The 69,484-nt window shown below is 54.8% G+C and overlaps 2 protein-coding genes across 2 annotated transcripts; one reads left to right on the top strand and one right to left on the bottom strand.

The window, feature by feature from the left end:
• Positions 1–4,843: 4,843 nt before the first annotated feature.
• On the bottom strand, positions 4,844–11,118 carry LOC138378990 (solute carrier family 41 member 3-like). The gene is made up of 5 exons (XM_069464274.1): positions 10,330–11,118; positions 9,107–9,251; positions 8,041–8,120; positions 5,425–5,559; positions 4,844–4,848 (listed from the first exon to the last, which is right to left on the bottom strand). The coding sequence occupies exons 2-5, from the start codon at positions 9,235–9,237 to the stop codon at positions 4,844–4,846; spliced, it is 351 nt and encodes a 116-aa protein (XP_069320375.1). The 5' UTR covers positions 9,238–9,251; positions 10,330–11,118.
• A 9,003-nt stretch (positions 11,119–20,121) lies between these two features.
• LOC138378991 (solute carrier family 41 member 3-like) lies at positions 20,122–43,465 on the top strand. Its single transcript, XM_069464275.1, has 7 exons — positions 20,122–20,214; positions 20,496–20,643; positions 21,728–21,863; positions 22,850–22,929; positions 39,602–39,736; positions 41,488–41,636; positions 42,741–43,465. The coding sequence occupies exons 1-7, from the start codon at positions 20,122–20,124 to the stop codon at positions 42,948–42,950; spliced, it is 951 nt and encodes a 316-aa protein (XP_069320376.1). The 3' UTR covers positions 42,951–43,465.
• Positions 43,466–69,484: the final 26,019 nt, after the last annotated feature.

The raw sequence follows: 69,484 nt of genomic DNA on the forward strand, positions 1-69,484 counted from the left end.
CGAGGAAGGTGTGGGCGAGGGCGCGGACAGGAGCCGGGCGGACAGGAGCCGGGCGGCCAGGACAAGGGCGCAGATGGGCGCTGGCGAGGGTGAGGGTGGTGACGCCCATCATGGCGGGGGGCAGACCGGGCGTGGAGGAGTCCTACACCTACAGCTCCGGCCCCTGGTAGGAGCCTTCGTAGAAGCAAACATGGCATCCCCGACCACCCCCCACCCTTTTACCTGTCGTCTCAAATAGTAGGCAGGGACGGGGTGGGGGGCAGGGAAATTTAGTGTTAGGATTAACGGTTTGAGTTTAGGGGTTAGAGATAAAGATCAGGGTTGCGGATTAGGAGTTAGTGACAGGGATTCTGGTTGGGGATTAGGGGTTAGGTTTAAAGTAGGCTTAGGGTAGGGCTTCAGGGTTCAGGCCAGAGCATTGGAATTCAGGCTTTGGGGTTCAGGGTTGGGGTTAAGGTAAGCATTTGAATTAGGGTAAAGTGTAGGCATAGGGGTAAGGGTAGGGGTCATTGTTGGGGTTGGGGGTGAGGGTAAGGGATTTAGGGTTAGGGTTAGAGTTGGTTTTGGTGGTTGGCAAGGTTAGCATTGGGGTTACAGTTTAGGGATTATATATGGAAATAAAATAGGAATTACAAATAAAAAATACATTAATACTGATTTTTACATGATATAGTTACTTTTATTGGTGTTGGTTATTTCTTTCTATGGAACAAAATGACTATCTGGTAGTAATTTCTATTACTTTCAAGTGTCCTCATTTCTCCCTGAAAGACTCCCTTTTAGTATGTCTTGTAGGGCAAGTACACTAGCTATAAATTCTCTCAGGTCTTGTTTATCCGGGAATGTCTTGATGATTCTTTCATTTTTAGAGCTTTGCCAGATAATGACTTCTATTCCACGGGCAGGGACTGAGAATGAGCGTTTTCTCAGCTGCTGTATCCATCCTGATTGTGCTTAGGGGAACTGAGGAAATGACTAACAGGTAGACTGGTGGATCATTTGGCTCTAGTACTCATCAGAACTGGGTCAGAACTCCATTTGTGGCCGTGTGCGGTGGCTCACGCCTGTCATCCCAGCACTCTGGGAGGCTGAGGCGGGAGGATCGCTCGAGGTCAGGAGTTGGAGACCAGCCTGAGCAAGAGCGAGACCCGGTCTCTCCTAAAAATAGAAAGAAAATTATATGGACAGCTAAAAATATATAGAGAAAAAATTAGCCAGGCATAGTGGCGCATGCCTGTAGTCCCAGCTACTTGGGAGGCTGAGGCAGGAGGATCTCTTGAGCCCAGGAGTCTGAGGTTGCTGTGAGCGAGGCTGACGCCACGGCACTCTAGCCTGGGTGACAGAGCGAGACTCTGTCTTAAAAAAAAAAAAAAAAGAGTTTTCGTTACTTACAGACCCCAGGCCTCGCGGCTGCACGAAATTTCTTTAAAGACACGGAAGTCCGAGTAGAGTACGATCAATGTTTTATTTTATGCTTCTCTGATCCATGAAGTCCAAACAAAGGTTTTTGCTGACAGGGAAAGCAGAAACTAAAAACAAAGCGGTGACAAGATTAAGTGCTGGGAGCAGAGGAAGGGGTGCTCGAGGAGGCCCCGTCCTGGGGGGGGCGCTGCCCGTTCTCAGGGTGCAACCGCAGAGGGACCCCAGACCCTGGCCCTGCTGAAGACGGCAGTTGAGCCACAGCTCGCGAGTCCTGAGGCTCGAGGACAAAAAAGAGCTCCTTCCTGCTCCACCCCGACGTGGGCCGCGTGGCACGGACAGGAGCGAACACCTTGCCGGACACAGGGACACACGTCCTCCTTGGCGTCTCGGGCTGGACCCCCCACTCCACACTCGCCCACGCCAAGCACACAAACACACAGTCACACCGACACTCACACGACACGCTACCAATCTCAGGGCTCCATCACGGGCCGGGTACCCACTGCAGCATCGAGGTGCGCGTGTCTCCCCGGCAGGATGACAATGACAAAAGGCCACTGCAGAAGCGAGGCCGGGACCATGCGGCGAGGACCCGGCGAGGGCGAAGCTGCACTCCGTGTCCCGCTGTCGTGAGGGCAGGTTCTGTGGAGCCACTGGGGCCATCGGAGCCCAGTCAGGGAGGTCCGGGTGGCAGTTCGCAGACCCCGTCCAGCCTGAGCGCGCTCCTCAGCAGCCAGTCGACGAGGAAGCATAGTGCCAGGAGGCCGGTCCCCAGCAGGTCCCCGAGCCCCGTGAGGTAGGGGATGCAGTGGCTGTCGGGGTCCAGTGAATGGTGCCACGTCAGCCGGAGCAGCACTTCCGCCAGGCACAGAAGGATTGTCACCTGGTGCAAAAGCCAATGGACACAAAAGATGACCAGGACAGAAAATCAAACACAGCCGAGGCACACTTGCTGAGTTTCAAGGGTGGACGCCAGAGTGGACGTGTCGACCTTGGCCAGGCCCCTTCCTCCGGCTTCTCTTGGGGTCTAAAGCGCGGCCCTGAGCAGCGGCTGGAGACGGTGGTCCCCACCCATGCTCTCCAGCCGCCCCCCAGACAGGTGGACCTGCTGCCACCCCCCAGCTGTGACTGTCTCTGCCCTATGAGCCTCCCTCGCGACACCTCACTGGGACTTCCACCTGGTTCGCTTGAACCCCGTCCCTTGGCGCTCGAGATGATTCGCCTTCTAGAAGGTGCCCTGGGCGGGTCCACACGGCCCTGGCCAGGTCTCCAGGCTCCTCGGTCCCTCATCCAGGCTGACCCCAGCCGCCTCCGCCTCCTCCTCCCTTACGGGAGCCCCGAGCTGCCGCTGGGACTCGGGGGAGCTCCTCGGACTCCCTGAGTCCCACCCTGTGGCGTCAGGGAACACACTGAAGGTGCCAGTGGCATCGGCTCGGGGACACTGGAAAATGTCAGCGTCGGCACTACGCTCCCAGAACTGCTCACTGGTGCCCGGTCTCTACTAAAAATAGAAAGAAATTACCTGGATAACTAAAAATATATATAGAAAAATTAGCCGGGCATGGTGGTGCATGCCTGTAGTCCCAGCTACTCGGGAGGCTGAGGCAGGAGGATCGCTTGAGCCCAGGAGTCTGAGGTTGCTGTGAGCGAGGGTGACGCCATGGCACTCTAGCCCGGGCGAGAGAGCTAGACTCTGTCTCAAAAAAAAAAAAAAAAAAAACAGAAAAGGAGAAGAAAAAATCGTATGTATCTTAGAAGCTAAAACATACCATAAAAGACCAGAGAGAGAGAGGGTAAGAATGCAGAACAGCACCAATATCTATTCATGATAAAAAAAAAAATTAGATGAGGAACAAAAAGATTCTTTTAAAAAAAGCCTAAAAAGGAAGAAGCAAAACTATCAGAAGCAGCTACTACTGGCAGCTGGCAGGAAAACTCTAGAAAATCTACAGGAAAACTATGTAAACAATGAGAATTCGATAAAATGCTTTGGTGCATAAATCACACAGAACATCTGGGAGGCGGAGGCGTGTGGATCGCTCGAGGTCAGGAGTTCTAGACCAGCCTGAGCAAGAGCGAGACCCCATCTCTACTAAAAATAGAAAGAAATTATATGGACAGCTAAAAATATATATAGAAAAATTAGCCGGGCATGGTGGTGCATGCCTGTAGTCCCAGCTACTCGGGAGGCTGAGACAGGAGGATCCCTTGAGCCCAGGAGTCTGAGGTTGCTGTGAGAGAGGCTGACGCCACAGCACTCTAGCCCGGGGGACAGAGCGAGACTCTGTCTCAAAAAAGAAAAAAAAAATCACACAGAACAACAAACAGCTTTTCCATATACAAATGGCAAGTGAGAAAATGTAACGGGGACTTTCATTTCTGGACAAGATGGGGTAGACACGCCTCTTCCTAGTCCTCCCACTCAGTACAACTAGAATCCACGGACGTTATACACAAAACAAATGTAAGACGACTCCGAAAGGTAGAGACATAAGGCAGGCTGGCCAGGAGCCTTAGGACGCCATGACCAACATGGTGCTGAGTTCCCTGAAATGTTTGTTTGTTTCCAGACCGGGCCCTGGAGAAGTCATCAACCCAGAAAGGCCCACAGGAGTGGACAGAAGACTCCACAGAAGTCTGCTCTTTTTAGCCAAAGGTTCAGGAAAGTGGCAGATGTGGCCCGGGACCTCCGTGGCGGAGGTGGTGGCAGAGAAGGCTAAGTTGAGAGTCAGGACTTTCATCCCTACCCGATGGTCCTGAGGCCCCTGCTACGTCAATGAAACCATGTGGGCGCAGAAACAAGGCATCGCTCCCCCTTCCAGCCCAGGTGACGTCAGAGACCTAGTGAGGATCCCGGACGGCCCCCCGCCCAGCAGTAACAAGGTGCTCCTCTTCCCCTGGGCATCAGGGAGGCTGGGTGGGGACCTGGACGCCCACCACACCTGGGAGCAAGGCAGTAAGTAAGCAGTGCATTCCCTTTTCCCCAGTGCTGCGGTCAGAGCAGGCCAGCCACATCACATTCAAATAAGATCCAAAGGCTTAGAATGTAATACCCAAAATGTCCAGAGTTAATCTAAAATCATTCTTCCTACAAGAAGCCAGAAAAATCTTAGCTTGGATGAGAAAAAATAACCAACAGACACCACCAAACTGAGATGACACAGGTGTCAGAATTTCCTAAAAACAATGTTCATGAAGACATTATCAACATGCTTCAACAAGCAGTGCTCTTGAAAACAATGCAAAAAATTGAAAGTCTCAGAAGACAGAAGACACAAAGCAGAACCAAATGGGCATTTTAAAGCTAAACAAATACAATAACAACAAAAACAAAACCCAAACAACTCAACAGGCTCAAGGGCAGAATGGAGAGGGAAGAGGAAAAAATCAGTCAACTGGAAGAAAATATGACAGAAATGAGTCAATCTGAAAAAGGAGAATAAAAGACTGAAAAAAAAAAGTAAACAGCACCTCAGGGACTTGTGTGACTGCAACAAAAGATCTAACATTCATCTCATTAGAATATCAAAAAGAAAGGAGAAAGAGAGCTGAGAAAAAATTCAAACAACAAATAATGGCTTAAAATCTCCCGCATCTGGCGAAAGATATAAATCTATGTATTCAGGGAGCTTAGCAAACCCCAAATAGGATAAACTCTAAGAAATCCACACCCACACATATCATAATCCAACTTCTATTAATAAAAACTAAAGAAGAAGGTTTGCAACGTGAGGGAGAGATATGACACCACACATACACAGCAAAAACCATTTAAATGACGGCAAATTTCTCATCAGAAATCATGGATGAGGCCCGGCACGGTGGCTCACGCCTGTCATCCCAGCACTCTGGGAGGCCGAGGCGGGAGATCACTCGAGGTCATGAGTTCGAGACCAGCCTGAGCAAAAGCGAGACCCCCCCCCCCCCCCCCGTCTCTACTAAAAATAGAAAAAAATTATCTGGACAGCTAAAACTATATATAGAAATAAACAGCAGACTCACCTGACGTACAGAAAGTGGAGCAAGGGTTCGGCCAGAATTTTTGCGTCCAGGACGGCAGGACCCCAGGCTTGCTCCAAATGTGCAGGTAGGTGGAGATGCGGCTGGTCTGAATGGCCACCAGATTACCACCGACACCTGAGGGGAAAAAATCCGGTTTCTCCTCCTCTACGACAGTCTCTGAGTTACATCCCTTATTTTAAGTTGTCTTCCTCCAGGAAGCCTTTGTGGGTTGATCCAGCACCTGGTATCTTTTCTTTCCCTCCCACTGACCACAGATCTTGCCTGGCACCAAGTCAGGGTGGCCCCGGCCTCCTGAGTGTGGGATCAAAGTAGCAACCGTGTCACCTTGACAGCTTGTATCTCTTAAAGTCAGGGAAGCGTGCCTGGCGGAGCAGGTTCTCAGGAACTAACTGCTGGCTTGAGGAAGGGGGCAAGGGAGGGAAATCGGGAAGGAAGTTGGGATAAGGGAAGAGAGGGAGCAGGTGGACGGGTCCACCAAGAGTGTTTGTCAGCCCCTGTGGTGAGAGCTGACCTCGGGTCACAGGGATGGACAGGAACTAGGCTTCAGACTGGCCCATCTGACAAAATGAAAGGGATTTTTTTTCACCTCAAGGTGGGAAAGAGAGGAAAGAAAACAGAGGATAAGAGTGGGGAGGAGCGGGGAGGAGAGACGATCACATGGTGACAAAGCAGGTGTGTCCCAGCAGAAGTGCCCCAGAGAAAAGACGTTTTCTAGCCGGGCGCAGTGGCTAATGCCTGTCATCCTAGCACTCTGAGAGGCCGAGGCGGGGGGATCGCTTGAGGTCAGGAGTTCGAGACCAGCCTGAGCAAGAGCCAGACCCCGTCCCTACTAAAAAACAGAAAGAAATGATTTGGACAGCTAAACTATATTTATAGAAAAAATTAGCCAGGCGTGGTGGCGCATACCTGTAGTCCCAGCTACTCGGGAGGCTGAGGCAGGAGGATCGCTTGAGCCCAGGAGTCTGAGGTTGCTGTGAGCGAGGCTGACGCCATGGCACTCTAGCCCGGGCAACAGAGTGAGACTCTGTCTCAAAAAAAAAAAAAAAAGAAAGAAAGAAAGAAAAAGAGGGAAAAGCCCTTAATTAATTGGTACCATTTTCAAGCTAGGCCCTGGATCCAGATTCCAGGCTTCTCTGAACAAGTCGGTCCTGGCAGCTCTGGGTCTACAGTCGTGCCAGGCGACACCGGGCTGGAGCCGGGCAGGCACCAACCACGCCCTTCAGACCAGCAATGTGCCTCACTCCCCACCGTTCCTTACTGTCTAGCCGCTGCCCTGCCTGCTCAACCCATTCAAACTCAAACTGTCTGCTTGGCTGCTGAAGGCACCGGAGTCGGTCATTCACCCAAGGAGATGCTTCCGAGCTCACGACCCATCTGCCGCCACCCTTGCTCACATGGGGAGGCCCCGTGGGACCCGGTCAGGGTGCAGACGTGCTGGGTGGCCCCCAACATGCAAGAAGCACAGGTACGGTCCCCTACGGGGGAAGGAGGGGCCACTGTGGACATGCAGGGGCTGCCTAAGGGCATCTGGCTGAAGCCCGTTTCTGCAGGGCCAGAAGGTGGGGTTCCGGGGACCAAGCTAACTGGGCAAGAGCTTACGTTTGGTTCCTCTCCTAATTGGCCAGTGCCATTTACAGAGCCTTATCAGACACCGGACACCAAGCCAACCCTGGGTTAAAGAGAAGTAAGTGGTCAACACAAACACCCACAGGGGCTAAGTCTAGGAGGTTAAGTGAAGGGGGTCAGGGGTAAGACAATAAGGCATGGTGGGGATTGTGGCAAAATGGAACGCACAGGCCCTGACTCGACTTCTGCCCAGTACTGTGACAGTCTTCATTTTTAAGCAGCAGACAGACCTCCAGATTTTTATGTGTGAACGTATGAGTTTTTATGTCACCACGGAGTGTAAAGAAAAGAAAAGAATAAAACCGCAAGAGCCCAACACTCCAGCTCTGAAGGCCACATGCAGTCAGCAGGTGCCAACAAAGCCTGGGTTCAACGCTGGGCCTTCGAGACGTGGGATTTGGTTCTGTCAAGAGAGCTCTTGTCTTGGCCAGGCGAGGTGGCTCACGCCTGTCATCCCAGCACTCTGGGAGGCTGAGGCGGGAGGATCGCTCGAGGTCAGGAGTTCGAGAGCAGCCTGAGCAAGAGCGAGACCCCATCTCCACTAAAAATGGAAAGAAATGATCTGGACAGCTAAAAATATATAGAGAAAAAATGAGCCGGGCATGGTGGCGCATGCCTGTTGTCCCAGCTACTCGGGAGGCTGAGGCAGGAGGATCGCTTGAGCCCAGGAGGTTGAGGTTGCTGTGAGCGAGGCTGATGCCACGGCACTCTAGCCTGGGCCACAGAGCGAGACTCTGTCTCAAAAAAACAAAAACAAAAAAAAAGAGAGCTCTCGTCTTGGTGATGCCATGAGGGACCAGGTTTGAGCTGCCGAGAGCAGCGTGCGACACTTCCTCCCCCAGGTCTCCTTCCAGCTGAGCAAAGCCAGCCCCACGGTCCCTGCGGGTCACAGCTGCCCAGCTTCCTCTGAAGCTGCCGTCCGGGTCCAACCCAGCCCAGGGGACCCCACGGTCCTCGTCACGTACTCACCGCATATGATGGGAGTGAATATGGCCATGCCTCTGTACTGCTGCTTAGAGATGGTTTTGCTCAGGATCAAGCCTCCAAAACTGGGGAGAAAGCAGACGCGGTCGGGTGACCAGGGGCGCGCGCTCACAGGGGCCCTCGTGAGCCAGGACTCCCGGTCTCAGCGGACACGCGGTATCTGCCACCACCAGCCGGGTGCCCCCCCGCCCCCGCCGTGTCCTCTGCACCCTGCTCAAGCCTCCCTATGCCACCTCTGATCTGCGTCTCGGCGGCTCCAGAAGCCATCAGAGAATGCCAGGCCACCATGAAACACACGAATGCCACCTTTCTGAGGCCGTGCGGCCGGCTGGGCCCTACCACGCACGGGACACCCCCTGCCCTGCACCGACATGCTCTTCGGTGCCAACAGAGCCTGCACAAGGGTCGCCTCGTGCCCGCCCTCTGCTCTTGGAAAATGCCACCCCTGCGACTTCTCAGAGCCCTGGAGGAGCGGGGTCCATGTGGACAAGGAGCCAGGCGGCTTCCGGAGCCAAAGGCGGCTTCGCCAGCTCTTCTCCCTGAGAGTCGCAGCTGGGAGGACACACGGGAATGGAGTGGGGACGCCCCGGCATGCTGTGCCAACAGGAGAGGGGCCCCGAGGACAGGGCCGCAGGGGGGAGGGACAAACCCCACAGCGGCTGGGCCGTGGAGGGTGGCCTGGCACACTGATGGACCCACGGCGACACTGCCACAGCCCAAACGAGGTCGGGCCAGCAGGGCTCTGGCAGCTGCGGACTGAGAGCCGGGTCCCAGGGCACCACCATAAAGGGGACGACCGTGACCTTCACCTGACCTTCCCTCCTGTCCCCCTGCTGCTCTGCCAACTGTGAACAGGTGTGAACGTGGCCCGGGGTTTGTGGTCAAGGAAAGAGAAAGTGAAAAGGTCAGACCCGACCAGTGCTGGGTTCCTCAGGGGCCCACGGCTACGTCCCACTCTGTCCCAGACCCCCGGGGCACCCAGTGTCACCCACGCTCAGGGCCTCATGGCTCTCAGGGAGGACGCAGAGGCGGTGGCCGCGGCCCGGCGCACCTGCTGATGACCATCGCGAGGACGATGGGGACCCAGCCGCACTTCAGGACCTTCACGACAGGCGGGCTCTGCTTGGCGACCAGGAGCCACAGCGGGGTCGGGGCCATGAGGCCGAGGCAGACCAGGGGCATCAGAAACCGCCTGTCTGGAAAGAGACAGGGGACGCCCCCGCCGCTCGTGGGACAAGCCCGGAGAGCACAGGGCAAGGCCTGGCCAGGGGACAGGGGAGGGCGGGCTGGGAATGCATGGAAGGCACTAGAAGTCTGAGGGAAGTCCTGCCCCACCTCCCCTTCCAAAGAACCTTTACCGCCCCACTAAGCAGCTGGGAGAGCTGCTCTCTGTCCTCCGGTCCTGCCATACTCCACCTCCACTTCTCTGACGCCCTTGCTATGTCCCCATGCCTGTTTAGCACCCTGCTCCGTCTCCTCCCGCCCCAGCGTGACACTTCTGCGACGTGCCCCGTGCTAGCACCGCGCTCAGCACCCACACGCACAGCCTCGGTGCACGTTGTCAACACCCCTGCTCGGACAGGAGACAGGGGGAAGCGAGCACAGAGTGCTGGGCACGCGAGACCTGTGGCCAGCAAGCAGCCTGGGAGGTGCCACTGGGAACGTCCCCTAAAGCCCTCTTTCCTTCTCTGCACTAACACGTCACGTCTGTCCCTCTGCCCCAGGTTGGCTACAGACAAAGTACTTCCTGGTAGGAGTGGACAGGAGGGGAACAAAGGCAGGGGGACCTCGGAGGGGAACACAGGCAGGGGGACCTTGGAGGAGAACAAAGGGTGCAGCCTCCATGCATGGGATTCGTGCCACTCAAGGGGCCCCAGACAGCTCCCTCACCCCTTCCACCACGTGAGGACACAGCGAGAAGGTGCCACCTGCCACGGGGAGGACCGTCACCAGCGCCCGGCCATGCCGCCACCCTGATCTCACACTTCCAGCCTCCAGCACCGTGAGAAGTCACTGTGTCGTTCACAAGCGTCCCCGTCCATGGCGTCTTGCTACGACAGCCCGGATGGACGGAGGGAGACAGGTCGGGAAGTGTCAGGCCGGCTGTGTGCACAACCGGTGTCGCACGCTGGCCGGGGGAGAGTGACCGCCCGCCGAGGGCATCTGCAGAGCCACGGCCAGGCCCCCACCCGGGAGAGGGCACCCCCCGCCCCAGTTAGAGCCCGGCAGGGTCCCCAGAGTCCCCGGGGACGGGTGTGTGGCGCGGCAGCTCACCCAGGGCGAAGGCCGCGAGGAAGGCGGTCACCACGCTGCTAGCGCACAGCAGCTCCACCTGGGCCAAGTCCAGCTCCTCCCGGGACGCGGCCCCCAGCAGCAGCGCGGCCACCGCAGCCAGGAGCCCCAGGATGGTGGCCGGCACCTGTCAGGGCAGAAATCAGACATGTGAGCGAGGGAGGGTCCCCGGGGCCGCCGTCCCCCTCCCTGCCCTGCCACGTGCCCCCTGCTCTCTCGCCTCTGCCTCCTCTCTCTCGCCCGCCAACCCCAGGAAGAACAACCACCAGCACCTCCCTTCAACCCAGTTCCCTGGAAAACAAATGCCTTCCACCTCCGCTCCCTCGCTGGGGGCACCTTCCACCGCAGAATGTTCTAGAGTTCTAGTCTCTGTCTCAGGCCTTGCTCAGGCCCATGCAGGCTCTTGCCTGCAACTCCACACGCTGGTCTGGGTGAAAGTGCTCAGTGACCTCCAGCAGCACAGACAGCTGACCTCGCTCCCCACGGGGACGCCCCACCATCTGTAGCAACCACCCCGGAGGCCTCTGCACACCGCTGGTCTGTTCCCTGTCCTTCCCTGCTCTCACCCTCCCCTGGCCCAGGCTGCCTACCGGTCTCCGTCCTGCCAAGCGTGGCCCGTCCAGAGCCCGTGCCGGGAGGTGCCCCACCCTGGACATGGATAGTGGCAACTCTAATGCCAATGCCAGCCCGGAAACGAGTCACGTCAGGTCATGAAGAAGGCTGCAGAAACAAAGAGCTCAGCCACCCACAGCGAAGAGAAGAGCGACTCTTTTAAAGATGGAAAAATATATATAATTTTAGGCGTAACAAAAATAAAAATAAAGAAAAAATGGTTCCCAAGTTAACCTATGTAATTTTAGTCAAAGTACCAACAAGAGTTTTCATGCCACTACATAAATTTTAAGTTGTACAAAGATAAGTAAACATGTGAAAATAACCCAAGGCAATTTTGAGAAAGGTCAAAGAGAGAGTTCTGAGATAATTATTATCAGTGTGTGTGGGTTTTTTTTTAGAGATGGGGTCTTGCTATGTCGCCCAGTCTGAACTTTTTTTTTTTGAGACAGAGTCTCACTCTGTTGCCCGGGCTAGAGTGCCGGGGCGTCAGCCTTGCTCACAGCAACCTCAGAGTCCTGGGCTCAAGCGATCCTCCTGCCTCAGCCTCCCGAGTAGCTGGGACTGTAGGCATGCACCACCATGCCCGGCTAATTTTTTCCATATATACTTTAGGCTGTACGTATAATTTCTTTTCTTTTTTTTTTTTTTTTTAGTAGAGACGGGGTCTGGCTCTTGCTCAGGCTGGTCTCGAACACCTGACCTCAAGTGATCCTCCCACCTCAGCCTCCCAGAGTGCTGGGATGACAGGCGTGAGCCACCGCGCCCAGCCATGATGTGCATTTTAAAGCTATAGGAATGAAAGCAGCGTGTGACTGGCGGAAGGAGACAACTAGATCAGGACAGAGTCCAAGAACAGAATCACGAATATAGGGAAATACATGAAAATTAAACGTGAATATAGGAGAATTTCCTATGATAAAGGTGGCATCACAAATCAGGATGGAACGGGTGAACACTGAACGAACAGGGTAAAGAAATGCGTATATGTAGGTGCAGGGAAAACACACATATCTTAAGCATAAAAACCCAAAGTGGGAAATAAAAGAAAATATAATTGAATACAATAATACTTTTAAGAATTCTGACTCGGCCAGCCTGAGCAAAAGCGAGACCCCGTCTCTACTAAAAATAGAAAGAAATTACCTACACAACTAAAAAAAAATATATATATATATATATATACACATAGATATATAGAAAAAAAGAATTCTGACTCAGGAAGGCCTTTTTCTAAAGGTACACCAAGTAAAATCCGTAAAAAAAAAAAAAAAAAAGAAACACAGGATTCGTGTCCAGAATAATAAAATTTGTAAATCACTAATAATAATGAAACCTAATAGAAAAATGCACATGGGACCCAGACAGGGAATTCACAGAAAAGGAACCACGAGGCCGGGTGCGGGGTCACGCCTGTAAGCCCAGCACTCCAGGAGGTCGAGATGGGAGGATCGCTCGAGGTCAGGAGTTCGAGACCAGCCTGAGCAAGAGCGAGACCCTGTCTCTACTAAAAATAGAAAGAAATTAGCTGGCCAACTAAAAATATATATAGAAAAAACTAGATGGGCATGGTGGTGCATGCCTGTAGTCCCAGCTACTCGGGAGGCTGAGGAAGGAGGATCGCTTCAGCCCAGGAGTTTGAGGTTGCTGTGAGCGAGGCTGACGCCACAGCACTCACTCTAGCCCAGGCAACAGAGGCAGACTCTGTCTCAAAAAACAAACAAGCAAACAAACAAACAACAAAAAAAAAAAACCAAGTGTGCACTTTTATAGAATCCTTCAGAAAAGTCACCCCGCAACAAAAACAACAACAAAATGCTGGGGAGACGGAAGAATCTTATTCCCACAGTTGCCAGGTTATATTATCTAAATGTCCAGTTTTCAACAGCAACAACAACAACAAAGAGACAGATGCAAAGAGAGAAGAACGTACGGCCCCTACACAAGAAAAAGGCAATTTAACAGAAATTTTCCCGAAGAAAGTCGAGATATTGGACTAACCAGACAACACGCTGAATTGGCTATTTTAAACATGTTCAAAGAACTTAAGGAACCATGCCTAAAGAATGAAAAGCAAACATGAGAATGGTGTGTAATTAAACACATAACATCAACACAGATGAAAATTATTCTTAAAAATAACCAAATGGAAATTCTGGAATGTAAAGTACAACTAGAATGTAAAATTCCCTAGATGAGCTAATAGCTGATCTGAGCCAGGAGAATAAAAAGAATCATTGAACTAAAAGAAATCAAAAGAGACTACTCAGTTTGAAGAAAAGAAATGAGAAAGAGGCCGGGCACGGTGGCTCACACCTGTCATCCTAGCCACTCTGGGAGGCCGAGGTGGGAGGCTCGCTCGAGGTCAGGAGTTTGAGACCAGCCTGAGCAACCATCTCTACTAAAAATAGAAAGAAATTAGCTAGACAACTAAAAATATATAGAAAAAATGAGCTGGGCATGGTGGCGCATGCCTGTAGTCCCAGCTACTCGGGAGGCTGAGGCAGGAGGATCGCTTGAGCCCAGGAGTTGGAGGTTGCTGTGAGGGAGGCTGACGCCATGGCACTCTGGCCCCCCGGGCGACAGAGCCAGACTCTGTCTCGAAAAGAAAAAAAAAAAAAAAGCAAGTGACGGATATCCCACTTACTCTGATTTAATCTTTATGAATTATATGAATATATTAAATTATAACATGTACCCTGAGAATATACACATGTATCAATAAAAAAGTAAACTAAAACTGGCTGAGATGCCTCATGTCACCACCAGATGGCGCCATGACAGAGGGGGAGGGAAGGGCCCAGAACACCACCCATAGGGGGTTCGCCTCAGCCAAAGGCGACCTGGCAGTGACCATTCAGGACCCTAAGTCCTCGCCCCACGAGGCGGCGGCGGTCCTGGGGAATCACACACAGGTGTGCCCCAGGAGGAACACACACGGCCACCGTGCTCGGACAGTGACAGCAACACCACGGCCCCTGCTCAAGGCTGCCCTAATCCCAGATCCCTGCTGGGGAAGCACTGGGAGAAACCAGACAGAGCTATGGTTACGACACGGAGGCAGTGCCAGGATGGGGGACAGCGAGGTCAACCAGCAGGGACCTCACGTTCCCAGGGACGGTGGTCAGAGAACCTCAGCGTCATCGGGAACGCTGGGGCGTTTTGCAAGGACAGTGTGCTCCAATGTCTCTTGTCTCATTAGAAACCAGTTCAGATGAACCAACAGGTCCTCAAGCACAGGCTGAAGGAGGCTCCCAAGGGACAGTGGGTAGAGGACGCCAGACAGCTCTCGTCCCTCTGCCCGAGGCGGGACGGGGCTGGGGGTGGGGGAGGCATGGACTGGAGGGTAGGGGATCCCATGGGGGGGGGACCGCGGGAAGGGGGCTCCCCCCAGGGGACATCGGGCAATGTCTGCAGGCACTTTGGGTTGTCACAACAGGGAGGGGGTGCTACAGGACAGCCCCCCACAACAAAGAACTACCCAGCCCAAAACGTCAGCAGCGTGGAGGCCGATAAACCCGGCTGTGGCCGCAGAAGCCAGAGACCCCCCTTCCCCCTCATGAGAGCAGGCTCTGAGAGGGACCGGGGAAGGCAGGCAGTGGGCCACCGGGGCCACCACTGAGAGCCACACTTGATCTGCTAGGCAACTCGCCCTCCCAGCTGCCCCACCCACGAGGGATCGGTCCCCATCACACGGAGGAGGAAACTGACACTCTGTCACCCACAAGCATCCGGTCACCCTGAGAGGCTGGCCTTGAACCCAGGCCTGTGGGCACCGGTTCCAGCACCCCCGTGCCTGGTCCCAGCACCTCACACAGACTGGGGAGGGAGGGGACCGGGAGGAGGGTCATTCTCGACCACGTGTCAGAATCTCAGCCCACCAGTGGTCTCTGCCTGGTAGCGCGGCCATAGGGTCTCTGGGGGTCACCTCCCCAATGTCACAGGTGACCCCGATTCAACGGGAATGTTCTGGAGCCTGACCTCAGGGTTGGAATCCAAGCACTTCCCCTTTCTAGAATGACCTCGGAAAAGTCCAACTTCCTGCACCTCCAGGGCCTCATCTGTCAAATGGGCATGTCACCGACCGCACAGGGCTGTGCAGATTAAATAGAGTCATGCATGTCTTCGCAGGGTGCCCGGGCCCGTCTGTGTCCCCAGTTCAGAATCCCCCAAGCTCTAATGTTTTAGATCAGTGGCTCTAAAAGGACGGTCCTGAGTGTGGTTGGTCCTGGGACTGCAGTGTGATGACCCCTGGCTTGGAAGGCGTATAAAAACGGGGGGCTCTTACAGAGACCCCACAGGCTGCTCTACACGTGGGCCAGGCCCCCCCCCCAACAGACCAGAGGAGGGGCCAGGCTGGCCAAGTCCGGACACCTGGGTGGCGGGAGCTTGCCTTGGAGCCACGGAAGGAGCAGGACCCGCCCGCTCCCAGGAGTGTCGTCTCTCCCTGTCCCCACCTGCCCCCGGTCTCCCCCAGGCGCCCCCCCCCCCGGGTCACCTCATCTTCCGCGCCCTTGTCGCCTCGGTCCCCAATACGCCTCCCCGGGTCCCCGCCCGGGTTGCTCACCTTCCGCGGGCTCCCGCCCTGCGCCCTCCCCGGCCTGTCCCCTCTGGCTTCCCCTCCGGCCACCCCCCCTTCCGCCCGGGCCCGCAGGCGACGGCGGTGCTTCCTGGGTCTCCTCCCGGGCAGCGGCCGGAGCGCAGCGGGCCTCGGGGGCGCCGGGCGCCGGGGGACGGGCCCGCGGCTCTGGGAGGAAGCGGCCACGGCCGGCCGCCCCCGCCGCCCCCGGCGCCGCCCCGCGGCCTGTGGGGGAGGAGGGGACCGGGCGGCGGGAGGGGGTGGGGGTCCCGGGCGGCCTGTCGGGGAGGGGGGACCGGGTGGCGGGAGGGGGTGGGGGTCCCGGGCGGCCTCTGGGGGTGGGGGCCCCGGCGCGGGCTGGGGCTGCCGAGTTCCGGGGCTCCCCTTCCCGCTGGAGAAACGCCGGGGACGCAGGGTCCTGCAGCCCCCGAGGCCAGGCGCCCCCCCCATGAGTGCCTCTGGGGTGGGGTGGGGGTGCCCTGGTGTTGCTATGGAAACGGTCGGGGCACAAAAGTAGAGAGAACAGGCGATGGCCCCCCATGCCCCCTGGGCTCGCTTCCCTTGGGGCGGCATTTTACCTGTGGGGTTTTTTTTTTGTTTTTTTTTTTTTTTTAATGTATGCACTTTACCCTACCCGCGCATTTTTTTTTCTTTTTCTTTTTCTTTTTTCTGGAGTAATTTTAAAGCATCCCAGCAGACATACTTCACTGGACGGTATGCTTCATCAATAACGTCTATTTGCTAAACGTTACCATGGCGTTAGTATCAACACCCAACAAAGTTGACAATTCTCAGGCCTCTGCAGTCTTCCCTGGTTGACTGAAAAATGTCTTTTGACAGTTGTCGTGTTCCAAATAGGATCCTGAGAACTAAAATAAAATCTTGAGGCTCACTCCCCACCGGTTGACCAAAGGGACCCCCCTGGTGGCCAAAGGAATATCCTAAAACTAAAATGCCAGCCAGGAGGAGGGAGGTCAGACATGCCCCCTCCTTTCTTGGGGACATCCTTTGTGACCCATTGACAGGCCTAAGGGTATGCAAGACACAGCTGCAGGTCCTCAACTTGCAAATCTATGTCCAGTGGCTTGTCTCTGATAAACAGCTTCTTACCTTAAAACAGTCCTTTAGACAAAGCTTCATGTCTTTAACAATTACAAGTCAAAGAATCTTCAAACCCACCTATAACCTGTAAGCCCCCCCCCTTGGAGATGGCCCACCTGTTCCGGCCAAACCAATGTGTCCCTCCCATGTATTGATTTATGACTTTACCTTTAACCCCTGTCTCCCTGAAATGTATAAAACCAAACTGTGACGCAGCCACCAAGACTCCACTTGATCAAGGCCTCTTGGGCATGGCTCGGGGTCACGGTCCTCAAATTTGGCTCAGGGCAAATCTCTTTAAAATTACCCCATGATATGCTGAAATAAAAAAGAAAAAAAATTATTTTAGACTTTGGTTTTGGTTTTTCCTGTTAACAAGATGCTGGTCCCTCTGCCCTCCCCCTCCCGGCCCCGCCATCTTTCCCAAAGCACAGGGTAAAGTTCTCTGAAGTTCCTTATCTGGTAAGTGCAGACCTACCAAAGAAGAAAACAATCACCTCCAGTCTCTCCCCTGAACGCATATTGCAGGAAAGAAGACTAAAGCGTGTCAACGAGCCTGGACAGACTTTTGTCACCAACCACTGTCCACTCTGTAGGCCCAACACACTTGGCCCAAGACCACTGCATGTTCTTCAAGACCACTGAATTGTCCCTAGTGATCATTTATTGCCCTCAAGAGAATCCCCTTCCCCTCCTACCCCATAACTTGTTTGGCAGGACCCAAGCCCCTACTCTTTCTGGAACCTCAAGTTTCTGCACCCCGTTGCGGGCTTGGGTTTCCATTCTGAAGGCTTCCTTGTATACAAGTTAAATAAATTTCTATGTCTTCTCCGATGAATCTGCCTTCTGCCATTTGCAAAACCGTGAGCAAAAGCAAAACTTGGAAATAGCACCTGTCCTCACATAAACACCATGACAGGCTTGGCCAGCAGGTGGAGCACGAATTGCCATTCCTGTTTTTAGATGGGGAAACTGAGGCTTGCCTGCTACTAGTGAGTGGCTGGCAGTGAGGGACTTAGAAGCCTGGGGATGTCACTGCCTCAGTTAGAAGTCCTCCTGCAACAGGAGTTGGAAGCCTTCTCCAGCTCCAGATTGCTTAAAGGACAACGACAGACAGACCTTGTTCCGTTTGTAAAGGTTCCTGCGGGAGGATTATAACAGCGCCTCTCTCGGGGCCACACGCCACCGGTGTGTGTCCCCGCTGCTGCTGCCACAGTGGGCCTGGCTTCCTGCAGCCCTCAGCAACAGCACCCCCAGGCTCCTGGCAGTGACCCTCAGGGCCCTGCCCCTGACACTAAGAATAGCCTTGGCTGACAGTCACCTGGAGGAGGGGCTGGAAAAGGGGAAGAGGTTTGGAGTCAGCCGCTGCGCGCACGCTCAGTGTGTACACGTGTGTGCCTCCCCTTGACCCGTGGGCACGAGAGCCTGGGTGCAGCCTGTCTCCCCCTGGGAAGAGTCACCTCCTTCTATGAGTACCTGGGTTGCAAAGACCGGGGCCATGTCCGTGTCTGGAGGCCAGCAGTATATAAAGAAGTGGTGTATTTTAAATGTTTACACTTTGTAAATGTTTGCATGGAACATGCCAATGCTTAGAATAAACATGCGTCCACGGAAAAGAAGACAAACTCTGTCAAATAATTTAGGGAGGTTGATTCTGACCCAGAGCCACACCCAAGAAGCCTTGAGCAAGGGGACTCGCTGTGGCTGGGTGACAGTGTGGTTTTTATACATTTTCAGGGAGACAGGAATTGCAGGTCGAATAATAAATCAATACGTGGAGGGCATACATTCATTGGTTTGGCCCCAAAAGGTCAGGACATCTCGAACAAGTCCTGGTGGCGTACAAGTCACAGGTGGGTTTAGGGACTCTAGTTGACAACTGGCTGAAACAGTTAGGTTTTGTCCAAAAGACCAGGAATCAGCTGAGTGCTGGGCTTACAGGCGTGAGCCCCCGCACCCGGTCTCGTGGTTCCTTTTCTGTGAATTCCCTGTCTGGGTCCCATGTGCATTTTTCTATTAGGTTTCATTATTATTATTAGTGATTTACAAATTTTATTGTTCTGGACACGAATCCTGTGTTTCTCTTTTTTTTTTTTTTTTACGGATTTTACTTGGTGTACCTTTAGAAAAAGGCCTTCCTGAGTCAGAATTCTTTTTTTCTATATATCTATGTATATATTTACATATATATATTTTTTTTTTTAGTTGTGCAGGTAATTTCTTTCTATTTTTAGTAGAGATGGCGTCTTGGTCTTGCTCAGGCTGGCTGAGTCAGAATTCTTAAAAGTATTATTGTATTCAATTATATTTTCTTTTATTTCTCACTTTGAGTTTTTATGCTTAAGATATGTGTGTTTTCCCTGCACCTACACATACACATTTCTTTACCCTGTTCGTTCAGTGTTCACCCGTTCCATTCTGATTTGTGATGCCACCTTTATCATAGGAAATTCTCCTATATTCAGATTTAATTTTCATTTATTTCCCTATATTTGTGATTCTGTTCTTGGACTCTGTCCTGATCTAGTTGTCTCCTTCCGCCAGTCACACGCTGCTTTCATTCCTATAGCTTTAAAATGCACATCGTGGCCGGGCACCGTGGCTCATGCCTGTCATCCCAGCACTCTGGGAGGCCGAGGCGGGAAGATCACTTGAGCTCAGGGGTTCGAGACCAGCCTGAGCAAGAGCCAGACCCCGTCTCTACTAAAAAAAAAAAAAATAAGAAAGAAATTATACGTTCAGCTAAAAATATATATAGGAAAAATTAGCCGGGCACGGTGGTGCATGCCTACAGTCCCAGCTACTCGGGAGGCTGAGGCAGGAGGATCGCTTGAGCCCAGGAATCTGAGGTTGCTGTGAGCAAGGCTGACGCCACAGCACTCTAGCCCGGGCAACAGAGTGAGACTCTGTCTCAAAAAAAAAAAAAAAGAAAGAAAAAGATCAGATTGGGCAACATAGCAAGACCCCATATCAAAAAAAAAACACACACATTGATAATAAATATCTCAGAACTCTCTCTTTGACCTTTCTCAAAATTGCCTTGGGTAATTCTCACATGTTTACTTTTCTTTGTACAACTTAAAATTTGTGCAGTGGCATGAAAACTCTTGTTGGTACTTTCACTACAATTACATAGGTTAACTTGGGAACCATTTTTTCTTTATTTTTATTTTTGTTATGCCTAAAATTATATATATTTTTCCATCTTTAAAAGAGTCGCTCTTCTCTTCGCTGTGGGTGGCTGAGCTCTTTGTTTCTGCAGCCTTCTTCATGACCTGACGTGACTCGTTTCCGGGCTGGCATTGGCATTAGAGTTGCCACTATCCATGTCCAGGATGGGGCACCTCCCGGCACGGGCTCTGGACGGGCCACGCTTGGCAGGACGGAGACCGGCAGGCAGCCTGGGCCAGGGGAGGGTGAGAGCAGGGAAGGACAGGGAACAGACCAGTGGTGTGCAGAGGCCTCCGGGGTGGTTGCTGCGGATGGTGGGGCGTCCCCGTGGGGAGCGAGGTCAGCTGTCTGTGCTGCTGGAGGTGACTGAGCACTTTGGCCCAGACCAGCGTGTGGAGTTGCAGGCAAGAGCCTGCGTGGGCCTGAGCAAGGCCTGAGACAGAGACTACAACTCTAGAACATTCTGCGGTGGAAGGTGCCCCCAGCGAGGGAGCGGAGGTGGAAGGCATTTGTTTTCGAGGGAACTGGGTTGAAGGGAGGTGCTGGTGGTGGTTCTTCCTGGGGTTGGCGGGCGAGAGAGAGGAGGCAGAGGCGAGAGAGCAGGGGGCACGTGGCAGGGCAGGGAGGGGGGACGGTGGCCCCGGGGACCTTCCCTCGCTCACGTGTCTGATTTCTGCCCTGACAGGTGCCGGCCACCATCCTGGGGCTCCTGGCTGCGGTGGCCGCGCTGCTGCTGGGGGCCGCGTCCCGGGAGGAGCTGGACTTGGCCCAGGTGGAGCTGCTGTGCGCTAGCAGCGTGGTGACCGCCTTCCTCATGGCCTTCGCCCTGGGTGAGCTGCCGCGCCACACACCCGTCCCCGGGGACTCTGGGGACCCTGCCGGGCTCTAACTGGGGCGGGGGGTGCCCTCTCCCGGGTGGGGGCCTGGCCGTGGCTCTGCAGATGCCCTCGGCGGGCGGTCACTCTCCCCCGGCCAGCGTGCGACACCGGTTGTGCACACAGCCGGCCTGACACTTCCCGACCTGTCTCCCTCCGTCCATCCGGGCTGTCGTAGCAAGACGCCATGGACGGGGACGCTTGTGAACGACACAGTGACTTCTCACGGTGCTGGAGACTGGAAGTGTGAGATCAGGGTGGCGGCATGGCCGGGCGCTGGTGACGGTCCTCCCCGTGGCAGGTGGCACCTTCTCGCTGTGTCCTCACGTGGTGGAAGGGGCGAGGGAGCTGTCTGGGGCCCCTTGAGTGGCGCGAATCCCATGCATGGAGGCTGCACCCTTTGTTCTCCTCCAAGGTCCCCCTGCCTGTGTTCCCCTCCGAGGTCCCCCTGCCTTTGTTCCCCTCCTGTCCACTCCTACCAGGAAGTACTTTGTCTGTAGCCAACCTGGGGCAGAGGGACAGACGTGACGTGTTAGTGCAGAGAAGGAAAGAGGGCTTTAGGGGACGTTCCCAGTGGCACCTCCCAGGCTGCTTGCTGGCCACAGGTCTCGCGTGCCCAGCACTCTGTGCTCGCTTCCCCCTGTCTCCTGTCCGAGCAGGGGTGTTGACAACGTGCACCGAGGCTGTGCGTGTGGGTGCTGAGCGCGGTGCTAGCACGGGGCACGTCGCAGAAGTGTCACGCTGGGGCGGGAGGAGATGGAGCAGGGTGCTAAACAGGCATGGGGACATAGCAAGGGCGTCAGAGAAGTGGAGGTGGAGTATGGCAGGACCGGAGGACAGAGAGCAGCTCTCCCAGCTGCTTAGTGGGGCGGTAAAGGTTCTTTGGAAGGGGAGGTGGGGCAGGACTTCCCTCAGACTTCTAGTGCCTTCCATGCATTCCCAGCCCGCCCTCCCCTGTCCCCTGGCCAGGCCTTGCCCTGTGCTCTCCGGGCTTGTCCCACGAGCGGCGGGGGCGTCCCCTGTCTCTTTCCAGACAGGCGGTTTCTGATGCCCCTGGTCTGCCTCGGCCTCATGGCCCCGACCCCGCTGTGGCTCCTGGTCGCCAAGCAGAGCCTACCTGTCGTGAAGGTCCTGAAGTGCAGCTGGGTCCCCATCGTCCTCGCAATGGTCATCAGCAGGTGCGCCGGGCCGCGGCCACCGCCTCTGCGTCCTCCCTGAGAGCCATGAGGCCCTGAGCGTGGGTGACACTGGGTGCCCCGGGGGTCTGGGACAGAGTGGGACGTAGCCGTGGGCCCCTGAGGAACCCAGCACTGGTCGGGTCTGACCTTTTCACTTTCTCTTTCCTTGACCACAAACCCCGGGCCATGTTCACACCTGTTCACAGTTGGCAGAGCAGCAGGGGGACAGGAGGGAAGGTCAGGTGAAGGTCACGGTCGTCCCCTTTATGGTGGTGCCCTGGGACCCGGCTCTCAGTCCGCAGCTGCCAGAGCCCTGCTGGCCCGACCTCGTTTGGGCTGTGGCAGTGTCGCCGTGGGTCCATCAGTGTGCCAGGCCACCCTCCACGGCCCAGCCGCTGTGGGGTTTGTCCCTCCCCCCTGCGGCCCTGTCCTCGGGGCCCCTCTCCTGTTGGCACAGCGTGCCGGGGCGTCCCCACTCCATTCCCGTGTGTCCTCCCAGCTGCGACTCTCAGGGAGAAGAGCTGGCGAAGCCGCCTTTGGCTCCGGAAGCCGCCTGGCTCCTTGTCCACATGGACCCCGCTCCTCCAGGGCTCTGAGAAGTCGCAGGGGTGGCATTTTCCAAGAGCAGAGGGCGGGCACGAGGCGACCCTTGTGCAGGCTCTGTTGGCACCGAAGAGCATGTCGGTGCAGGGCAGGGGGTGTCCCGTGCGTGGTAGGGCCCAGCCGGCCGCACGGCCTCAGAAAGGTGGCATTCGTGTGTTTCATGGTGGCCTGGCATTCTCTGATGGCTTCTGGAGCCGCCGAGACGCAGATCAGAGGTGGCATAGGGAGGCTTGAGCAGGGTGCAGAGGACACGGCGGGGGCGGGGGGGCACCCGGCTGGTGGTGGCAGATACCGCGTGTCCGCTGAGACCGGGAGTCCTGGCTCACGAGGGCCCCTGTGAGCGCGCGCCCCTGGTCACCCGACCGCGTCTGCTTTCTCCCCAGTTTTGGAGGCTTGATCCTGAGCAAAACCATCTCTAAGCAGCAGTACAGAGGCATGGCCATATTCACTCCCATCATATGCGGTGAGTACGTGACGAGGACCGTGGGGTCCCCTGGGCTGGGTTGGACCCGGACGGCAGCTTCAGAGGAAGCTGGGCAGCTGTGACCCGCAGGGACCGTGGGGCTGGCTTTGCTCAGCTGGAAGGAGACCTGGGGGAGGAAGTGTCGCACGCTGCTCTCGGCAGCTCAAACCTGGTCCCTCATGGCATCACCAAGACGAGAGCTCTCTTTTTTTTTGTTTTTGTTTTTTTGAGACAGAGTCTCGCTCTGTGGCCCAGGCTAGAGTGCCGTGGCATCAGCCTCGCTCACAGCAACCTCAACCTCCTGGGCTCAAGCGATCCTCCTGCCTCAGCCTCCCGAGTAGCTGGGACAACAGGCATGCGCCACCATGCCCGGCTCATTTTTTCTCTATATATTTTTAGCTGTCCAGATCATTTCTTTCCATTTTTAGTGGAGATGGGGTCTCGCTCTTGCTCAGGCTGCTCTCGAACTCCTGACCTCGAGCGATCCTCCCGCCTCAGCCTCCCAGAGTGCTGGGATGACAGGCGTGAGCCACCTCGCCTGGCCAAGACAAGAGCTCTCTTGACAGAACCAAATCCCACGTCTCGAAGGCCCAGCGTTGAACCCAGGCTTTGTTGGCACCTGCTGACTGCATGTGGCCTTCAGAGCTGGAGTGTTGGGCTCTTGCGGTTTTATTCTTTTCTTTTCTTTACACTCCGTGGTGACATAAAAACTCATACGTTCACACATAAAAATCTGGAGGTCTGTCTGCTGCTTAAAAATGAAGACTGTCACAGTACTGGGCAGAAGTCGAGTCAGGGCCTGTGCGTTCCATTTTGCCACAATCCCCACCATGCCTTATTGTCTTACCCCTGACCCCCTTCACTTAACCTCCTAGACTTAGCCCCTGTGGGTGTTTGTGTTGACCACTTACTTCTCTTTAACCCAGGGTTGGCTTGGTGTCCGGTGTCTGATAAGGCTCTGTAAATGGCACTGGCCAATTAGGAGAGGAACCAAACGTAAGCTCTTGCCCAGTTAGCTTGGTCCCCGGAACCCCACCTTCTGGCCCTGCAGAAACGGGCTTCAGCCAGATGCCCTTAGGCAGCCCCTGCATGTCCACAGTGGCCCCTCCTTCCCCCGTAGGGGACCGTACCTGTGCTTCTTGCATGTTGGGGGCCACCCAGCACGTCTGCACCCTGACCGGGTCCCACGGGGCCTCCCCATGTGAGCAAGGGTGGCGGCAGATGGGTCGTGAGCTCGGAAGCATCTCCTTGGGTGAATGACCGACTCCGGTGCCTTCAGCAGCCAAGCAGACAGTTTGAGTTTGAATGGGTTGAGCAGGCAGGGCAGCGGCTAGACAGTAAGGAACGGTGGGGAGTGAGGCACATTGCTGGTCTGAAGGGCGTGGTTGGTGCCTGCCCGGCTCCAGCCCGGTGTCGCCTGGCACGACTGTAGACCCAGAGCTGCCAGGACCGACTTGTTCAGAGAAGCCTGGAATCTGGATCCAGGGCCTAGCTTGAAAATGGTACCAATTAATTAAGGGCTTTTCCCTCTTTTTCTTTCTTTCTTTCTTTTTTTTTTTTTTTTGAGACAGAGTCTCACTCTGTTGCCCGGGCTAGAGTGCCATGGCGTCAGCCTCGCTCACAGCAACCTCAGACTCCTGGGCTCAAGCGATCCTCCTGCCTCAGCCTCCCGAGTAGCTGGGACTACAGGTATGCGCCACCACGCCTGGCTAATTTTTTCTATAAATATAGTTTAGCTGTCCAAATCATTTCTTTCTGTTTTTTAGTAGGGACGGGGTCTGGCTCTTGCTCAGGCTGGTCTCGAACTCCTGACCTCAAGCGATCCCCCCGCCTCGGCCTCTCAGAGTGCTAGGATGACAGGCATTAGCCACTGCGCCCGGCTAGAAAACGTCTTTTCTCTGGGGCACTTCTGCTGGGACACACCTGCTTTGTCACCATGTGATCGTCTCTCCTCCCCGCTCCTCCCCACTCTTATCCTCTGTTTTCTTTCCTCTCTTTCCCACCTTGAGGTGAAAAAAAATCCCTTTCATTTTGTCAGATGGGCCAGTCTGAAGCCTAGTTCCTGTCCATCCCTGTGACCCGAGGTCAGCTCTCACCACAGGGGCTGACAAACACTCTTGGTGGACCCGTCCACCTGCTCCCTCTCTTCCCTTATCCCAACTTCCTTCCCGATTTCCCTCCCTTGCCCCCTTCCTCAAGCCAGCAGTTAGTTCCTGAGAACCTGCTCCGCCAGGCACGCTTCCCTGACTTTAAGAGATACAAGCTGTCAAGGTGACACGGTTGCTACTTTGATCCCACACTCAGGAGGCCGGGGCCACCCTGACTTGGTGCCAGGCAAGATCTGTGGTCAGTGGGAGGGAAAGAAAAGATACCAGGTGCTGGATCAACCCACAAAGGCTTCCTGGAGGAAGACAACTTAAAATAAGGGATGTAACTCAGAGACTGTCGTAGAGGAGGAGAAACCGGATTTTTTCCCCTCAGGTGTCGGTGGTAATCTGGTGGCCATTCAGACCAGCCGCATCTCCACCTACCTGCACATTTGGAGCAAGCCTGGGGTCCTGCCGTCCTGGACGCAAAAATTCTGGCCGAACCCTTGCTCCACTTTCTGTACGTCAGGTGAGTCTGCTGTTTATTTCTATATATAGTTTTAGCTGTCCAGATAATTTTTTTCTATTTTTAGTAGAGACGGGGGGGGGGGGGGGGGTCTCGCTTTTGCTCAGGCTGGTCTCGAACTCATGACCTCGAGTGATCTCCCGCCTCGGCCTCCCAGAGTGCTGGGATGACAGGCGTGAGCCACCGTGCCGGGCCTCATCCATGATTTCTGATGAGAAATTTGCCGTCATTTAAATGGTTTTTGCTGTGTATGTGTGGTGTCATATCTCTCCCTCACGTTGCAAACCTTCTTCTTTAGTTTTTATTAATAGAAGTTGGATTATGATATGTGTGGGTGTGGATTTCTTAGAGTTTATCCTATTTGGGGTTTGCTAAGCTCCCTGAATACATAGATTTATATCTTTCGCCAGATGCGGGAGATTTTAAGCCATTATTTGTTGTTTGAATTTTTTCTCAGCTCTCTTTCTCCTTTCTTTTTGATATTCTAATGAGATGAATGTTAGATCTTTTGTTGCAGTCACACAAGTCCCTGAGGTGCTGTTTACTTTTTTTTTTCAGTCTTTTATTCTCCTTTTTCAGATTGACTCATTTCTGTCATATTTTCTTCCAGTTGACTGATTTTTTCCTCTTCCCTCTCCATTCTGCCCTTGAGCCTGTTGAGTTGTTTGGGTTTTGTTTTTGTTGTTATTGTATTTGTTTAGCTTTAAAATGCCCATTTGGTTCTGCTTTGTGTCTTCTGTCTTCTGAGACTTTCAATTTTTTGCATTGTTTTCAAGAGCACTGCTTGTTGAAGCATGTTGATAATGTCTTCATGAACATTGTTTTTAGGAAATTCTGACACCTGTGTCATCTCAGTTTGGTGGTGTCTGTTGGTTATTTTTTCTCATCCAAGCTAAGATTTTTCTGGCTTCTTGTAGGAAGAATGATTTTAGATTAACTCTGGACATTTTGGGTATTACATTCTAAGCCTTTGGATCTTATTTGAATGTGATGTGGCTGGCCTGCTCTGACCGCAGCACTGGGGAAAAGGGAATGCACTGCTTACTTACTGCCTTGCTCCCAGGTGTGGTGGGCGTCCAGGTCCCCACCCAGCCTCCCTGATGCCCAGGGGAAGAGGAGCACCTTGTTACTGCTGGGCGGGGGGCCGTCCGGGATCCTCACTAGGTCTCTGACGTCACCTGGGCTGGAAGGGGGAGCGATGCCTTGTTTCTGCGCCCACATGGTTTCATTGACGTAGCAGGGGCCTCAGGACCATCGGGTAGGGATGAAAGTCCTGACTCTCAACTTAGCCTTCTCTGCCACCACCTCCGCCACGGAGGTCCCGGGCCACATCTGCCACTTTCCTGAACCTTTGGCTAAAAAGAGCAGACTTCTGTGGAGTCTTCTGTCCACTCCTGTGGGCCTTTCTGGGTTGATGACTTCTCCAGGGCCCGGTCTGGAAACAAACAAACATTTCAGGGAACTCAGCACCATGTTGGTCATGGCGTCCTAAGGCTCCTGGCCAGCCTGCCTTATGTCTCTACCTTTCGGAGTCGTCTTACATTTGTTTTGTGTATAACGTCCGTGGATTCTAGTTGTACTGAGTGGGAGGACTAGGAAGAGGCGTGTCTACCCCATCTTGTCCAGAAATGAAAGTCCCCGTTACATTTTCTCACTTGCCATTTGTATATGGAAAAGCTGTTTGTTGTTCTGTGTGATTTTTTTTTTCTTTTTTGAGACAGAGTCTCGCTCTGTCCCCCGGGCTAGAGTGCTGTGGCGTCAGCCTCTCTCACAGCAACCTCAGACTCCTGGGCTCAAGGGATCCTCCTGTCTCAGCCTCCCGAGTAGCTGGGACTACAGGCATGCACCACCATGCCCGGCTAATTTTTCTATATATATTTTTAGCTGTCCATATAATTTCTTTCTATTTTTAGTAGAGATGGGGTCTCGCTCTTGCTCAGGCTGGTCTAGAACTCCTGACCTCGAGCGATCCACACGCCTCCGCCTCCCAGATGTTCTGTGTGATTTATGCACCAAAGCATTTTATCGAATTCTCATTGTTTACATAGTTTTCCTGTAGATTTTCTAGAGTTTTCCTGCCAGCTGCCAGTAGTAGCTGCTTCTGATAGTTTTGCTTCTTCCTTTTTAGGCTTTTTTTAAAAGAATCTTTTTGTTCCTCATCTAATTTTTTTTTTTATCATGAATAGATATTGGTGCTGTTCTGCATTCTTACCCTCTCTCTCTCTGGTCTTTTATGGTATGTTTTAGCTTCTAAGATACATACGATTTTTTCTTCTCCTTTTCTGTTTTTTTTTTTTTTTTTTTTGAGACAGAGTCTAGCTCTCTCGCCCGGGCTAGAGTGCCATGGCGTCACCCTCGCTCACAGCAACCTCAGACTCCTGGGCTCAAGCGATCCTCCTGCCTCAGCCTCCCGAGTAGCTGGGACTACAGGCATGCACCACCATGCCCGGCTAATTTTTCTATATATATTTTTAGTTATCCAGGTAATTTCTTTCTATTTTTAGTAGAGACCGGGCACCAGTGAGCAGTTCTGGGAGCGTAGTGCCGACGCTGACATTTTCCAGTGTCCCCGAGCCGATGCCACTGGCACCTTCAGTGTGTTCCCTGACGCCACAGGGTGGGACTCAGGGAGTCCGAGGAGCTCCCCCGAGTCCCAGCGGCAGCTCGGGGCTCCCGTAAGGGAGGAGGAGGCGGAGGCGGCTGGGGTCAGCCTGGATGAGGGACCGAGGAGCCTGGAGACCTGGCCAGGGCCGTGTGGACCCGCCCAGGGCACCTTCTAGAAGGCGAATCATCTCGAGCGCCAAGGGACGGGGTTCAAGCGAACCAGGTGGAAGTCCCAGTGAGGTGTCGCGAGGGAGGCTCATAGGGCAGAGACAGTCACAGCTGGGGGGTGGCAGCAGGTCCACCTGTCTGGGGGGCGGCTGGAGAGCATGGGTGGGGACCACCGTCTCCAGCCGCTGCTCAGGGCCGCGCTTTAGACCCCAAGAGAAGCCGGAGGAAGGGGCCTGGCCAAGGTCGACACGTCCACTCTGGCGTCCACCCTTGAAACTCAGCAAGTGTGCCTCGGCTGTGTTTGATTTTCTGTCCTGGTCATCTTTTGTGTCCATTGGCTTTTGCACCAGGTGACAATCCTTCTGTGCCTGGCGGAAGTGCTGCTCCGGCTGACGTGGCACCATTCACTGGACCCCGACAGCCACTGCATCCCCTACCTCACGGGGCTCGGGGACCTGCTGGGGACCGGCCTCCTGGCACTATGCTTCCTCGTCGACTGGCTGCTGAGGAGCGCGCTCAGGCTGGACGGGGTCTGCGAACTGCCACCCGGACCTCCCTGACTGGGCTCCGATGGCCCCAGTGGCTCCACAGAACCTGCCCTCACGACAGCGGGACACGGAGTGCAGCTTCGCCCTCGCCGGGTCCTCGCCGCATGGTCCCGGCCTCGCTTCTGCAGTGGCCTTTTGTCATTGTCATCCTGCCGGGGAGACACGCGCACCTCGATGCTGCAGTGGGTACCCGGCCCGTGATGGAGCCCTGAGATTGGTAGCGTGTCGTGTGAGTGTCGGTGTGACTGTGTGTTTGTGTGCTTGGCGTGGGCGAGTGTGGAGTGGGGGGTCCAGCCCGAGACGCCAAGGAGGACGTGTGTCCCTGTGTCCGGCAAGGTGTTCGCTCCTGTCCGTGCCACGCGGCCCACGTCGGGGTGGAGCAGGAAGGAGCTCTTTTTTGTCCTCGAGCCTCAGGACTCGCGAGCTGTGGCTCAACTGCCGTCTTCAGCAGGGCCAGGGTCTGGGGTCCCTCTGCGGTTGCACCCTGAGAACGGGCAGCGCCCCCCCCAGGACGGGGCCTCCTCGAGCACCCCTTCCTCTGCTCCCAGCACTTAATCTTGTCACCGCTTTGTTTTTAGTTTCTGCTTTCCCTGTCAGCAAAAACCTTTGTTTGGACTTCATGGATCAGAGAAGCATAAAATAAAACATTGATCGTACTCTACTCGGACTTCCGTGTCTTTAAAGAAATTTCGTGCAGCCGCGAGGCCTGGGGTCTGTAAGTAACGAAAACTCTTTTTTTTTTTTTTTTAAGACAGAGTCTCGCTCTGTCACCCAGGCTAGAGTGCCGTGGCGTCAGCCTCGCTCACAGCAACCTCAGACTCCTGGGCTCAAGAGATCCTCCTGCCTCAGCCTCCCAAGTAGCTGGGACTACAGGCATGCGCCACTATGCCTGGCTAATTTTTTCTCTATATATTTTTAGCTGTCCATATAATTTTCTTTCTATTTTTAGGAGAGACCGGGTCTCGCTCTTGCTCAGGCTGGTCTCCAACTCCTGACCTCGAGCGATCCTCCCGCCTCAGCCTCCCAGAGTGCTGGGATGACAGGCGTGAGCCACCGCACACGGCCACAAATGGAGTTCTGACCCAGTTCTGATGAGTACTAGAGCCAAATGATCCACCAGTCTACCTGTTAGTCATTTCCTCAGTTCCCCTAAGCACAATCAGGATGGATACAGCAGCTGAGAAAACGCTCATTCTCAGTCCCTGCCCGTGGAATAGAAGTCATTATCTGGCAAAGCTCTAAAAATGAAAGAATCATCAAGACATTCCCGGATAAACAAGACCTGAGAGAATTTATAGCTAGTGTACTTGCCCTACAAGACATACTAAAAGGGAGTCTTTCAGGGAGAAATGAGGACACTTGAAAGTAATAGAAATTACTACCAGATAGTCATTTTGTTCCATAGAAAGAAATAACCAACACCAATAAAAGTAACTATATCATGTAAAAATCAGTATTAATGTATTTTTTATTTGTAATTCCTATTTTATTTCCATATATAATCCCTAAACTGTAACCCCAATGCTAACCTTGCCAACCACCAAAACCAACTCTAACCCTAACCCTAAATCCCTTACCCTCACCCCCAACCCCAACAATGACCCCTACCCTTACCCCTATGCCTACACTTTACCCTAATTCAAATGCTTACCTTAACCCCAACCCTGAACCCCAAAGCCTGAATTCCAATGCTCTGGCCTGAACCCTGAAGCCCTACCCTAAGCCTACTTTAAACCTAACCCCTAATCCCCAACCAGAATCCCTGTCACTAACTCCTAATCCGCAACCCTGATCTTTATCTCTAACCCCTAAACTCAAACCGTTAATCCTAACACTAAATTTCCCTGCCCCCCACCCCGTCCCTGCCTACTATTTGAGACGACAGGTAAAAGGGTGGGGGGTGGTCGGGGATGCCATGTTTGCTTCTACGAAGGCTCCTACCAGGGGCCGGAGCTGTAGGTGTAGGACTCCTCCACGCCCGGTCTGCCCCCCGCCATGATGGGCGTCACCACCCTCACCCTCGCCAGCGCCCATCTGCGCCCTTGTCCTGGCCGCCCGGCTCCTGTCCGCCCGGCTCCTGTCCGCGCCCTCGCCCACACCTTCCTCGCCTCCCGGCCCGGCCGCCATCCGCGCCCTCGTCACCTCCTGTCCCGGTCCTTGCCTGCGCCCTTGTGGCCTCCCTTCTGGCCCCCGTCCTGCCCCGCGTCTGCGCCCTCCTCAGCACCCGGCCTGGCCCTCATCACCTCCTGTCCCATCCCGGCCCCCGTCCATGCCCTCGTCGGCCCCCGTCCCGCCCCGCGTCTGCGCCCTAGGTGGCCCCCTCCTCGGCTCCCGTCCGGGCCCAACCTACGCCCTCTGGGGCTCCCGCCCACGCCCCATCCGGGTCTGCGCCCCGCCCCCTCCTCCCCGTGTCCCTCCTCGCCTGCCCTTGTGCCCGCACGTCCCCATTTGCGCCGGCGCCCTGGCGTGTCCTTATCCGCGTCCATCCTCACTGTCACCGGCTCTCACCGCCTCCCGTCCTGGCACGCGCCCTTCCCTGCCCGGTCCCCGCCTGCTGGGCCCCTGCCCTGCCCCGGGAGCGGCGCCGCACCCCGGGCTCACCCGGCGACCCGTGCCCTCCTGCGCGCCCCCGGGGTGGCCGGGCCTGCGGCAGCATGAGCTCCGACGGCCACCTGGTGCGCACCGGCTGGCTGAGGAAGTCGCCCCCCGAGAGGAAGTTGAGGCGCTTTGTGAGTATGGGCGTGGGGGGGGGGGGTTGGCGGCAGAGGGGCAGGGGTCGCCGAGGGAATGTGCTGATGGGGAGGATTCTCTATCCAGGGGAAATTTGCATGAAGGCAAAAATACCGATCTTGTCAGATTCCAGATAATTCCACTGGTTAGAGAATCCAGGAGTCTGGCACTGCTGTATCCTTGCCTCCGTGCCTCCATTTCCCCCCCGAGACATGAGGACAACATTACCCCGTGCTGTTAGGTTGTTCCAAAGATGCGAAGTAACTCCAATAAAAGCCTTAGCACTGTGCCTTCTACCTAGCGAATATCCACTTCCGTCTGCCTACAGCGAGGAAGCAGAAGAACTATCTCGTGCGCCTCCAGGAAGGACGACTGTGTAGGTTCACAGCGTGCGTGGAGGGTATTTCAGGTAAATTACAGGTGATACAAAGAGTGTCGGGAGGATGAAGACTGAAGCTGAGCGATCAGAAGCTCCCAGACATCTGCCTGTAGATTTGGGTGTTGTATTATTCCATTGTCCACCGAAGTCCCATCTGTGTGCGGCCACCTTCACCACTGTTCCTCTCACCTCCTCCCACCCAGACCATTCATGTCCAGCAACATTGGCAGAAGAGCAAGCCTGGGAAATCAGGCTGCCGGGGTTTGAAGTCCGGCTCTGCCACATCGTTGTCCCCAAGTGTTTATATAATACAAGGAATGCGAAGATGGATGAACACTTAGAACGGTGTGATTCATCCAGTTGAGAGAAGAAAGGAGAAAACTCACTTGCTCATCTCAATGGATGCAAGAAAGTATTTGGCAAAATTTCAAAAAAGGATTAGGAAATTACCTATATCACTGAAAAGCCTACGGCTAATGTAATTTTAACTTGTAAAATACTGAATGTTTTGCCCCCAAGGTCAAGAGTAAATCAAGGATGTCTGTGCTGACCGTTTTTATGGGATGTTGGACTGGAGGCTCTAGTCCATGTAACAAGGTAGTAAACAGAAAGAAAAAGGCATACAGGGCTGGGCCCGGTGGCTCCCGCCTGTCATCCCAGCACTCTGGGAGGCCGAGGCGGGCAGATCGTTTGAGCTCAGGAGTTCGAGACCAGCCTGAGCAAGAGGGAGACCCCGTCTCTACTAAAAAAATAGAAAGAAATCATATGGACAGCTAAAAATATGTATTAAAAATAAATTAGCCGGGCATGGTGGCGCATGCCTGTAGTCCCAGCTACTCGGTAGGCTTAGGCAGGAGGATCGCTTGAGCCCAGGAGTTGGAGGTTGCTGTGAGCTAGGCTGATGCCACGGCACTCTAGCCCGGGCGGCAGAGCGAGACTCTGTCTCAAAAAAACAAAAGAAAGAAAGAAAGAAAGAGGCATACAGATTCCAAATGAAGAAATAAAATTGTCTTTATTCTCCTAAGACATGATTGTGTACGGAGGAACTTCGAAGAAATCTACCCCTAAAATTCCATATTACAACTAAGTGAATTTAGCAAGATCACAGGAGTAAAGGTCAATATACAAACTTTGTTGCCAGTGCATAGAAATGCGGGTGCATAATTAGAAAATAAAACGAAATATTGTTAATTACAATAGCATGAAAACATAAAGTATTGGAAAGTAAAGCAACATGTAATATCTCTGCCTTGAAAACTACCAAACGTTGCCGAGAGAAATTAAAGAAGACCTAAATAAATTGATAAATGTGCCAGGTTGGTGGGTGGAGAGCCTCAATATTGTTAACATATCCGTCTTCCCCAAATTCAGCTTGAGTCCATGCAGTCAAAACCCAGTTTCTTTATACTCAAAATGTCAGAACGAGTGAGTAGGAATGTTAGATTTAGAAGCCAGGTCTCCTGAGTTCCGGTCTAGAGCTAGAAAACAATTTCTCATCTTCTCATTGCATTGTACCAGAAATTTCTGTAAGAAAGCCCTTTTCTCATATTGTCAGGCCAACCAGTGCCTGTTCTGTTAGTCAGCTGGGTGGTAAATTCTTTCCTAAAGGGAAGCCTCACCTTTCTTTTTTCCCTGTTATTTGCAGTTTACATGTATGATGTAGGACGCCAAGGCAAGAGGACAGCCAAGGGTGGTTTTGTTTTTTGTCTTTTTTTTTTTTGAGACAGTCTCGCTCTGTAGCCTGGGCTAGAGTGCCGTGGCGTCAGCCTTGCTCACAGCAACCTCCGACTCCTGGGCTCAAGCGATCCTCCTGCCTCAGCCTCCCGAGTAGCTGGGACCACAGGCATGCACCACCACGCCCGGCTGCTCTTTTCTATATATGTTTTTAGTTGTCCAGCTACTTTATCGTTTTTAGTAGAGACGGGGTCTCGCTCTTGCTCAGGCTGGTCTCGAACTCCTGACCTCGAGTGATCCTCCCGCGTCGGCCTCCCAGAGTGCTAGGATAACAGGCGTGAGCCACTGCGCCCGGCCAGCCAAGGGTTTTAACTGAGTCAGGAGGAACTTGCTTTCAATCAGGTCTTTAGTGGTGCGTCTTCTAGAAAGTGCCTTCAGATCTCTCACAGACCTTGCCAGATCAGCATATCAATTTGGTGCTCAGCAGCGAAAGAAATGGTCAACAGAGTGAACACATAACCTGCAGGAACGGAGAAAATATTTGAAAACAATACATCCATCCAGCAGGGGACTGGTATCCAGAATGTCTAAGAAACTCCATGACAACACCACCACCACCACCAACAGCGCCATTAAAATGCGAGCTGAGGACATGAATAGACATTTTTCCAGAGAAGACAGACAAATGGCCAAGAACCATATGAAAATGCTCAGCATCACTAATCATCAGGGAAAGGCAAATTAAAATCACAATGCGATATCATCTTACACCAATCAGAATGGCTATTACTAAAAACACAAAAAATAGAGGTTGGCAAGGATGCAGAGAAAAGAGAACTCATATACACTCTTGCTGGGAATGGAAATTAGTGAAACCTCTCTGGAAAACACTATAGGGGTTTGTCAAAGGACTACAAATAGAACTACCATTGGATCCTGCAGTCCCACTTCTGGGTATCTTGTGAAAGGAAAGGAAATCAACGTATAAAAAAGAAACTTGTACTCATGTTGACCACAGCACTATTTACAGTAGCGAAGATGTGGAGTGAACCTAGGTGTCCATCCATGGAGGATTGGCTAAAGCGCATGTGGTGTGTATAGACCATGGATTGCTAGTCAGCCATAAAAAAGAGTGACTTTGAGTTTTGTTTTGTTTTGTTTTGTTTTTTTTTTAGACATAGTCTCACTGTGTTGCCTGGGCTAGAGTGCCGTGGCGTCAGCCTAGCTCACAGCAACCTCAAACTCCTGGGCTCAAGCCATCCTCCTGCCTCAGCCTCCCAAGTAGCTGGGACTACAGGCATGTGCCACCATGCCCGGCTAATTTTTTCGACATATTTTTAGTTGTCCAGCTAATTTCTTTCTATTTTTTTAGTAGAGACGGGGTCTTGCTCTTGCTCAGGCTGGTCTCGAGCTCCTGAGCTCAAACGATCCTCCCGCGTTGGCCTCCCAGAGTGTTGGAATGACAGGCATGAGCCACCGCGCCCGGCCGACTGCACGGTTTTTGCAGAAACATGGATAGAACTGGAGGCCATTATCTTAACTGCAACAAATCAGACACAAATACCACATATTCTCACTTAGAAGTGGCAGCTACATAGCGCGTCCTCATGGAAGGAGAGTGTGGAGATGGACGATGTAGATGGGTGTGGGCGGTGATGGGAAGTTGTCTGGTGGGTACCATGTGCATTGCTCTACTGACGGGTGCACTGCAGGCCCTGATGGCTCCGCCATGTGACACAGCAGTGTAGGCAGAAACAAAAACCAACAGCAACAACAAAAATGACTTGATGAGGACACAAAAGAGGGAGGAAGGGAGAAAGAAGCAAGGGAGTGATGAGAATCATGGATCACAGAAGCAGAGGTGGATGAGGAGGGAAATGAGGACAGAGACCGAAGGTGAGAGGCGGGCCGGGCGTGGTGGCTCACGACTGTCATCCCAGCACCCTGGGAGGCCAAGGCGGGAGGATCGCTCGAGGTCAGGAGTTGGAGACCAGCCTCAGCAAGAGCGAGACCCCGTCTCTACTAAAAATAGAAAGAAATTAGCTGGACAGCTAAAAATATATATATAGAAAATGAGCTGGGCGTGGTGGCGCACGCCTGTAGTCCCAGCTACTCGGGAAGCTGAGGCAGAAGGATCGCTTGAGCCCAGGAGTCTGAGGTTGCTGTGAGCGAGGCTGACGCCACGGCACTCTAGCCTGGACGACAGAGCGAGACTCTGTCTCAAAAAAACACAAAATAAAAGGTGAGAGGCGCAAGGTTGTGGGAGTCAGAATGCAGGTCTCCGTGATAAGGACCAAATCCTTGGCATTAACGGTGCTTCAAGGCTGTCTCCAAGGGGGACTGGGTTCGTTTGTGTGACAGAGACCCTGAGGTAGGGCTGGGCAGGCGGAGGTGACCCCTGTCACACATCTGAGATCACATCCAACCAAGTGAATGACTCAATCAGAAATCACAGCCCTCCTGAGCTAAAGCATGCAAACGTCGCACCCTACCAGGTAGAGATGACGCCTGTTGCCATGGTGACATGCCTCAGTTCCCTCCTGACCTTAAGCATGGAAACGCCGCACGCTACTGTGCAGAGATGATGCCTGTTGCCATGGTGACATGCCTCAGTTTATCCTCCGCTTCGGCAACTCTGGGGAAACCTGAAAGGGAGGCTGAGGCCAGGTGCAAGGGCCAAGCCCGTACCCTTCCCTTGGCGACATCCGAGGACCCGTTAAGAGCTTTGCACTAACTGGTGAATCGTTCCCTCTGCTCATTCCTTCCCGGTGGGGTTTAGGCCTGGAAGAATCGCTGGTTCGTCCTTCGGAGGGGCAAGATGAGCGGGGACCCGAAAGTTCTGAAATACTACAAGCACGAACACGCCAAGACGCCCCTGCGGGTCATCGACCTCAGCTCCTGCGAGCAGGTGCATGCTGGTGTCACCCTGGCCCTCAACAAGAAGGAGTTGCGGGGGCGTTTCGTGTTTGGCATCAGGACCAGGAAGCGCACCTTTTACCTGGTGGCTGAGACACGGGAGGACATGAGAAAGTGGGTTGAGAGCATCTGCCAGGTGCTCGGCTTCCAGAAGGCGGGGGACAGCATAGGTAGGAGGACAGATGTGGGCCCTTCTCAGAAGGGGCCGGGACGAGGCCCTCGGACCCTTGGCAGTGAGGGCAGCTCCGGCTGAGCTTTCCCGGTGGACAGGGGAGTGACAGGCAGAGGGGAAGAATGTCAGGGGTCAGCCAGATGTCAGGGGGCCTCCTGGCCCCGGATATGCTCCAGTGGGGAACCAGCAAATGCAGGATTGTGCTGAGGCTGGGCGTGTTTGGTGGTGTCTCTTCAGGCAGCTGACGCTGCTGCTGTCCCTCGGCCCCTGCCTCCCCCGCACCCCGTGCCCTGTGGCTGTCCCCAGGGCAGGTCTCACCTGGGCCCTCCTCTGGCCACCCCTGGCTCTCCCGGTGCCTCTATTTCAGGCCAGCCTGCACGGTGGCCCTGTGCTCTGCGCTTCTGGGTTTTCTTGCTTAGGGTCCTTTGTGGTGGCTTTTGATGTAGGATCTGGTGTGCCTTCATGTCCCCTTGGCAGGGGACAGGCGGGAGGAGCAAACGCTTTATGTTTGGGATTTGAGAACCTTCACAGGAGAGTAATTTAGCTGCTTGGAATGAGGTGTTTTGTTTTTTGTTTTTTTTTTTTTTTTTTTTGAGACAGAGTCTCGCTCTGTCACCCAGGCTAGAGTGCCGTGGTGTCAGCCTCGCTCACAGCAACCTCAACCTCCTGGGCTCAAGCGATCGTCCTGCCTCAGCCTCCCGAGTAGCTGGGACAACAGGCATGCGCCACCATGCCCGGCTCATTTTTTCTCTATATATTTTTAGCTGTCCAGATCATTTCTTTCCATTTTTAGTGGAGATGGGGTCTCGCTCTTGCTCAGGCTGCTCTCGAACGCCTGACCTCGAGCGATCCTCCCAGAGTGCTGGGATAACAAGCGTGAGCCACCGCACCTGGCCAAGACAAGAGCTCTCTTGACAGAACCAAATCCCACGTCTCGAAGGCCCAGGGTTGAACCCAGGCTTTGTTGGCACCTGCTGACTGCATGTGGCCTTCAGAGCTGGAGTGTTGTGCTCTTGCGGTTTTTTTCTTTTCTTTTCTTTACACTCCGTGGTGACATAAAAACTCATACGTTCACACATAAAAATCTGGATGTCTGTCTGCTGCTTAAAAATGAAGACTGTCACAGTACTGGGCAGAAGTCGATTCAGGGCCTGTGTGTTCCATTTTGCCACAATCCCCACCATGCCCTATTGTCTTACCCCTGACCCCCTTCACTTAACCTCCTAGACTTAGGCCCTGTGGGTGTTTGTGTTGACCACTTACTTCTCTTTTAACCCAGGCTTGGCTTGGTGTCCGGTGTCTGATAAGGCTCTGTAAATGGCACTGGCCAATTAGGAGAGGAACCAAACGTAAGCTCTTGCCCAGTTAGCTTGGTCCCCGGAACCCCACCTTCTGGCCCTGCAGAAACGGGCTTCAGCCAGATGCCCTTAGGCAGCCCCTGCATGTCCACAGTGGCCCCTCCTTCCCCCATAGGGGACCGTACCTGTGCTTCTTGCATGTTTGGGGCCACCCAGCACGTCTGCACCCTGACTGGGTCCCACGGGGCCTCCCCATGTGAGCAAGGGCGGCGGCAGATGGGTCGTGAGCTCGGAAGCATCTCCTCGGGTGAATGACCGACTCCGGTGCCTTCAGCAGCCAAGCAGACAGTTTGAGTTTGAATGGGTTGAGCAGGCAGGGCAGCGGCTAGACAGTAAGGAACGGTGGGGAGTGAGGCACATTGCTGGTCTGAAGGGCGTGGCTGGTGCCTGCCTGGCTCCAGCCCGGTGTCGCCTGGCACGACTGTAGACCCAGAGCTGCCAGGACCGACTTGTTCAGAGAAGCCTGGAATCTGGAGCCAGGGCCTAGCTTGAAAATGCTACCAATTAATTAAGGGCTTTTCCCTCTTTTTCTTTCTTTCTTTCTTTTTTTTTTTTTTTTTAGACAGACTCTCACTCTGTCGCCCGGGCTAGAGTGCCATGGCGTTAGCCTCGCTCACAGCAACCTCAGACTCCTGGGCTCAAGCGATCCTCCTGCCTCAGCCTCCCGAGTAGCTGGGACTACAGGTATGCGCCACCACGCCTGGCTAATTTTTTCTATAAATATAGTTTAGCTGTCCAAATCATTTCTTTCTGTTTCTTAGTAGAGACGGGGTCTGGCTCTTGCTCAGGCTGGTCTCGAACTCCTGACCTCAAGCGATCCCCCGCCTCGGCCTCCCAGAGTGCTAGGATGACAGGCGTGAGCCACTGCACCCGGCTAGAAAACGTCTTTTCTTAAAAGCCCTCTGGCCACCCAGCGTGAGAGGTGTCCGGGGCACTTCTGTTGGGACACATCTGCTTTGTCACCATGTGATCGTCTCTCCTCCCCGCCCCTCCCCGCTCTTATCCTCTGTTTTCTTTCCTCTCCTTCCCACCTTGAGGTGAAAAAAAATCCCTTTCTTTTTTCAGATGGGCCAGTCTGAAGCCTGGTTCCTGTCCATCCCTGTGACCCGAGGTCAGCTCTCACCACAGGGGCTGACAAACACTCTTGGTGGACCCGTCCACCTGCTCCCTCTCTTCCCTTATCCCAACTTCCTTCCCGATTTCCCTCCCTTGCCCCCTTCCTCAAGCCAGCAGTTAGTTCCTGAGAACCTGCTCCGCCAGGCACGCTTCCCTGACTTTAAGAGATACAAGCTGTCAAGGTGACACGGTTGCTACTTTGATCCCACACTCAGGAGGCCGGGGCCACCCTGACTTGGTGCCAGGCAAGATCTGTGGTCAGTGGGAGGGAAAGAAAAGATACCAGGTGCTGGATCAACCCACAAAGGCTTCCTGGAGGAAGACAACTTAAAATAAGGGATGTAACTCAGAGACTGTTGTAGAGGAGGAGAAACCGGATTTTTTTTCCCCTCAGGTGTCGGTGGCAATCTGGTGGCCATTCAGACCAGCCGCATCTCCACCTACCTGCACATTTGGAGCACGCCTGGGGTCCTGCCGTCCTGGACGCAAAAATTCTGGCCGAACCCTTGCTCCACTTTCTGTACGTCAGGTGATTCTGCTGTTTTTTTTTTTTTTTTTTTGGAGATAGAGTCTCACTCTGTCACCCAGGCTAGAGTGCCGTGGCGTCAGCCTCGCTCACAGAAACCTCAGACTCCTGGGCTGAAGCGATCCTCCTGCCTCAGCCTCCCGAGTAGCTGGAACTACAGGCATGCGCCACCACGCCCGGCTCATTTTTTCTATAAATATAGTTTAGCTGTCCAAATCATTTCTTTCTGTTTCTTAGTAGAGACGGGGTCTGGCTCTTGCTCAGGCTGGTCTCGAACTCCTGACCTCAAGCGATCCCCCGCCTCGGCCTCCCAGAGTGCTAGGATGACAGGCGTGAGCCACTGCACCCGGCTAGAAAACGTCTTTTCTTAAAAGCCCTCTGGCCACCCAGCGTGAGAGGTGTCCGGGGCACTTCTGTTGGGACACATCTGCTTTGTCACCATGTGATCGTCTCTCCTCCCCGCCCCTCCCCGCTCTTATCCTCTGTTTTCTTTCCTCTCCTTCCCACCTTGAGGTGAAAAAAAATCCCTTTCTTTTTTCAGATGGGCCAGTCTGAAGCCTGGTTCCTGTCCATCCCTGTGACCCGAGGTCAGCTCTCACCACAGGGGCTGACAAACACTCTTGGTGGACCCGTCCACCTGCTCCCTCTCTTCCCTTATCCCAACTTCCTTCCCGATTTCCCTCCCTTGCCCCCTTCCTCAAGCCAGCAGTTAGTTCCTGAGAACCTGTTCCGCCAGGCACGCTTCCTTGACTTTAAGAGATACAAGCTGTCAAGGTGACACGGTTGCTACTTTGATCCCACACTCAGGAGGCCGGGGCCACCCTGACTTGGTGCCAGGCAAGATCTGTGGTCAGTGGGAGGGAAAGAAAAGATACCAGGTGCTGGATCAACCCACAAAGGCTTCCTGGAGGAAGACAACTTAAAATAAGGGATGTAACTCAGAGACTGTTGTAGAGGAGGAGAAACCGGATTTTTTTTCCCCTCAGGTGTCGGTGGCAATCTGGTGGCCATTCAGACCAGCCACATCTCCACCTACCTGCACATTTGGAGCACGCCTGGGGTCCTGCCGTCCTGGACGCAAAAATTCTGGCCGAACCCTTGCTCCACTTTCTGTACGTCAGGTGATTCTGCTGTTTTTTTTTTTTTTTTTTTTGGAGATAGAGTCTCACTCTGTCACCCAGGCTAGAGTGCCGTGGCGTCAGCCTCGCTCACAGAAACCTCAGACTCCTGGGCTGAAGCGATCCTCCTGCCTCAGCCTCCCGAGTAGCTGGAACTACAGGCATGCGCCACCACGCCCGGCTCATTTTTTCTATATAGAGTTTTAGCTGTCCAGATAATTTTTTTCTATTTTTAGTAGAGACGGGGTCTCGCTCTTGCTCAGGCTGGTCTCGAACTCCTGACCTCGAGCGATCCTCCCGCCTCGGCCTCCAAGAGTGCTGGGATGACAGGCGTGAGCCACCATGCCCGGCCCTTTCTGTGTTCTTATTTTGGTGAAATACATCCTCCTAACACATTTCTTGTTTCTGATTGCTCAAATCTTGCCTGTCTCTCTTTCCTAAAATATCGGCTCCATCAGGGAAGGGACGAGGCTGTAGCCCCATCTGCCAGAGCCGCCTGCCACCGAGTCGGTGCCCAGTGACACGTGTGAGAGGAAGGAATGAATGAATGTGGATACCTCGCTGAGACCGTCACATGTCAAGATGGCCTCTGCTGTCAGGCAGGTCACACAAACTTCTTGATCCTCTTTCTTCCAGAAACCAACTCCATGTCCGCTCGAGTCCTCCTCTTTCTGGTTGTCCCAGGCCACCTGGTTTTCTTCTATGTCATCTCCCTGCTGGAAGGTCCGTCGGTCCCCGACAGCAAGACCTTCGTGGTGCTCTACCTGCTGGCAGGCCTGCTGCAGGTAAGGGTGACGCAGCACAGCAGGGCAGCTGGCTCTGGCCGGTGTCCTGGGAGAGACGCTGAGCCGGGGGACGGGGGACGGTGGGGTCCCCGGATAGAAAGGACGCAGTCTGCATCTTCTAGGAGTTGAGTCGAGGGTGTGGCCTGGACACTATACACTATATCCTGTGCATTGCATGTTGCATGCCACACAGTGCATGCTACATGCTACACGCTACACGCTACACGCCGCACACTCTCCACCAGAGGGTAGAAAGAGCAGCCCTGGGCATGTGGCGTGTTCCCGTGGAGCAGGCCGGCGCGTGGGCTCACTGGGCCAGGTTCCCACAGGTGGTGGACAGGCGGGGACCAGACCCCTGCCCACGGGGCTGCTGCCAGACACGCGTGGACTCTGGGCAGGGCTGGATGGCAGTGAGGATGGGGGTGGGGTGCTCTGCCGAGACTGCAGGGGGCTGGCGTCCCCAGCAGGCCAGGGGCTTCTGCAGGGGGGACTCCGGGCACCAGTGAGCAGTTCTGGGAGCGTAGTGCTGACGCTGACATTTTCCAGTGTCCCCGAGCCGATGCCACTGGCACCTTCAGTGTGTCCCTGACGCCACAGGGTGGGACTCAGGGAGTCCGAGGAGCTCCCCCGAGCCCCAGCGGCAGCTCGGGGCTCCCGTCAGGGAGGAGGAGGCGGAGGCGGCTGGGGTCAGCCTGGATGAGGGACCGAGGAGCCTGGAGAGCTGGCCAGGGCCGTGTGGACCCGCCCAGGGCACCTTCTAGAAGGGCGAACCGTCTCGAGCGCCAAGGGACGGGGTTCAAGCGAACCAGGTGGAAGTCCCAGTGAGGTGTCGCGAGGGAGGCTCATAGGGCAGAGACGGTCGCAGCTGGGGGGCGGCAGCAGGTCCGTCTGGGGGGCGGCTGGAGAGCATGGGTGGGGACCACCGTCTCCAGCCACTGCTCGCGCTCAGGGCCCGGCTTTAGACCCCAAGAGAAGCCGGAGGAAGGGGCCTGGCCAAGGTTGACACGTCCACTTTGGCGTCCACCCTTGAAACTCAGCAAGTGTGCCTCGGCTATTTGATTTTCTGTCCTGGTCATCTTTTGTGTCCACTGGCTTTTGCACCAGGTGACAATCCTTCTGTACCTGGCAGAAGTGCTGGTCCGGCTGACGTGGCACCATTCGCTGGACCCTGACAGCCACTGCATCCCCTACCTCACGGGGCTCGGGGACCTGCTGGGGACCGGCCTCCTGGCACTGTGCTTCCTCTTCGACTGGCTGCTCAGGAGCACACTGGGGCCGGACGGGGTCCCCGAACTGCCACCCAGACCTCCCTGACTGGGCTCCGATGGCCCCAGTGGCTCCGCAGAACCTGCCCTCACGACAGCGGGACACGGAGTGCAGCTTCGCCCTCGCCGGGTCCTCGCTGCGTGGTCCCGCCCTCGCTTCTGCAGTGGCCTTTTGTCATTGTCATCCTGCCGGGGAGACACGTGCACCTCGACGCTGCAGTGGGTATCCGGCCTGTGACAGAGCCCTGAGATTGGTAGCGTGTCGTGTGAGTGTCGGTGTGACTGTGTGTCTGTGTGCTTGGCGTGGGCGTGTGCGGAGTGGGGGGGTCCAGCCCGAGACGCCAAGGAGGACGTGTGTCCCTGTGTCCTGCAAGGTGTTCGCTCCTGTCCGTGCCACGCGGCCCACGTCGGGGTGGAGCAGAAAGGAGCTCTTTTTTGTCTTCGAGCCTCAGGACTCGCGAGCTGTGGCTCAACTGCCATCTTCAGCAGGGCCAGGGTCTGGGGTCCCACTGCGGCTGCACCCTGAGAACAGGCAGCGCCCCCCCCAGGACGGGGCCTCCTCGAGCACCCCTTCCTATGCTCCCGGCACTTAATCTTGTCACCGCTTTGTTTTTAGTTTCTGCTTTCCCTGTCAGCAAAAACCTTTGTTTGGACTTCATGGATCAGAGAAACATAAAACATTCATCGTATTGTACTCGGACTTCTGTGTCTTTAAAGAAAGTTCGTGCAGCCGCGAGGCCTGGGGTCTGTAAGTAACGAAAACTCTTTTTTTTTTTTTTTTAAGACAGAGTCTCGCTCTGTCACCCAGGCTAGAGTGCCGTGGCGTCAGCCTCGCTCACAGCAACCTCAGACTCCTGGGCTCAAGCGATCCTCCTGCCTCAGCCTCCCGAGTAGCTGGGACTACAAGCATGCGCCACCATGCCTGGCTAATTTTTTCTTTATATATTTTTAGCTGTCCATATAATTTTCTTTCTATTTTTAGGAGAGACCGGGTCTCGCTCTTGCTCAGGCTGGTCTCCAACTCCTGACCTCGAGCGATCCTCCCGCCTCAGCCTCCCAGAGTGCTGGGATGACAGGCGTGAGCCACCGCGCATGGCCACAAATGGAGTTCTGACCCAGTTCTGATGAGTACTAGAGCCAAATGATCCACCAGTCTACCTGTTAGTCATTTCCTCAGTTCCCCTAAGCACAATCAGGATGGATACAGCAGCTGAGAAAACGCTCATTCTCAGTCCCTGCCCGTGGAATAGAAGTCATTATCTGGCAAAGCTCTAAAAATGAAAGAGTCATCAAGACATTCCCGGATAAACAAGACCTGAGAGAATTTATAGCTAGTGTACTTGCCCTACAAGACATACTAAAAGGGAGTCTTTCAGGGAGAAATGAGGACACTTGAAAGTAATAGAAATTACTACCAGATAGTAATTTCTTTCCATAGAAAGAAATAACCAACACCAATAAACGTAACTATATCATGTAAAACTCAGTATTAATGTATTTTTTATTTGTAATTCCTATTTTATTTCCATATATAATCCCTAAACTCTAACCCCAATGCTAACCTTGCCAACTACCAAAACCAACTCTAACCCTAAATCCCTTACCCTCACCCCCCAACCCCAACAATGACCCCTACCCTTATCCCTATGCCTACACTTTACCCTAATTCAAATGCTTACCTTAACCCCAACCCTGAATTCCAATGCTCTGGCCTGAACCCTGAAGCCCTACCCTAAGCCTACTTTAAACCTAACCCCTAATCCCCAACCAGAATCCCTGTCACTAACTCCTAATCCCCAACCCTGATCTTTATCTCTAACCCCTAAACTCAAACCGTTAATCCTAACACTAAATTTCCCTTCCCCGCGCCCCGTCCCTGCCTACTATTTGAGACGACAGGTAAAAGGGTTGGGGGTGGTCGGGGATGCCATGTTTGCTTCTACGAAGCCTCCTACCAGGGGCCGGAGCTGTAGGTGTAGGACTCCTCCACGGTCGGTCTGTCCCCGGCCATGATGCGCGTCACCACCCTCACCCTCGCCAGCGCCCATCTGCACCCTTGTCCTGGCTGCCCGGCTCCTGTCCGCACCCTCGCCAGCACCTTCGTCGCCTCCCGGCCCGGCCGCCATCCGCGCCCTCGTCACCTCCCGTCCCGATCCTTGCCTGTGCCCTTGTGGCCTCCCTTCTGGCCCCCGTCCTGCCCCGCGTCTGCGCCCTCCTCAGCACCCGGCCTGGCCCTCATCACCTCCTGTCCCATCCCGGCCCCCGTCCATGCCCTCGTCGGCCCCCGTCCCGCCCCGCGTCTGCGCCCTAGGTGGCCCCCTCCTCGGCTCCCGTCCGGGCCCAACCTCCGCCCTCGGGGGCTCCCGCCCACGCCCCATCCGGGTCTGCGCCCCGCCCCCTCCTCCCCGTGTCCCTCCTCGCCCGCCCTCATGCCCGCACGTCCCCATTTGCGCCGGCGCCCTGGCGTGTCCTTATCCGCGTCCATCCTCACTGTCGCCGACTCTCACCGCCTCCCGTCCTGGCACGCGCCCTTCCCTGCCCGGTCCCCGCCTGCTGGGCCCCTGCCCTGCCCCGGGAGCGGCGCCGCACCCCGGGCTCACCCGGCGACCCGTGCCCTCTTGTGCGCCCCCGGGGTGGCCGGGCCTGCGGCAGCATGAGCTCCGACGGCCACCTGGTGCGCACCGGCTGGCTGAGGAAGTCGCCCCCCGAGAGGAAGTTGAGGCGCTTTGTGAGTATGGGCGTGGGGGGGGGGTGGCGGCAGAGGGGCAGGGGTCGCCGAGGGAATGTGCTGATGGGGAGGATTCTCTATCCAGGGGAAATTTGCATGAAGGCAAAAATACCGATCTTGTCAGATTCCAGATAATTCCACTGGTTAGAGAATCCAGGAGTCTGGCACCGCTGTATCCTTGCCTCCGTGCCTCCATTTCCCCCCCGAGACATGAGGACAACATTACCCCGTGCTGTTAGGTTGTTCCAAAGATGCGAAGTAACTCCAATAAAAGCCTTAGCACTGTGCCTTCTACCTAGCGAATATCCACTTCCGTCTGCCTACAGCGAGGAAGCAGAAGAACTATCTCGTGCGCCTCCAGGAAGGACGACTGTGTAGGTTCACAGCGTGCGTGGAGGGTATTTCAGGTAAATTACAGGTGATACAAAGAGTGTCGGGAGGATGAAGACTGAAGCTGAGGGATCAGAAGCTCCCAGACATCTGCCTGTAGATTTGGGTGTTGTATTATGCCATTGTCCACCGAAGTCCCATCTGTGTGCGGCCACCTTCACCACTGTTCCTCTCACCTCCTCCCACCCAGACCATTCATGTCCAGCAACATTGGCAGAAGAGCAAGCCTGGGAAATCAGGCTGCCGGGGTTTGAAGTCCGGCTCTGCCACATCGTTGTCCCCAAGTGTTTATATAATACAAGGAATGCGAAGATGGATGAACACTTAGAACGGTGTGATTCATCCAGTTGAGAGAAGAAAGGAGAAAACTCACTTGCTCATCTCAATGGATGCAAGAAAGTATTTGGCAAAATTTCAAAAAAGGATTAGGAAATTACCTATATCACTGAAAAGCCTACGGCTAATGTAATTTTAACTTGTAAAATACTGAATGTTTTGCCCCCAAGGTCAAGAGTAAATCAAGGATGTCTGTGCTGACCGCTTTTATGGGATGTTGGACTGGAGGCTCTAGTCCATGTAACAAGGTAGTAAACAGAAAGAAAAAGGCATACAGGGCTGGGCCCGGTGGCTCCCGCCTGTCATCCCAGCACTCTGGGAGGCCGAGGCGGGCAGATCGTTTGAGCTCAGGAGTTCGAGACCAGCCTGAGCAAGAGGGAGACCCCGTCTCTACTAAAAAAATAGAAAGAAATCATATGGACAGCTAAAAATATGTATTAAAAATAAATTAGCCGGGCATGGTGGCGCATGCCTGTAGTCCCAGCTACTCGGTAGGCTTAGGCAGGAGGATCGCTTGAGCCCAGGAGTTGGAGGTTGCTGTGAGCTAGGCTGACGCCACGGCACTCTAGCCCGGGCGGCAGAGCGAGACTCTGTCTCAAAAAAACAAAAGAAAGAAAGAAAGAAAGAGGCATACAGATTCCAAATGAAGAAATAAAATTGTCTTTATTCTCCTAAGACATGATTGTGTACGGAGGAACTTCGAAGAAATCTACCCCTAAAATTTCATATTACAACTAAGTGAATTTAGCAAGATCACAGGAGTAAAGGTCAATATACAAACTTTGTTGCCAGTGCATAGAAATGCGGGTGCATAATTAGAAAATAAAATGAAATATTGTTAATTACAATAGCATGAAAACATAAAGTATTGGAAAGTAAAGCAACATGTAATATCTGTGCCTTGAAAACTACCAAACGTTGCCGAGAGAAATTAAAGAAGACCTAAATAAATTGATAAATGTGCCAGGTTGGTGGGTGGAGAGCCTCAATATTGTTAACATATCCGTCTTCCCCAAATTCAGCTTGAGTCCATGCAGTCAAAACCCAGTTTCTTTATACTCAAAATGTCAGAACGAGTGAGTAGGAATGTTAGATTTAGAAGCCAGGTCTCCTGAGTTCCGGTCTAGAGCTAGAAAACAATTTCTCATCTTCTCATTGCATTGTACCAGAAATTTCTGTAAGAAAGCCCTTTTCTCATATTGTCAGCCGAACCAGTGCCTGTTCTGTTAGTCAGCTGGGTGGTAAATTCTTTCCTAAAGGGAAGCCTCACCTTTCTTTTTTCCCTGTTATTTGCAGTTTACATGTATGATGTAGGACGCCAAGGCAAGAGGACAGCCAAGGGTGGTTTTGTTTTGTTTTGCTTTGTTTTGTTTTTTGAGACAGTCTCGCTCTGTAGCCTGGGCTAGAGTGCTGTGGCGTCAGCCTTGCTCACAGCAACCTCCGACTCCTGGGCTCAAGCGATCCTCCTGCCTCAGCCTCCCGAGTAGCTGGGACCACAGGCATGCACCACCACGCCCGGCTGCTCTTTTCTATATATGTTTTTAGTTGTCCAGCTACTTTGTTTATCGTTTTTAGTAGAGACGGGGTCTCGCTCTTGCTCAGGCTGGTCTCGAACTCCTGACCTCGAGTGATCCTCCCGCGTCGGCCTCCCAGAGTGCTAGGATAACAGGCGTGAGCCACTGCGCCCGGCCAGCCAAGGGTTTTAACTGAGTCAGGAGGAACTTGCTTTCAATCAGGTCTTTAGTGGTGCGTCTTCTAGAAAGTGCCTTCAGATCTCTCACAGACCTTGCCAGATCAGCATATCAATTTGGTGCTCAGCAGCGAAAGAAATGGTCAACAGAGTGAACACATAACCTGCAGGAACGGAGAAAATATTTGAAAACAATACATCCATCCAGCAGGGGACTGGTATCCAGAATGTCTAAGAAACTCCATGACAACACCACCACCACCGTCACCAACAGCCCCATTAAAAAGCGAGCTGAGGACATGAATAGACATATTTCCAAAGAAGACAGACAAATGGCCAAGAACCATATGAAAATGTTCAGCATCACTAATCATCAGGGAAAGGCAAATTAAAATCACAATGCGATATCATCTTACACCAATCAGAATGGCTATTACTAAAAACACAAAAAAATAGAGGTTAGCAAGGATGCAGAGAAAAGAGAACTCATATACACTCTTGCTGGGAATGGAAATTAGTGAAACCTCTCTGGAAAACACTATGGGGGTTTGTCAAAGGACTACAAATAGAACTACCATTGGATCCTGCAGTCCCACTTCTGGGTATCTTGTGAAAGGAAAGGAAATCAACGTATAAAAAAGAAACTTGTACTCATGTTGACCACAGCACTATTTACAGTAGCAAAGATGTGGAGTGAACCTAGGTGTCCATCCATGGAGGATTGGCTAAAGCGCATGTGGTGTGTATAGACCATGGATTGCTAGTCAGCCATAAAAAAGAGTGACTTCGAGTTTTGTTTTGTTTTGTTTTGTTTTTTTAGACATAGTCTCACTCTGTTGCCTGGGCTAGAGTGCCGTGGCATCAGCCTAGCTCACAGCAACCTCCAACTCCTGGGCTCAAGCCATCCTCCTGCCTCAGCCTCCCAAGTAGCTGGGACTACAGGCATGTGCCACCATGCCCGGCTAATTTTTTCGACATATTTTTAGTTGTCCAGCTAATTTCTTTCTATTTCTTTAGTTGAGATGGGGTCTTGCTCTTGCTCAGGCTGGTCTCGAGCTCCTGAGCTCAAAGGATCCTCCCGCCTCGGCCTCCTAGAGTGCTGGAATTATAGGCATGAGCCACCGCGCCCGGTCGACTGCACGGTTTTTGCAGAAACATGGATAGAACTGGAGGCCATTATCTTAACTGCAACAAATCAGACACAAATACCACATGTTCTCACTTAGAAGTGGCAGCTACATAGCGCGTCCTCATGGAAGGAGAGTGTGGAGATGGACAATGTAGACGGGTGTGGGAGGTGATGGGAAGTTGTCTGGTGGGTACCATGTGCATTGCTCCACTGACGGGTGCACTGCAGGCCCTGATGCTCCGCCATGTGACACAGCAGTGTGGGCAGAAACAAAAACCAACAGCAACAACAAAAATGACTTGATGAGGACACAAAAGAGGGAGGAAGGGAGAAAGAAGCAAGGGAGTGATGAGAATCATGGATCACAGAAGCAGAGGTGGATGAGGAGGGAAATGAGGACAGAGACGAAAGGTGAGAGGCGGGCTGGGCGTGGTGGCTCACGCCTGTCATCCCAGCACCCTGGGAGGCCGAGGCGGGAGGATCGCTCGAGGTCAGGAGTTGGAGACCAGCCTGAGCAAGAGCGAGACCCCGTCTCTACTAAAAATAGAAAGAAATTAGCTGGACAGCTAAAAATATATATATAGAAAATGATCCGGGCGTGGTGGCGCACGCTTGTAGTCCCAGCTACTCGGGAGGCTGAGGCAGGAGGATCGCTTGAGCCCAGGAGTCTGAGGTTGCTGTGAGCGAGGCTGACGCCACGGCACTCTAGCCTGGACGACAGAGCGAGACTCTGTCTCAAAAAAACACAAAATAAAAGGTGAGACGCGCAAGGTTGTGGGAGTCAGAATGCAGGTCTCCGTGATAAGGACCAAATCCTTGGCATTAAAGGTGCTTCAAGGCTGTCTCCAAGGGGGACTGGGTTCGTTTGTGTGACAGAGACCCTGAGGTAGGGCTGGGCAGGCGGAGGTGACCCCTGTCACACATCTGAGATCGCATCCAACCAGGTGAATGACTCAATCAGAAATCACAGCCCTCCTGAGCTAAAGCATGCAAACGTCGCACCCTACCAGGTAGAGATGACACCTGTTGCCATGGTGACATGCCTCAGTTCCCTCCTGACCTTAAGCATGGAAACACCGCACGCTACTGTGCAGAGATGATGCCTGTTGCCATGGTGACATGCCTCAGTTTATCCTCCGCTTCGGCAACTCCGGGGAAACCTGAAAGGGAGGCTGAGGCCAGGTGCAAGGGCCAAGCCCGTACCCTTCCCTTGGTGACATCCGAGGACCCGTTAAGAGCTTTGCACTAACTGGTGAATCGTTCCCTCTGCTCACTCCTTCCCGGTGGGGTTTAGGCCTGGAAGAATCGCTGGTTCGTCCTGCGGAGGGGCAAGATGAGCGGGGACCCGGATGTTCTGGAATACTACAAGCACGAACACGCCAAGACGCCCCTGCAGGTCATCGACCTCAGCTCCTGCGAGCAGGTGGATGCCGGTGTCACCCTGGCCCTCGACAAGAAGGAGTTGCGGGGGCGTTTCGTGTTTGGCGTCAGGACCAGGAAGCGCACCTTTTACCTGGTGGCTGAGACACGGGAGGACATGAGAAAGTGGGTTGAGAGCATCTGCCAGGTGCTCGGCTTCCAGAAGGCGGGGGACAGCACAGGTAGGAGGACAGATGTGGGCCCTTCTCAGAAGGGGCCGGGACGAGGCCCTCGGACCCTTGGCAGTGAGGGCAGCTCCGGCTGAGCTTTCCCAGTGGACAGGGGAGTGACAGGCAGAGGGGAAGAATGTCAGGGGTCAGCCAGATGTCAGGGGGCCTCCTGGCCCCGGTTATGCTCCAGTGGGGAACCAGCAAATGCAGGATTGTGCTGAGGCTGGGCGTGTTTGGTGGTGTCTCTTCAGGCAGCTGACGCCACTGCTGTCCCTCGGCCCCTGCCTCCCCCGCACCCTGTGCCCTGTGGCTGTCCCCAGGGCAGGTCTCACCTGGGCCCTCCTCTGGCCACCCCTGGCTCTCCCGGTGCCTCTATTTCAGGCCAGCCTGCACAGTGGCCCTGTGCTCTGCGCTTCTGGGTTTTCTTGCTTAGGATCCTTTGTGGTGGCTTTTGATGTAGGATCTGGTGTGCCTTCATGTCCCCTTGGCAGGGGACAGGCGGGAGGAGCAAACGCTTTATGTTTGGGATTTGAGAACCTTCACAGGAGAGTAATTTAGCTGCTTGGAATGAGGTGTGTTTTTTTTTTTTTCGTGACAGAGTCTCGCTCTGTCACCCAGGCTAGAGTGCCGTGGTGTCAGCCTCGCTCACAGCAACCTCAAGCTCCTGGCCTCAAGTGATCGTCCTGCCTCAGCCTCCCGAGTAGCTGGGACAACAGGCATGCGCCACCATGCCCGGCTCATTTTTTCTCTATATATTTTTAGCTGTCCAGATCATTTCTTTCCATTTTTAGTGGAGATGGGGTCTCGCTCTTGCTCAGGCTGCTCTCGAACTCCTGACCTCGAGCGATCCTCCCGCCTCGGCCTCCCAGAGTGCTGGGATGCCAGGCATGAGCCACCGCGCCCGGCCACACTCACGTTTTTATCTTTCACGCATGGGGCACAGTAAGCAAGCCTCATGGGACAAAGCCAGCCTTAGCTCTGAAGCTGATGGCAGCAGGAGCCACCAAAGAGGAGGGGGTTGTGGAACTCTTCAGGCCACAGGCTGTTGCCTGGGGCCGGGGGGGCCATGGGCAGCCACACCCGCTGGCAGCTCAGCTCAGGGTGGAAGGAAGCGGAAGAGTGTGCCAGCCAGAGAGCGCCTCCTCCTCCTCCCCCTCTCCCTCCTCCCCCTCCTCCTCTCCCTTTCCCCTCCTCCTCCTCCCCCTCCTCCTCCCTCTCCACTCATCCTCCCCCTCCCCTCCTCCCCCTCCTCCCCCTCCTCCCCTCCTCCCCCTCCTCCTCCTCCCCCCCCACTCCCCCTCCTCCTCACCCTGGATGGCCTGAGGCCGGGCCCTGCCCTGGGAGGGGGGAAGGGGCAGGCAGGGGGAGGCAGAGAAGGCCACTGCTGGCACCTTGTTTTTCTTCCTCTGACAACGCAGTGTAGGAAAAAGACACCTCTCTTTCCTTGTGTCATTCACAGAGTCCCCAAGGGATGTCCCCTCACCCTGCCATGGCACCTGCTCTGTTCCAGCCGGGCCCTGCCCCTCCAGCCAGCACCTGCTGCCACAATGGCCGTCCTCAGCGCCAGCGCCATCCACCCCTGAGTCCCCAAGCGCAGGCCCCGTGTGGCCCGCCTGGCCCGAGGCGTCTCGGGGTTACCTGTCCCTGCGGCAGTGCGTGAGCAGGAGAGCGGGCCCTGCGGGGCCAGGGACCCCCGCGGCCGGCAGGTGGGTGAGCGGCCCTCGCAGGGCTGTGGCTTTAAAGACAAGACAGGAAAACACTGTCTTTTTCCAGGTACCCCCATGTAACGAAACTTCATTTTTTGTCCACGTAACCTTCATGTTTCATTGGTATCATCTGTGTTGCTACAAAGATGTGATTGGGTTCCAGAGAAGCTTCCATTATAAAAAATAATGCCACAAATGTTTTGATTTGGCCTTCCTGCCCTCCCTCCCTTCCTTCCTCCCTTCCCTCCTTCCTTCCCTCTTTCCTTCCCTTCCTTTTCTTCCTTCCCTCCCTCCTTTCCTTCCTTCACTCTCTCCTTCCTTCCCTCCCTCCCTCCTCTCTTCCTTCCCTCCCTTCCTCCCTTCCTTGTCTTCAGAAAAAGAAAAAAATATTTGGAGGCAACTGGCTTTAGGGGCCCCAGTCCCTGAATACAATAGCTTTTCACATGGTAACTTGGAGCAGATGCCTATCTCACCTTTGCTCCAGGCCTGGCTCCTCCACACACGTTTAAATTTACATTGATTTAAATTAAATGCACTTTAAGCTTCGGTTCCCAGTGTCACTGGCCACATTTTAAGGGCTCAGCACCACAGGCAGCCAGCCGCCCCGTGCACGGACACGACAGAAACACTTGTGTCCTCGTCGCGGAGAATCTGCCGTGGGTACGCGGGCTCTGGAGCGCTGGTCCCTGTTTCCGTAAGTTCCGGCTGTCACAGCCGCGGGGCACGCGTTTCTCCACCTCTGCTCCTGCGCTTGGGGTGGCACGAGGGTGACACGAGCACAGAGCTGCTGCCCTGCCGCTGCCACAGGCCACACTGCTTCGTTAATTTGGGAATGTCTAGTGTGGTATGAAACTTAAGGCACATACAGCAACGGCTGTGTCCTTGTATCGCTGCATGATTATCTGTGAGATGCTTCTTTATGTGATCTTGCTTGAACGGATTTAGCCAGTGTAGACAGGGCATCCCCATCTCCTGAGGCCCCCGGGGAACACGCAGCACAGGCAGGACTAGAGCCCGGGTGTCCTCACCTCTGTCCTGCTCCCCTGCTTCTCTGCATCCTCGCTGTCCCACCGCAGGGCTCCAATCTAGGGCTGCCCCAGACACCGCTTTACGGACGGTTGGGTCACTGTGAAGGTTCCCTGGCTCAGCCTCTGTGAGCTGGAACCCGGGAGCCGAGTCCTGAGCCGACAGGGCGAATCGCCGGGCACTGGCAGACTGTAAACAGCACCTGCCCGCCCCCCCCACCCCCCGCCTGAGTCCCCAGACCAGAGACAGGCAGGGTGGCGCGGCGGGCGGCACAGCACAGGCTCTGGTCGGTCAGATACAAGTTCACGCTCAGGTGCTGCCACTTTGTGTGTGTGTTCTTGGGCCACCTGACGTTCAGTGTCCTTATCTCCAGAACGGGAATGAAGAATTCAGAGGCTAAGCGATGAGAGTCAAATGAGACAACATACGGGAAGCGCCCGGTGGCTGTCCCCAAGGTTCTGCTTGTGCGCTGTCCCCTCTTCTGCAGGTGCAGTGGCCTGGGAGCAGAGCGAGAGGTCTTGAAACCATCGTCCCCCGACACTGACGGAGCGTGTGTTCACTAGCTACAGAGCTATAGCAAAGTCTCGAAGCTTCGAGCAGCCTTCGAAGCGTGCTTTAAATCGCCCCTTTGCAGACGCATAGGTGGAAGTTCAGAAAGGAAAAGTCCCCGCCTGACCCCCTAGCCTGTGCTTTCTCCGCACGACCCGCAGCGCGGAGCTTGGAGCTTCCCCGCCAGCCTCCTGGGCAGTCCCGGCCCCCTGTCACCCCCACGCCGTCCCTTCTCTCTCTCCGCAGGAGTGCCAGCTTCTCCCAGGGCACCAGGGCCTCGTCCTTCATGAAGAGAAACGTAGCCGTGCAGACACCGGCCTGGGGCTGGGGACAATGCGTCTGCCAGGCCCACGGTGCAGCCCAGGGCGTCTGTGGCCTTCCCAAGCCGAGCCCGCACCAGTCGGAATTCGCAGGCAGGACCTGGGACCTCCCCTGGAGCCTGGCTCCCCGTGGCCACCCCTGGGACAGCTCCGTAGGCACCGAGGCAGAACAGGAGGACGTGGGCTCGTTCAGGAGGCCCAGCGACACCCTGACCCAGGAGCGAGGGGGTCTCCCGTGGCACAGCGCGGGCCCTCCGGCCACCCCACTCTCGGCCCCCCCAGCGCCCAGGACGTTCTCACGGGACAGCAGCCACAGTGCCGCGGCAGCGGCCACCCTCGGGGCCTCGGCCAAAGCCCCCCAACCCCGGCTCACCAGGCCCGATCAGAAGGACACGCCGCAGGGGGGCAGCCCTCGGCAGAGGCCTTCGATCACGAAAAGTGGCAGATCAGTCCCTGTCGCCCCCTGCCACAGTGCCCTTCCTGCAGTGAGCAGTGCCCGACGTCCCCGAGGTCAGTGTCAGCCCTGCCGCAGCCCAGAGGGAAAGCGGGGTGGCATGGGGGTCTCGTTGTTCTACTGACCCTCGGTCCCTATGGCCGAGGGACACTCAGGAGCCACTCAGAGCGCTGGTTCCCCCGAGTCTGTCATCTTCTGCCCAGCCCTCGCCAGCCGGGCCCCCGGCACCGGCTGCCGTCAGCGGACACCCGCGATGGCGAGGGTGTGGCAGACCCAGCCTCGGGGGAGTCAGTGTCCTGCCAAGAGAGATGGAACATTCTGGGGGAACCACAGAGCACCGCATGACGGGTTTGGAAGTCCAGGTCACTGTATTTAATTTATAGAAATCAAAGTAAAGGTTTAAAAAGTGGATTTAGAAGAGCAGTCCAAACCGAGCCAAAGCCACCTGGACTAGCAGACTGTTAAAACAAAAGGAGATGTTAAGAGTATTTCCTAAGCCATACCTGAATTCCCTTGAAGTCTTATCTTATATTTGGAATACCTAAATTCTGTTGTCGTTTGTTTTCTGCTGAGAGTGTTCCATCTCTGCATGTAACCTCCTCTGTCTGATGAGAAACCAGAACGACATTAATTGTATTCGTTCTGCATCGTCTCTTGTATCTCGCAAAGCCTTTGTTTATCCGGGTTGTTGTTGAAGCCACACAGTGAGTTTTTTTTTTTTTTCTTGGAGACCGAGTCTCACTCTGTCGCCCTGGCTAGAGTGCCCTGGCGTCAGCCTCCCTCACAGCCACCTCCAACTCCTGGGCTCAAGCGATCCTCCTGCTTCAGCCTCCCAAGTAGCTGGGACAAAAGGCATGTGCCACCACGCCCAGCTAATTTTTTTTCTGTATATATTTTTAGTTGTCTAGCTAATTTCTTTCTAATTTTAGTAGAGACGGGGTCTCGCTCTTGCTCAGGCTGGTCTCGAACTCCTGACCTCGAGCCATCCTCCCGCCTCGGCCTCCCAGAGTGCTGGGATGACAGGCCTGAGCCACCGTGCCCGGCCCACACAGAGACTTCGGTGGGACAAAGCCTGGTCTCTGTGTCACGTGAGGCCTGAGGTATTTAGGAGACTGAGGCAGGGCTGGAGCGTCGGCAGTGGCAGGGGACAGACTCAGACCCTGGGGTCACGGCTCCCGGTTGAGAACTCTGCGGTCTTTTCAGTCGCTCGACCGTGTGGGCCATCACCTTGTGCTTTGGAACCCAGATGCTTGAGACGTATAAAACAGGTGGCCTTCTCTGGGAGACCGAGGCGGGAGGATCACTCGAGGTCAGGAGTTCGAGACCAGGCTGAGCAAGAGTGGGACCTCGTCTCTACTAAAAATAGAAAGAAATGATCTGGCCAACTAAAAAATACATATAGAAAACATTAGCCGGGCATGGTGGCACATGCCTGTAGTCCCAGCTACTCAGGAGGCTGAGGCAGGAGGATCGCTTGAGCCCAGGAGTCTGAGGTTGCTGTGAGCGAGGCTGACGCCACAGCACTCTAGCCCAGGCAACAGGGTGAGACTCTGTCTCAAAAGACAAGAAAAGATGACCTTGCCCATCAGAGCTCGCATCTGCGTATAAAATGCAATGAAACCGGCGTGTGTAAGTTAGCACAAGCACTGTCGCTTGTGTTCCTGGAGGTGACAGCCGGGGTGAGCAGGACACCTCCTGGTGCTGTAGGAGGGGTGCAGAGGTGCACCGTGAGGGCAGAGTCCAGGGGACCCTGGGAGGCCGACACCGTGCCGGGTCTGGCAGCGCAGGGGCGAGGCTGAGCGGAGGGGTCGCGTGTGACAATAGTGCCCGGCCACAGAGGCTGAGCACGTGAGGCCCTGAACAGCGCGGCGGAGGGGACGCGGCGTGTCCACACCCGGATCAACACGAGGACCCGTGCCCCTTCCTCCCTCTGTCACAGCTTGCTCCTGTGGGACGTGCGCGAAGCCTCTGCCTGGCGGCGTGAGCACCGGCTGGCCTGTCGCGTCCGGGAGTGAGCGGGGCAGGGCTCTCCCAGCCAGCTGGGCCGACTGGGGTCCCCAGACCACTCAGGTACGTGAAAGGCCACCCCCGTGGCACTAAAAGCACACCCCAAGAGTGTTGCTGTCCCCCTCCTGGAGCCTTGCCAAGGGTCTCGTCTCAGTTCAGAACTCCGGGTTGAGTTTTTGGACAGGTGAGATGCAGGCGGCCTAGCTGGAACAACGTGGGTGCTTGGGGAAACTGAGTCACACAGCCCACCACGGCTGCAGGGGAGCAGAGGGTCCAGCCCGCCAGGGGTGGACGTCCCCAGGCAGGAGTGTCAGCGACAGGCCAGGCGGCGGATCCCAGGCCGCCCTGTCGCAGGGGTCGAGCACAGGTCTGCAGGGACTCAGGCGGGCAGACGGGGCCTGGCTTCGGGCCCCTGCAAAGCAGGATTCGGTCACCAAGGCCAAGGGCAGACAGGGCAGGAGCTGGGGGAAGCCGCAGCCACGCAGCTCTGCGGCAGCTCTGCGTGCAGCTTGGTGACCCTCTAGGTCCCCGGGGGACCCCAGATCGGAACCCGAGTGGCGAATCTGCAGCGGCAAGTCTGCTCTGCGGCGGATGGCAGGTGCTGAGCCAGACCCGCTCGGTCCACACCCGCGCTGCCTTCCACCCGGTCGGGATCCGGAAACCTGTGTGTCCCCGGCCACCGAGGATATTCCACCCTATAGATCCGTCACAGATTGGAGTGTTTCTTTCTGTCTCCCTCTCCCCAGCCGGGGAGAGCAGCCGTGGGCCGCCCGGACAGCCCCAGTTCCAACGACGTCTACGTGCCCATGCAGCCCGGTCTCCCCGACCTGCTGGCCTCGGAGTGGGACGGGGCCGACATCTCCGTCCCCACCAGCCCCGGGCTCCAGCACGTGGACCTGCACGGCTCCCTGCCCGCTGCCCTTCCCGGGTCCTGCAGCCCCAGCCCGGGACAGGAGCTCCTGCCACCCCCTGTCGACCGTAGCCTCAAGCCTGGCCGGAAAAGTAAGCTGCTCTTGCCCCTGTCCCGTCTCTGGACATGATCCAGGGACCGTTTGTCTCTGCCCAGGGGTCAGGCAGATCGTGTACATGGGCTTTGTGACTTTGAGCAAGTCGTGCGAGTTCTGTGAGCCCCGTTTTCCCATCTGTGCGGTGGGGGCAGTGACTCCCGCCTCCCAGGTGTGTTTAGAAGGAGAGTCGCCAGGAGAGGGGCTCTGGCACGGGGCAGGTGTCCGGGGTGGTTGGCTCTGTGCCCTGCACGAGGATGGACCAGCCAGAGGAGCTGCAGTTCTGGTCCCTGTCTGCCGCCACCTCGCCCTGTGAGCCTTGGACCGGCCTTGGGCTCGGGGAGGAGCGGGGAGCCGGGTGGCGTCGGCCCCTGGGGTCTGGCTGGGACAGGCGCTTTGATCCCGGCGCACGGCGTGAGGCCTCCGCACCTCCTGGCACCCAGCCGCCGCCACCGTGGGCTGCACGGCTGTCCGGGAGTGACAGGGAGCGGTCACGCAGCCACCTCCACTTCGCCTGTACACCTCGGCAGAAAGTCTGATGTCGAAGCACATGTCCCCGTTCTGGGCTGTGACAGTCTAGTGTGATTGCCGCAGGCACAGCCGGATCAGCAGATGGGAGCCTCAGGCCCGTCACTGTGGGCACAGGTGACGTCACCCCGCCGGGCCTCAGTCTCTGCGTCACACGTGGAGTGTGTGGGCCCTGTGTGTCGGGTGTAAGTGGTGTCGTTACTGGCTTCCTCCTCCAGCACAGCCTCCACCTGTCACCCTGAGAAACGTCGCCGTCGTCGACGCCTGCTCCTCCACCTCCCCCGCCAGCAGGTCTGGGCTCGGGCCCAGGTGAGTGTGTGGCCGCGGGAGCCGGGTCGGCCGCCGCAGGAGACGAGCGGACAGTTGGTGGCCGTGGGTCAGGACGGCTGGATTCCGCCGCCCACGCTGATGGTAGCCGACAGCTGGGTCTCGCGGGGCTTGGTGGCCTTGTCCGTGGAGGGGGACCATCATTCCCGGCCCTCATCGGATCTGAATCTGAGAAGCCAGTGTGCAGTCGGGGTGCGAGAGGGTCGGGCCAGCCGGGAGCTGGGGCTGTGACGGCACCCTGAGGCCTGCTCGGTGTGGCTCTTGTCCTCTTCCCACGACAGCCGCTCCACCGAGAGCCACCGCCCCGTGTCCGCTCAGACCGTCGCCAGCACAGACTCGGGAGACGCTGCAGGGAGCCCTGGGCCTGAGGTGAGTCCCGGGGTCGCCGGCAGACACCTCCCAGAGTCCCCTAGGGCCTGCCACTCAGTCCCCACCTCCCCACTCGGCCACCTCCCCTGAGCGACTCCTGGTGTCGTTTGTGATCTCATCTCCTGCCACAAAGCCTTCTTGAGCACGTGGGCACCCGGCAGGCGTTAGGTGACAGGAAGACGCGGTCCCTGTCCCCTGAAGAAGTCTCGGTGTCGGGGGGCGGAGGCCGTGTGCCTCCCACATGACCGACATGGCGGGGAGGTCCTGCCCCTCCGGAGAGGCAGAGCCGGCGTGTCCTGCTTAGCTGTGGGGGGGACACGTGTCCCCAGCTCACAGAGGGGGGCGCCATGGCAGATGTCAGTGCGGGCAGAGCGTCCCTGTCCTCCCCGAGACACTCCCTGACAAGGCCGAGCCGCCTGGCACTCTTGCTGCACAGATGCTGAGAGAACGAAGCAACCAGCCAGCACAGCAGGGACTTTCTTTCTAGAATGAGACTCAGGAAAGTTCGAGAAGGGGGGTGGTGTCCTCGAGCAGGGGGAAGGACCCCGGGTGTGTCACCTGCAGGAGCAGCCCAGAGGTGATGCCGCTCTGGGAGGTCACATGCTGCCCCGTGTGAATGTCCCGCTCTGGGCCCGATTGGTGCCACAGAAGGAAGCCGTTCGGCACCCAGTGGGTGGCAGAAAGGGGCCACCTTCTTAGGGACAGCAGGCAGAGGCAGGACTGGGAAGAGGCTGCAGATGGCATTTGGCCCGATGCCCTACAAGGGAAGCCACGTGGTGCGTGGGGTTGACGCAGGTTTAGGACAGAAAACAGACCTGGCCAGTCACCCCTGCTCAGAGCCACAGGCCTGTGTGTGTCACACAGCGGGAGCAGTGACAACGCCTGCGTCACGGGACTGCCGTGAGGCTGTGAGTGACAGCAGGAACGGTCCCAGCGCGTGGCTCAGAGTAGGACTCGGTGCTCTAGAAGCCCCGCTCCCAGAGGGCTGTTTCTTTCTCTGGGTGGGGGTCAGTGTGGTTCCTAAACTCACTGGTGGATTTTTTTCCCCCTGGTGACAACAGGACGAGGCGTCTGTGTCTCCGGTTCCCCAGGGCCCCGAGAGCCCAGCCCCCGGGAAGAGCCCTGACAGCGTCCACTATGTGACCCTGGACTTCGAACTGTGCAAGGTACGGGGGCAGAAGTGGGGTCTGTCGGGCTCCCAGCCCCGGACCGTGGGGCTGGCCCTGCCGTGTGCCCGTCCCCCGCTGGCTTCTGCGACCTGCGGGGCTGTGGTCTCGGGGCACGGGGCTCCCACTCCCTGCTCCCCGAGCCCGGGCCCCCTCCCCGCTCTGCCTGGCCCCTTGTCGAGACCCGACCCACTCCTGGTCTGAGCTCTTGCTGGAGAACTCTCCGTCTGGAGGGTCCCCACAGCCCTGTGCGCTGGCATGGGGACATCGGGCCCAGGGAAGCTTCCCCGGGCAGCACACGTGGCCAGCTGGTGGGACCGGTGGGGGGCGCAGCCTCCCGGGGTCACCCGCGTAGAGGCCACAGCTGGCACCCAGATTTCTGCCCCCGGTTGGGTGGCCGCAGGCAGAGGCGGAAGCCTTGGCTGTCACCAGAGTGGGGTCGGGCTGGTCCTCCCAAGAGCTGGGGTGTGAGGAGGCCGGCAAGGCCGAGGTGGCGTCTGGCAGGAGGGACGACAGGCTGGAGCTCCGGCTTTAGAGCCTGTAGCTGGGACAGGGAGGTGGCCGCAGAGGCCACCAGGGCACAGGCAGGGCCTTCCCCTAGGACAGCTGGGGACGCAGCCGCTGCCTTGGCCTCCCCTTGCCGGCAGCTGCCACACAGCCCGTCCCCGCCCTGTCCCCTCAGCTGTCCCTGTCCGTCGTCCGTCCCCGAGAGGAGGTGCCCTACGTCCAGGTGGACGAGGAGAAGACCCAGGCCCTGCAGAAGACGGCGCAGGAGTGGGCGCAGCTGCGGCAGCGGCAGGCCGCGGAGCCCCCGGGGGCGCCAAGCTGTGACTCGGGCCCCAAGACCAGGGAGGGGCCACCACGCGTCTCCAGAGCCATCTCCCATGTCCCCTGCCCACCTCCTCTCCATGATCCACTGGCTCGGAGATGCTGGTCCCTTCCCAGCATCTGGTCCTCTGCCCAAGGGACCCACCTGTGACTTCTGTTGTGGCCATGCCTCTGCCGAAAGGCCCCAGCCTCGTCCTGCCTGTCAGGTCTGGGCTCCGAGGCAGACCCACCCCTCTGGGTCTTTGTCCCCCGGCCCCAGAGAAGATGAGTCATCTCGATGACCCGGGAGCCCGGGACCAAAGATGGGGGCATTTCCATCCCTGTTGTTTTCAGCAGAGAGAGGCCAGGCCACTCAAAGAGAAAAGTCGAGACGGAAAGCGTCCTGGGCACTCTGGGGTGGGGGCTGGACCCCCACGGCCACAGACAGCTCTGCCCCTGCGGCTTTGCTGGGCTCAGTGCACGCGGCAGGTTTTGCAGGTCAAGTTCATGTGCCTGCAGCTTCCCGGGCTGCACTTGACCCCCGATGGCCCCGCAGTCCTGGGACTGTAGAGGTTTCTCCACTGTCACGACGCCACTAGACATTGCTTCAGTGGGGATTCCGTGATGGCCTCACTCCTGTGATCTCAGTGGGCGTTGTCTTATTGGTGGTCTCTTCGGTGGGTTCCTCGCCAGGACAGGTCCCTGCCTGCGTCCCCAGGATGTCAGCAACATCCTTGGGAATCTGGGTGGCGCTGCCATGGCCCCACGGTGCCTACGTTCTGTGCACCCGCAGAATGGGCACCACAGGGACACTCCCGTGGTTCGCATCTTGTGTCTTGACATGATAGGTGCCCTTGACCGTGACTTGGGTGGCCAAGAGATGCCGCACCGCAGTGGCGGGGGCAGGGTCCCAAGGTGGTGCAGGGTAGCAACTGGCGACGTCTCCCAGGCAACTCTCTGGAAACCTTGCTCTCGATGTCCTAGCCTGCCTCAGAGAGCTCAGAAATGACTCTGAGGTCATTGTTCCATTGTTTCTTCCATCTATATTAAGCTCCTCAGCAAACTATAGCTTGGCCACACCCTCCGTCTTCTCTTCTGAATATACTTTTTTATTCTTTGCAATGGCAAGGCTGAGAGTTTTCCAGATCATTCCATCCTACTTCCCTTTTAATTAGAAATTCCGTCTCGAGCTCATTCTCTCTTCTTTCATTTTGCTGTAAGAAGCCGCGCAGCACCTTGAGCTCTTCGCTACTCATCTATTTCTTCCAGGTATCCTGTTAATGATTGGTGCTCTTTTATTTTTCTTTTCGTTTTTTTAATTATAATTTTTATATTTCTGCCTTCCCACTATTTGCCGAAGTTGGTGCTCTTAAGTTCTGCTTTCCACACAGTTCTAGGAAACGAACACAGTTCTGTCAGGTTCTTTGCAACTATGTAACAAGAACGGCCGCCTTTATTCCAGTTTCCGGTACCTTCTTGCTCATTTCCACCTGAGACTTCATCATAGTAGCAGCCTTCACCTTCCGTATTTCCACCCACATTCTGGTCATGACCACTCAGATAATCCCCAGAAAGTTCCAGAGTTTCTTTCCGTTTTCTGTTCCCTGAGTCCCCCGAGAATCACCCCTAATGCTCCAGGCGTGGCACTGTAGGCTCTTCCTAGTTTTCTCCTCCAAATTCTACCCATGACCCTGTTTTCAAGCCCCTTCCAGATTTGTGGATATACGTTATAGCGGCGGCCTCAGTGTCGGTACTGATTTTCTGGTTTACTTGATTTTTATGCTGCTAGGAGAGAATCCCGCAGGTTGAGTAATGTAGAGTGAAAAGAAATTTATTTGGCGCAAGGTTCTGGATGCTGGAAAGTTCCAGATTAAGGCGCTGCGTCTTCTGAGGGCGTCCTGGCTGCCTCCTTCCACGATGGAGGGTAGATGGGCAGAGGGCCACACACGAGAAACAGTGACAGGGGGCTGACCTTGCTTTTATGACAGATCCACTCTCGCGGTGACACTCATCCGTCCATGAGGGCGTAGCCAGCCCTGCTCTCCACGCTGTCGCGTTCCGGATTCAGTTCCCAGTATGTGCCTTCCGGGGAACAATTAACCGTAGCATCCGTAATAATATTTTCAGTTGTTATACTGAGGAAACACGTTTTCTAAATAAAAGAGTGGTTTTGAATTATCCGTGGTGGTTTTCTGCCCACATTCGTCTCTAAATAGATAATGCTACTATTCTAAAAAAAATTGTCACCACTAGCAACAACAAAACTGTGTGTGTTTTGTGAAGGAGCGAGGTGGAGAGAAAATGGAAATAGTAGCGTATCTGTAGGAAAGTGGGGAAAGTGTAAAATAAAGCAAATGGTTGGAGCTTGTATATATTTTCTTCATAAAAGTTATTCGTGTCTGGCCGGGCGCGGTGGCTCACGCCTGTCATCCCAGCACACTCGGAGGCCAAGACGGGAGGAACGCTCGAGGTCAGGAGTTGGAGACCAGCCTGAGCAAGAGCGAGACGCTGTCTCCACTAAAAATAGAAAGAAATTATCTGGACAGGTAAAATATATATATATAGAAAAAATTAGCCGGGCGTGGTGGCGCATGCCTGTAGTCCCAGCGACTGGGGAGGCTGAGGCAGGAGGATCACTTGAGCCCAGGAGTCTGAGGTTGCTATGAGCGAGGCTGACGCCATGGCACTGTAGCCCGGACAACAGAGCGAGACTCTGTCTCAAAAAAAAAAAAGAAGACTCTTTACAGGTAACAAATGAAGCTTTTCCAAGGGATTTTTGCATCCGTTCAGCCATAAGAAAAACTTTTTTCCAGGGTAATTGGGCAATAGCTTCACTGAAAACGTCGGCTTTTCATTTGCATTATTTAATCCTTACATTTGGAATTGAAGTTGTGAACTTCTTTTAAAGAAGTTGATTTTTCTAATTCATAGAAAAAATAAAAAAATGAAATGTTGAAAGACTTAGCAATGTGGTTTAAATTTTTTCCCCCACTGAAATATAAATCTTTCACTGATTTCATAGTAATGGTTCTGTATATTTTTGGGTCATCTTTTTATTATTGTTCAAGCGTATGAAATCAATTCATTTTTCCTTCCCTGTTAAAAAAATGAAGTATATTCTCAGAATCAATGCACTTAGACTGAAAAGTAAACTGAAGAAGTAGGAGATAGTAGACACAACGCTGTCAAGGACAAACGTAGAAAAAGCTGTAAGGCGATTTTTAAATTTATTTCATGGAATAAAGCTTTTCTTGCGGATGTAGCTACTGGGAATCTGTTGTTGGCTTTTTTTTTTTTTTTTTGAGACAAGAGTCTCGCTCTGTGACCCGGGCTAGAGTGCTGTGGCGTCAGCCTTGCTCACAGCAACCTCCAACTCCTGGGTTCAAGCGATCCGCCTGCCTCAGCCTCCCGAGTAGCTGGGACTACAGGCATGCGCCACCATGCCCGGCTAATTTTTTCTATACATATTTTTAGTTGGCCAGATCATTTCTTTCTATTTTTAGTAGAGATGGGGTTTCGCTCTTGCTCAGGCTGGTCTTCAATACCTGACCTCGAGTGATCCTCCCACCTCGGCCTCCCAGAGTGCTAGGAGGATAGGCGTGAGCCACTGCGCCCGGCCTCAGTTGGTATTTTGTTATCGCATCCTGAGCTGACTAAGACATAGATCATAGAAAAAGAGGAAAAGCTTTCTAATTCTTTCTAGTGCCCAAACTCAACAGAGGTAGCACAAGATGAAACTGTTGATCAAAAAAACAGTGGTGAGAAATTGAACATCTTCAGTAAAATACTTGTAAATCGAATTCAACTAGATGTAAAAAAAAAAAAATTATGACCAAATCATGTGCATCCCAGAAGTAAAAGGATGTTTTAAAGGAAAATGTAGAATTACCTCCATTGATAATAAAATGTCACTTTTATGTACCTGTGTTCAAATCTTATCAATAGAGCCATCATTTACTGTGTGACTTCGGCTAAGTACTTAACCCTCTCTGATCCCTACTTCTTCATGTCTGTAGAATGGGGCAATTATGGTTCTGTTCTAAGATAAAAAGTTTCTGCCCTCATCCAGTATATAGTCTAGTGGAGGAAAAAATAGAAAATAAACAAGTAAATAAATACAGTTGACCTTTGAACAACATGAGTGTGAACTGGATAGGTCCATTTCTATGTGGGTTTTTTTCCAATAAATCTATTGAACGTCTTTTGGAGATTTAAGACAATTTGAAAAACTCGCAGACCAACTACATAGCCTGAAAATATAAAAAAAAAAAAATGAAGAAGTTAGGTATGTCACAAGTGCATAAAACACATGTAGATACTATTCTGTTTTATTAATACCATTTACTAGCATAGGCCGGGCGTGGTGGCTCACGCCTGTCATCCCAGCACTCTGGGAGGCCGGGCGGGAGGATCGCTTGAGGTCAGGAGTTTGAGACCAGCCTGAGCAAAAGCAAGACCCCGTCTCTACTAAAAACAGAAAGAAATTATCTGGACAGCTAAAAATATATATAGAACAAATGAGCCAGGCATGGTGGTGCATGCGTGTAGTCCCAGCTACTCGGGAGGCTGAGGCAGGAGGATCGCTTGAGCCCAGGAGTCTGAGGTTGCTGTGAGCGAGGCTGACGCCACGGCACTCTAGCCCGGGCAACAGAGCCATACTCTGTCTCAAAAAACAAACAAACAAACAAAAAAAAAAACCGTTAAACATTCCTTTCAGCTGAGTCCTGGTCTTTTGGACAAAACCTAACTGTTTCAGCTGGTTGTCAACTAGAGTCCCTAAACCCACCTGTGACTTGTACGCCACCAGGACTTGTTGGAGATGTCCTGACCTTTTGGGGCCAAACCAATGAATGTATGTCCTCCACGTGTTGATTTATTATTCGACCTGCAATTCCTGTATCCCTGAAAATGTATAAAAACCACACTGTAACCCAGCCACAGCGAGTCCCCTTGCTCAAGGCTTCTTGCGTGTGGCTCTGGGTCAGAATAAACCTCCCTAAATTATTTGACAGAGTTTGTCTTCTTTTCCGTGGACGCATGTTTATTCTAAGCATTGGCATGTTCCATGCAAACATTTACAAAGTGTAAACATTTAAAATACACCACTTCTTTGTATACTGCTGGCCTCCAAACACGGACATGGCCCCGGTCTTTGCAACCCAGGTACTCATAGAAGGAAGTGACTCTTCCCAGGGGTAGACAGGCTGCACCCAGGCTCTCGTGCCCATGGGTCAAGGGGAGGCACACACGTGTACACACTGAGCATGCGCGCAGCGGCTGACTCCAAACCTCTTCCCCTTTTCCAGCCCCTCCTCCAGGTGACTGTCAGCCAAATCTATTCGTAGTGTCAGGGGCAGGGCCCTGAGGGTCACTGCCAGGAGCCTGGGGGTGCTGTTGCTGAGGGCTGCAGGAAGCCAGGCCCACTGTGGCAGCAGCAGCGGGGACACACACCGGTGGCATGTGGCCCCGAGAGAGGCGCTGTTGTAATCCTCCCGCAGGAACCTTTACAAACGGAACAAGGTCTGTCTGTCGTTGTCCTTTAAGCAATCTGGAGCTGGAGAAGGCTTCCAACTCCTGTTGCAGGAGGACTTCTAACTGAGGCAGTGACATCCCCAGGCTTCTAAGTCCCTCACTGCCAGCCACTCACTAGTAGCAGGCAAGCCTCAGTTTCCCCATCTAAAAACAGGAATGGCAATTCGTGCTCCACCTGCTGGCCAAGCCTGTCATGGTGTTTATGTGAGGACAGGTGCTATTTCCAAGTTTTGCTTTTGCTCACGGTTTTGCAAATGGCAGAAGGCAGATTCATCGGAGAAGACATAGAAATTTATTTAACTTGTATACAAGGAAGCCTTCAGAATGGAAACCCAAGCCCGCAACGGGGTGCAGAAACTTGAGGTTCCAGAAAGAGTAGGGGCTTGGGTCCTGCCAAACAAGTTATGGGGTAGGAGGGGAAGGGGATTCTCTTGAGGGCAATAAATGATCACTAGGGACAATTCAGTGGTCTTGAAGAACATGCAGTGGTCTTGGGCCAAGTGTGTTGGGCCTACAGAGTGGACAGTGGTTGGTGACAAAAGTCTGTCCAGGCTCCTTGACACGCTTTGGTCTTCTTTCCTGCCATATGCGTTCAGGGGAGAGACTGGAGGTGATTGTTTTCTTCTTTGGTAGGTCTGCACTTACCAGATAAGGAACTTCAGAGAACTTTCCCCTGTGCTTTGGGAAAGATGGCGGGGCCGGGAGGGGGAGGGCAGAGGGACCAGCATCTTGTTAACAGGAAAAACCAAAACCAAAGTCTAAAATAATTTTTTTTCTTTTTTATTTCAGCATATCATGGGGTAATTTTAAAGAGATTTGCCCTGAGCCAAATTTGAGGACCGTGACCCCGAGCCATGCCCAAGAGGCCTTGAGCAAGTGGACTCTTGGTGGCTGCGTCACAGTTTGGTTTTATACATTTCAGGGAGACAGGGGTTAAAGGTAAAGTCAGAAATCAATACATGGGAGGGACACATTGGTTTGGCCGGAACAGGTGGGCCATCTCCAAGGGGGGGGGGCTTACAGGTTATAGGTGGGTTTGAAGATTCTTTGACTTGTAATTGTTAAAGACATGAAGCTTTGTCTAAAGGACTGTTTTAAGGTAAGAAGCTGCTTATCAGAGACAAGCCACTGGACATAGATTTGCAAGTTGAGGACCTGCAGCTGTGTCTTGCATACCCTTAGGCCTGTCAATGGGTCACAAAGGATGTCCCCAAGAAAGGAGGGGGCATGTCTGACCTGCCTCCTCCTGGCTGGCATTTTAGTTTTAGTTTCCTTTGGCCACCAGGGGGGTCCCTTTGGTCAACCGGTGGGGAGTGAGCCTCAAGATTTTATTTTAGTTCTCAGGATCCTATTTGGAACAGGACAACTGTCAAAAGACATTTTTCAGTCAACCAGGGAAGACTGCAGAGGCCTGAGAATTGTCAATTTTGTTGGGTGTTGACACTAACGCCATGGTAATGTTTAGCAAATAGACGTTATTGATGAAGCATATCGTCCAGTGAAGTATGTCTGCTGGGATGCTTTAAAATTACTCCAGAAAAAAGAAAAAGAAAAAAAATTGCGCGTGTAGGGTAAAGTGCATACATTAAAAAAAAAAAAAAAAAAACAGGTAAAATGCTGCCCCAAGGGAAGCGAGCCCAGGGGGCATGGGGGGCCACCTCCTGTTCTCTCTACTTTTGTGCCCCGACCGTTTCCATAGCAACACCAGGGCACCCCCCCACCCCACCCCAGAGGCACTCATGGCGGGGGGGGGGGGGGGGGGCCGGGGGTGCGCCTGGCCTCGGGGGCTGCAGGACCCTGCAGGACCCTGCGTCCCTGGCGTTTCTCCAGCGGGACGGGGAGCCCCGGAACTCGGCAGCCCCAGCCTGCGCTGGGGCCCCCTCCCTGACAGGCTGCCCCGGGCCCCCACCCCCTCCCCCCACAGCCCGCCCAGGACCCCCTCCCCCTCCCGCCACCCCGTCCCCCCTCCCCCACAGACCATCCGAGGCTCCCCGTCCCCCCCAGGCCGCCCGGGGCCCCCACCCCCTCCAGCTGCCCGGGACCCCCACCCCCTCCCGCCGCCCGGTCCCCTCCTCCCCCACAGGCCGCGGGGCGGCGCCGGGGGCGGCGGGGGCGGCCGGCCGTGGCCGCTTCCTCCCAGAGCCCCGGGCCCGTCCCCCAGCGCCCGGCGCCCCCGAGGCCCGCTGCGCTCCGGCCGCTGCCCGTGAGGAGACCGAGGAAGCGCCGCCGTCACCGGCGGGCCCAGGCGGAATGGGGGGGTGGCCGGAGGGGAAGCCAGAGGGGACATGCTGCAGAGGGCGCCTGGCCGGAGCCCATGGAAGGTGAGCAACCGGGGCGGGGACCCGGGGAGGCGTATTGGGGACCGAGGCGACAAGGGCACGGAAGATGAGGCGAGCCGGGGGGCGGGGAGGGGGCGCCTGGGGGAGACCGTGGGCAGGTGGGGACAGGGAGAAATGACACTCCATGGAGCGGGCCGGTCCTGCTCCGTTGGTGGCTCCAAGGCAAGCTCCCGCCACCCAGGTGTCCGGACTTGGCCAGCCTGGCCCCTCCTCTGGTCTGTTGGGGGGGGGCCTGGCCCACGTGTAGAGCAGCCTGTGGGGTCTCTGTAAGAGCCCCCCGTTTTTATATGTCTTCCAAGCCAGGGGTCATCAGACTGCGGTCCCAGGACCAACCACACTCAGGACCGTCCTTTTAGAGCCACTGATCTAAAACATTAGAGCTTGGGGGATTCTGAACTGGGGACACAGACGGGCCCAGGCACCCTGCGACGACATGCATGACTCTATTTAATCTGCACAGCCTGTGCGGTCAGTGACATGCCCATTTGACAGATGAGGCCCTGGAGGTGCAGGAAGTTGGACTTTTCCGAGGTCATTGTAGAAAGGGGAGGTGCTGGGATTCCAAGCCTGAGGTCAGGCTCCAGAAC

This window comes from Eulemur rufifrons, chromosome 30, assembly GCF_041146395.1.
Source record: "Eulemur rufifrons isolate Redbay chromosome 30, OSU_ERuf_1, whole genome shotgun sequence".
NCBI lineage: Eukaryota > Metazoa > Chordata > Mammalia > Primates > Lemuridae > Eulemur > Eulemur rufifrons.

Bases quoted from the DNA above. Each gene is read 5' to 3' on its own strand.
- LOC138378990 (XM_069464274.1), bottom strand. From the start codon at position 9,237: ATGCCCCTGGTCTGCCTCGGCCTCATGGCCCCGACCCCGCTGTGGCTC. The intron at 8,121-9,106 runs GTGCGCCGGGCC...CTTTCTCCCCAG, and splicing joins CTCGCGATGGTCATCAGCAG to TTTTGGAGGCTTGATCCTGA. The intron at 5,560-8,040 runs GTGAGTACGTGA...TTTTCCCCTCAG, and splicing joins ATTCACTCCCATCATATGCG to GTGTCGGTGGTAATCTGGTG.
- LOC138378991 (XM_069464275.1), top strand. From the start codon at position 20,122: ATGGTGGGGCGTCCCCGTGGGGAGCGAGGTCAGCTGTCTGTGCTGCTG. The intron at 20,215-20,495 runs GCAAGAGCCTGC...CTGCCCTGACAG, and splicing joins ACCAGCGTGTGGAGTTGCAG to GTGCCGGCCACCATCCTGGG. The intron at 41,637-42,740 runs GTAAGGGTGACG...CTTTTGCACCAG, and splicing joins TGCTGGCAGGCCTGCTGCAG to GTGACAATCCTTCTGTACCT.